The sequence below is a fragment of the Pyxicephalus adspersus genome, chromosome 2 (genome assembly GCF_032062135.1).
Source record: "Pyxicephalus adspersus chromosome 2, UCB_Pads_2.0, whole genome shotgun sequence".
NCBI classification, from domain to species: Eukaryota; Metazoa; Chordata; class Amphibia; order Anura; family Pyxicephalidae; genus Pyxicephalus; species Pyxicephalus adspersus.
Window position 1 is genome coordinate 35,070,287 of NC_092859.1, and position 72,089 is coordinate 35,142,375.

Below are 72,089 nucleotides of genomic sequence, written 5' to 3' on the forward strand. Positions count from 1 at the left end.
TTACCAGACTATTCATTACCAGAAAGGGAAACTTGAAGAAAGCTGCACTCTTTAGTGTAGAAAAATAAAAGCTAAAAACATTGTATTTCATGTGACCACAGATTCAGGTAAGTATATGAACCACTTCAAAAATCAAAATCAGAGTGAAGGCTGATCTCCTAATCTGCATAAATATCAAAGGTCAATGATTAGTTCTGAAGTCTGAGATTAATAGAGCCTTTTGATAACCATGACAGCTAAGATCTAGTATTTTAAGATGGAGAAATAATTAGTATTAAGGGCAAGAAGAAGAAAAAACTCCACCCTATGCCTACCATAGTCAAGGGAGGCCTCCGTTATTTTTATTTTTTATTAGTTTACATGCTGTTGCTTACAATATAAAAGGGGAAGCTAATTCCTATTTTTGGACTATAAACTAAGTATTGGGAAGCCACAAAACTACTGTGGACCTCAGGTACATCCCCTCATCTAAACTTGATGTTCCAAGGGAATTGCTAAGATTGTAAAAAACCTGGGTCTTTCCTAAGCTCCCTAAAAATGTTACACATAGCAGGTCCTTGCAAGGTTATGGCATGGCCAAATGGGAGGGCCTACTCACTGCCTACTTGGCACACATTATCCACTATCCTTTAACTCCTAAAAACTGCTATAAAACTTTGCCAAAGGTTAAAATCTCAGAGACATCTCAGTGCAAACAATCATTTCTAAAACTGAAATTCTTACATTACCTACATACATAAATACTTTTTTACACACATAATATAGACAGAGAGCAGCAGTCGATCAGTAGTGAATAATGCAGGTTGTCAAGAAGGCATAAGTAAGCAACCTTAATTAATGCAGAGGGCAGAGATCAGGAGTTAGTAATGCAGAGCGCAGGGGACAGAAATAGGTAATAGAGTGTAAAAATCACAAGTAAGTATCACAGAGGTCAGGAATAAGTACTTCCGAGCACAGGAGGGTTAAGTGACACTGAGTGCCCAGATCATGAAAAAGTAATGCAGAAAAAGGAATTCTTCAAGGGATAGACCACAGTTACCTAGCCTCCCTTTTCATTTTTACTTCTTCTGGTGGCACCAGCTAGTATGCCTCCCAGCTTAGTAAGGGTAACTAGGCTCCTGGTGGCAACAATAGCTCATCCAACCCCAGGCTGCCCTGTGAACTTTACAAATCACATCATGTCTTTCCAGTGTGTACCCCCAACCCACCCTGTCTTTCTTTGGGGGTGGAACTGTTGCCAATGCAATATAACCACAAGCCATGCCACTACTCAGCTGGCTGCTTTCCAGATCTAAGACAGGGGTCAGAGACAGCAAGGAAGGGGCTGCCAAGGGCTACACAGGTATGATGGCTGCTGATGGGGGTGGGCTATACCCCTTGCATGTTATTAGACCTGACACCCTAGGCAATCATTTGGTTTGCCTACTTCAAAAAACGTCCCTGCTCAATGGCATGGTTTATGTTTCTCTTAGTACACGTCCCTTTTAAGCAACAGTACTACTTTGATATCCATCTTTCTACTCCAATTTCATTAAACTGCCCCCTCATCCATCTGTTTTCCCATACTGCTACCCAAAGTAATCTTGTCAAAGGTTTCTTCCACTATAGTGATTGTACATACAATGTCATTATTGCCTTCAGATTTGGCGATAAAGGGGATTATATCACATTATTTCACATGAAATTGTCAGACCACAACTGATAATGTTCTGCACTGTGACCCCCTGAGATACTGATATTAAGCTCACTACCGCCAAGTACATTTTTTTTTCTATAAAAACAAAATTACATTTAATACCATTTTTCGAGTTAAAGGATGTGTAGCTTTACAATGTATTTATTTTTTGAAATCCAAATGTCAGTCATTTTCTTTTGTGTCTTATTTTCTTTGTGCAGTTATACTAATCAATGTTATTCAAAGCTTGACAATGTGTTAATGTGTAAATGTGTATATCTGTAATATTATGCAATATTTCAATTATTTTGTGTGTTTTACTGCTATAGAAAGGTGTAACCCTCCCCCCCTTAAGGCCTTGCAATTACCTAGCAAGACATAGAAGCAGCTTACATTGATATACATGCATAAATGAAATTCTTTTAAGATTTTAAATAGCTTATATATGTTACATATATATGTGTGTGTGTATTTATGATTAAAAAAAAGTATTAATTTGTGCCTTTTTTATCCTGGTAGAGTTAAACTTTAGGGCAGTTTTTAAATGTACAGAGGGAATGGCTCTAAGGGCTGGTGAATTTCCTTTTTTTTATACTAATATTATTGTTATTCTTTTATTCTTACCAAAAATATATTTTTTTTATGTGCACAAAACATAAAATCTCCTTAATGGCTACAGAAAAAACAATAAAAAATGTGACAGAGGTAATAACCTTTTCCCAGTCTGCCCATAACAAAAAAAGTTTTGCCTGGAGTTGTGGTTTGAATAAACTCATTCCCAGCAGAAGCTAAAAAGTACACTAACAATGAATATTAAAAAAACAGAAAAAACACCTCCATCAAATATTTGAGAAGATTGTGTTTCCTGTTTGACTTCATCTCAGGTTGCCAAAACATTTCCCTTTCCTCTACATTCTAGCAATCATCAAAGGCAGTTAAGTTAATCAGAGACAGGAATTTAAAATATGGAGACATCATTTATTGAATAAGTGCGCTATTTAATGCGATATTACTTTCTCGCACAGACAGTGCAGCCTTCACACGTCCTTGAAGTTGATTAAATTTATCACCTCTTTAATTTAGGGAATACTCAACAACTCAAGACGTAATCTAGATTTGCATCTTATATCAGCCTAGGGGACTTCACAAAAATTTGATTTGACATGACATTGTATTGCTAGAACATTTTCTACTAGTGTACACATTTGTATGCCACTCATATATGTCCTCTGTGACAAGTGCTTGTGTATGAGAGTGACAGATCCTAGCTTTATCTGCTGGGTGAATGTCCTTTAAGGACTTGCATGTTAAACTTACTTTTCAGTTTGAACTTAATGACGCCAGTTTTAGACAACAAGTAAAACCAATCACAATGATCTGTGCATACAAACACATAACTATTCCCAAGTACGATGGGAGAGTCTGCTTCCTGAGAGCTGTACTTTGTGGTTTCCTCTTTCTGTCCACAAACTGTATCACCAATTGGATTGAAATATCCAAAGTAATATAAAAATGTTATTACTGGCAATTTGGTACTTTTCTGTACTACAGTACTATAGTTTCTGTAGGTAAATATGGGTGTGCATGGGAATACCTCTATTGTGTTACAAACAAAAATTGGAAAAATGGTTTCCAGATCACTGTTGATAGAAAATGGGGAGGACTGATGATCTAAGTATGATTATCTAGGTAGGTGTGTTCATTGTATATATGGTATGCAAATTTGGACCTGATTTATCAAAGCCCTCCAAGGCTGCAGGAGATAGACTATCATGGGTTACCCTGCGTGATTCTGCAAACCTCGAATGGATCAAGTCTAGGATTAAAAACATTTGTCAAATATTACCATATATGGAAAAAATCCATTCCAGGTTTGTTGGATCACCCAGGTTCCTCCATGACAGTGAATCTTGGAAAGAATTGTCCATGGTGGATTTCTGTTTCTGGAAGAGGCTGGGTCCATTCTAAGAAGGGTCAACTTCTGTTACATGCACGTGAGCTGGAAAACATGGAAATAGAAGAGCGTAGAGTGAACTAAATTTCCCAATTTTCAATCAGCATTCAATGTATAAGAAAGTGACACTAATGGATTCCAAACATTTAAAGATGGAGATGTCCTTCTGGCTGTATTGTCTGGCAGAGGTTTTTACCCATATATTGTCCATACAGAATAACACATTTTATTTTTGTTATTTTAATTTAGCAGATAACACAGATCACATATGTGTCAAACATGGATCTAGCTTTTTGTCTGGAGTTCCGGTTTAGCAATTTCTTTCACTTTTTATAATCTCCTTTTTTCAGTTTGTATTTTTTCTTTAGTGACAAATTTATAAACAAGTATTACATTTAATGTCATAACTTAGATTTGTCTGAACTTCAGAAAAAGGCCAGCTGAGGTGTTCACGCTACCCCAGGCGTATAGAGAGACCACACAGTGAATTCTCTGACACACAGAGAGGCCTGAACCCAACAGTGGTATAGATCGGCTCCCGGAGGGGACTCGTTCAGGGAGTCGGGGAACACGGATTATGTTACACACTGTCCAAGGCCAGAAGTGATACATGAATCTATTTTAGTAGTACCAAGCTAGACGGAGGTGAGAATATTCCATTCAAATAGACCTAATTAAAACTGACTGTAAAAAAAGGCAAACCTATACAAGGTCACTTACATTCTGGAATAAAAAATGAGTTGCAGTGGATTCAATGCAGAAAATTTCCAGGACATTGTAAGGCTGGCTATACATACAAGGATTTTTAGGTATGATTTTTAATCAATTTTAATGATCAAGCTGAGAATCTTAATTCACCGCTTGCAGTGCAGGAAATGATTTGCGCCAACACACAAACGCGTTTGTTTCAGTTATATTTCTGCTAGACTGAACAATATAGAACATTGTTAACAAATGGATTTTGCTGCTTATGCGATTATATTTTAGTAAGTAGATCAGCCTTCTTTGACCTTTTTTAATATTAGGGGACCCTTGAAATAACCTTCAGGTATAAGGGAACCCTTTCTGTAATTACTATATACAAAACTCTCAGTACATTGCCACCCCTACAGATAATCAAAAAGATGATTGGCGCCAGTTAAATTGACCTAAGAGGTCATTGCTCATTGCTCATTGCTCAAGGAACCCCAAGAAACCTCTGGACGAATCCTGGGGTTCCACGGAGAGACACTGAACTAGATACTGTATTAGGCTACATACACACTTCCAATGGTTCTCACCCGATAAGCTGTGCAGGGCCGATATCAGGGAAGAATCTATAGTGTGTACAGCATGCATTGTTCATCGTCCGAACGACCGTCCTGGCGGGTCCACATAGGATGAACGACGAATGATCGTAATGCAAGGGAAGGGAGAGAGTGTGCAGTGGGGTGCTGCTCCATCGTTCTCCCCCTCCCCTCTACATAGAGCAGAATGGTTCTGTATGTACAGCACTCGTTCATGCATCGTGCAGTGCATAGTCATTGGAAAGGATCGTGAAAGATCCTTTCCATTGACTATAATTGAAAATGTGTAGGTGGCTTTAGTGTTCCCTGTATCTGCAAGCTCTTTAAATAGCTGTGATGGATTAAAAAAGGGTTGCAAACTGTCATGGGTAAGTTGAACAAGGGGCAGCTACAGTCCTGAAACCTCTAAAAGGAGCAAAGACCATTGTGATCACATATCATATATAAATATAAATAAATATATATATATATATATATATATATATATATATAGGTGCTGGCAATTTTTCTTTGATCTCTTAGTACTGCACAAACATGTCAGCTGACCACTTTTGGGAGTAATTGGAAAGGTTAGTAAATCTATCTCAATTATTATTCTGCCTGATACTTTGATGTCTTCAGTTTTGAATTCATTCTCATTTATTCCTCCCCTTTCCCCCTCTACTTTCTACTAATTGCAGTAAAATGTACAAGGAGTCCTCTGCAGTATTATTTACATTTTGTGTTCTTTCTCAATAGGCAGAGGCCACCTTCAGTGAAAAACTTATACAAAAATAATCATAGGTTCAGAAATAAAGGCAGCTGAAGTTATCTGCAAATCATGCACTGTAGCAGTTGAACTTGACCCACCCATGCCCATTTCCTAAGCCTCCTCATTGGCCAGTCATCACATTAAGGACCAATGGGGAGGGGGCTGGAGAGAGATAGAGATTTGTAACTTCTAATTATTTTGGAATTGTAGTTTTCTCTGAATGTATGTTCTGTATTTTTATATGATATGCTTAGTTGAAGTTGCCAACTACTCCATAAATATACTTTCATGAAACCAAGGGCTGTCTTTGACCACCTTGACCCAGCTTTCGCTTTGACCCAGCTCTGGTCTAAGTACTTTCAAAGCCATTAATTCCAAACAGCCATATCTACCAATCTATTTCATGTAACATGTAATGCTGGTTTAGTTAAACCATTGCTTTGCCTTGCATGGCCAAACCACAGGTTGACTATAAAGTGTATATAAACCCAAAATGCATAAGCAGCATCATGACTCCCTAAATTCCAGGAAAGATAAAAATGCTAACTTTGTCCAAGGGGAACAGAAAAAACTTACCTTTTTCTGTTGCTTCTCTGGCAACCAATACGCTTCGCCTGTGTGACGCTGTTGTGGGCAAGTCTTTTATGTCCGCACTTACAATGCAGGACTGCTGGTCCTGCATTTTTCAAGATGACACCAGAGTGCCTATGACCATCAAAGCAGCAAATTGAGGTAACCCTTGTATTATAAAGGAGGGTACCATTACAAATAATGTTTCTTACTGTTCAGCTTTAAACAAATCATTCTTTCTAAAGCTGTTTCATAGTTCCCTACCTAGTCAATAACAACATTTCCTGTTGCAGGGTGACAACGCTAAGCTACCATCTAACAATTGGCAGCAATGTTGTCAGTCTGATCTGAATGCTGCTTGAGTTGGTTTATTTCAGGTCAGAGTATATCTTCTGCAGATTATTAGGAAGTTCAAACCATTTTTAGGAGCTTTAACAGGGGGGTGACAACACTGCTACCAATTAAGAGGCCGTCATCTGGTATGCCAGCCTGCACCAGGGAACTCTATTACTAGCAGGACCTCCACATAGGAATCTTTGCAACAGAAAAGATTTAGTTTATAGGAAAAGCAGTATACAGTAAGGTGTGATCCAAGCATGCTGAAATACAGGTTTACATACACTTTAAGGGCCCATAGATATAAAATAAATGTAGCGTGCAGACATTTTATTATACAGCTGATTAAACATAAAAAATCCAGAACATATCCTAACACCTAGGGCCATCCTAGTTGACTCACTGGGCCTCACTACGCAGATGTTTCTAAAACCAAACCAATCAGTTCAATCATAAGATATTGCTATTTTGGCCCGGACAGGAAAGCCCAAATCCCACAATTTGGGATTATAAAGATTTATACAGTTAATTGGTTTGCTATGAAACAGAGCCCAGCTAGCCCTATGAATACAGAACCATTTTGCTTGGTCTTGGTAAATAAATTGAATATACGATTGGAAGTCTGGAACAGGAAAATTAACTTTAGAGCTTCTGTCTTGTCTCCATGGAACAATTAATCAGACTTTTCATCCCCACTGTTACCTCATCTGTCCTTTAACATTGTATTGTTATTGGCCAACAATTTCTTTCTCTCCTTTTTTATAGTAAAAAGCATAATAATATACTACTAGTCAAGTCCAAATGCTTTCCAGGGCAGAGCTATAATGTCTTTAACTACAAGACTCTGCTGGAAAAATCCCACATGAGCACCTCTTACAAATAAAAAATAATACTTCGCCAAGGGTAGTCACGGCATATAAAAACATAATTAATCAGGATGGCTCCTTGAAAAATAAACCCAAAGCATGAAGTCTATTACTGCATCTCTTTCAATTATAATGTGTTATGATGAAAATGAGGTGCACTGCAGGAGCGCCATCTAGTGGTCACATAGGCAGACCTGCAGAGGGGGAGCTGCAGTAATCTGCAGCATTTTGCATAAATCTGTAGGAAAAATGTTGATTGTCCATAGACATATTATTCAATTTACACAGCCCCAAATGTTCTCACATCTAGACATGGACCCACAATGACCAATGTACAAAGGCACACATAGGGGAAACAATTAAAGTAGTTGTAAACCCTTAATAAATGGAATTTACAGGGTAATTTATAATATTGGAAAGTGAATATTGCTATCTGAACTTTATTGGGGCCCACTGTATTATGCACACCACAGCCCATCACATTTATAAATACAATATGAACCGATGTGTGGCTGGTAGAGCCACATGGAGTTGTCTCTGGTGTAAAGTTCAGTGATTGGAGAGAGCAGGTCATGTGACTAATTTAGGGGTACAGACCAACATTCATTTTTAAAGCAAAGGTATGAACATACAACTGTTTTTTAAATAAGCCCCTTTTTGGGGGAATATCATGATGATGGCCAGTGACCTTGCCTGTGTAATGTCTGCTCAGCACAACTAAGAAACTTTAACATCTGAGAAACTAACGTCTCTTCTAAGTTTCTGTCTTCTCTAAATAGAGCAATTCATCAGTTTTTCACAATTTTGTATCCCTATAAATGGAAATGTCTGAACATTCATGGCAGAATCGCCAAGTATCATTTTAATGAAATCTGCAAATTAATATGTTGTAGAGCTGATATATTACGAAGATCTTCATAAAGTTCATAGTCATGTCAATAGCTGTCCCTCAGGGGTACTTACAATCTAATTTCCCTAGCCTTGTTCTATGGAAACCAATTATCCTAATTGTATAGTTTTGGGAGGACATTGAAATGCAGGAGGAAACCCACACAAACATGGAAAGAGCATACAAAGTCAATGCAGATAGTGTCCTGCCTGACATTTAAGCCTGCGAACCTAATGTTACCAATGCCAGCCATTAAATACCTTTGGTTTTTTAAAAAAATTTTTTTATTCAGAAGATTTTTTCCTCTATTTCCAATGAGGATTCAGCCCAGGTGACAATGACCATTATTACAAATAAATGCATATGCAATACATAACAGCAATTAAAAAAGACCGACAGAGGTTTTGATCTCATCACTGATAGATGTAAAAAAAAAAGTTTTAGCAATAAACGCACTTTGTGCACCAACCTAAATTCAAGTTTTTTTTAATGAATACTTGTAGTGTTTTTTCTGTTTTATTGACTTGTAATGTGTTCTTGAACTTCTGAAACATTTGACTAAACTAGTAGAATCAGTTTCCTAGCGCCAGCCCCTCCCATTGGTATATGATTACTCTCTGTTCTGGCACAAATAAGATTCCAAACATACGTTCAATTCACATATATTCCTATAGTTTGTATGAAAGTGAATGGTCTGGTGACAGGGTCTCTTTAGGTCTTGTCTCTGTCCTCCCCTTCCCCTCTCCATAGAACAGGTCACTGGAAATAATCACATAGGATCATTTCTTGTGACAGTAATCTGAGGTCTGTATGGATCTTAACTTTTATACCCGATAAGCACCAAAGCCACACAGATAATTGGACATCTAGCATTTTCCAAAGAGTGTTGCAATGATACTCCATCCAATGTTGCCATCACAGACCTCCTTCACACTTGACTCTATTTGACAAGGGAATGATAAAGGCGATCATCTCAATTGATTCCTCCTTTATAATTTGGCACACACAGAGCTCTGTTTACAAAAAATACCTAAGTATTAAAATATGCATAGGAAATATAGGGCAGTTAGAACAGGGAATTAGAGATCAGAGGCGCCATGACAGACCATGACCGGCCTTTCAAGTTTATGTTTGGAGTCAGGCAGCAGGCAATTAGAGATAAGAGGTCCATTCAGGATGTTCTGTCCTCTCATCTATGTCAACAAGCATTGTGGAAATTATACAAAAGATTCAAAAGAGCTAATAGGTTAGAAAAAAAATCTAGTTAGCAATTTCGTAAAGCTTGTAAGTGGTATAAACTAGAAAATGAGATTATTAAAAAACTTCACCTTGTGAGACCTAAATTAAAGAGGGATCTATACCCCAATAAAGTTAAAGTTTATTCATGACTTCCTTCATCAACATCATGATTTTTTTAAATAAAATCTTTCATTTGTAATACATACTTTTCTACTTAGAGGTGGCATCTGTCACTCACACCACGTGAAGTATACCTTCCAAGTGGTAATGCAGGAATCACATATCCAGAGATGCCCCTGTCCCTCGGAACCTGGGCTTCAACAGTCATGCCATAAAAGTAGGATTGCCAACAGGCCTTTGGCAGAGAAGTGTCTATCAGGAGTATCAGATCTGCCCAGTTCCTTCATTTTGGTCTTTTGGAGCAGACAAGGAAGGCGTTTCAAGGCAAGAAATACATTGATGAGGGTGTAGTGATCCATTGGAGCCCCCAAAGTACCAACTGTGACTTCTAGAGAATTCCTGTACTGGAAGACAAACCTGTCCAATTTGGTATAAGGCCAGAAACACCTCCAATTGTTTCACCAACAATTTCTCTTACACTTGGCTGACATAGCTGGAATTAGAAGGCTTGTGTGAAGGTTTGGCAGAATTTGCTGGACGGGAAGTTTGGTGGATGGTCTCAACAAGCAGGCAAGAAAAGAAAGGTATAGTTCCTAATACTCAGAGAGGGAGAAGACTTTGCAGTATATTCCATAGACCTCTCCTGCTGTGGAAGGGGAGTGTTCTTCCCACTACCGTGTTTTCCCCCGAAAATAGGACAGGGTCTTATATTTATTTTACCTCTGAAAATCGCATTAGGGCTTATTTTCAGGGGATGTCTTTTTTTGCTCATGTACAAAAAATCTCTATTTATTCATGTACAAAAATCTGTATTTATTAAAACCTGTAACCAATATTACAATGCTATGGAAAGATACCTCTGCTTTACCTGTGACCTGTCAAAAGTAAAAGCAAAAAAATAATAATAATAATAATATTAAAATAAATAAAAAATATATGCATTGCTGCTAATAAATGAAATACTAGCAAGGACCCTTTGAAAAGGGATTCCACCAACCTCCTATTAGTTGTAGTGTCACACCAGAGTACGGTAGGTAATTAACCCTGCAATTTCTTCACCCCTTGCTCCAGTGCTTTGAAAATCTCCTGCTCCCTCTCTGCTCTCGCCTTCCTCTTGGTATCCCTCCGTGTACCACGTGACAGCACCCCCACAAAAAGCCAATAGGGCTTACTTTCGAGGAAGGGCTTATATTTCACTTTTGCATGATTGGCATGCTAGGGCATACTTTTGGGGCAGGGCTTATTTTCGGGGAAACACAGTAGTATTATCCTTGTTCATATTAGGAAAAGATGGTTCAATAAGTCATCTCTTGAAACTTTAAAAGATAAAAACAAGGGTTTCACAGTTCAACAATATAGCTATTGTGCCTTATACTGACAACATCATCATAACGTTAGAAAGAGCTTTCAACCTTTTATTTGTTGGGCTTTAAAAACAGGTGCATGCTTTGCCTGTATAGGCAGCACGTGGGCCCAGTGGTAAGCACTCTGGTCTTTATAGTGCTGGGTCCCAGTACACTATGTACTCTGCATGCAGTTTGCAGGTTCTCCCCATGTTTGTGTGGCTTTCCTCCAGGTAATCCGGTTTCCTCCCACATTGTAAAAAACATGCAGTTAGGTTAAATAGCTTCTTCCCCAAAACTGACCTTAGACTGTATTAAAGACATATAACAATGGTAGGGGCATTAGATTGTGAGCCTCTTTGAGGAACAGCTAGTCACATGACTATGGACTTTGTACAGCACTGTGTAATATGTTGGTGATATATAAATACTGTATTATAAATATGATGAGCTCCTTGTTAAGATGGGTTACAGCCATATCCACAGTGCAAATACACCATTTTGCAAACATCTGTTCAGAATAGATATAGGAGTAATAAGCGCTTGGAGAGAGAAAACGTATAAGGGTTTCTACAATTTTTATAGAAAAACTATTAGAAAATTGGGTGCATATAGGAATTCTGCAAAGACAAGGGTGCTAGCCCCTGAGCCAACCATTCTGTCTGGAATGGCCTACAGTTTTTTTTCTATAAAAAATGATGGCAATAATAAAGGCTAAATTGATCCTGTGTTTCTCAATGGATTGTAATAAAATATTAAATAAATTCAGCTTCTGGCAAGCCCTGAGACCAAACAAGTCAGCTTTCTGTGAGAGGAGAGCTTTGGAGTGTGATATGTGAATTCAAATTAGGAAAACTGTCATCCTCCCATCGATGTTTTGTGTATAGCGACTCGTCTCCAAATGCTATCTCGCCATCTGCAGCATTCTCATTTACAACCTTTTCATTCCACATTTTATTCATTAGATTTTAGGCGTAAATGAATGTATGTAGTCATTCTGTAGAGAAAAACACCAATTATCTAGGTCTCTGTTCTGTTGCATATTAGTACAGATGCCCTTTAAAGGGTAAAGTACAGGTCGTGTACATGAAAGGTATCAGGCGTAAGGGCAAGAAATCACTTACCACAATTTAAAAAAATATTGATAATGTACTGAATGTTTTAAGTAATGTTGCATGCCGTAGCATTATGTCTTATTTCATGGGATTGCCTACAGACTTTTTCATTTGTTTTGGTAGCCAACACTATTTCAACCGATTCAGCAGCATGGGTCACGGGTTGTGTCACATGATTCTATTGCCAGGCCTTTTACAGGTTTACTGAGTACCGATAGGGGCATCCTTTAAGGACTTTGCTGCTGGTTAGGTGTTTTCAATGGCCTTAAGCTGGGTACACACGTGCAAATATAGTCGTTGGAAAGGATCTTTCACGATACTTTCCAACGACTATGCACTCCACGATGCACGAACGAGTCCTGTACATACATCACCATTCTGCTCTATGGAGAGGGGAGGGGGAGAGTGACGAAGCGGCACCCCACTACGCACTCTCCCTCTTCTGCTTGTCGTCCATCATCCGTGGATCTGCCAGGATGGTCGTTTGGACGATGTGCCCTGTACTTCTCATCCGATATCGGCCCTGAGACAATTATTGGACGTGTGTATGTAGCTTAATTCTCTAGAACTGTGACTCTTGCTTCAGCCAAATAAATGAAGGTCCTATGAAGTCAATGAGTAACAGTTTTAATGACTTCACATTATACCAGTGCAGGCATGTTTTAAAAGTCTTTTAGTTGGACGCTGACCTTGTGATCTGTTAGCAATAGGCTTTATGTAATTTGGGGTACCAAATGCGCTCTTAGTGATTTTATATCTTTTAGGGCTTCTAAAAAAAAATTGTCATTCCCCCATCAAATACTCAATTTGATGTTGGTCCAATTATCACCATTTTGTTGTGGTTTATAATTTAATATTATTTCACATGGTATGTTGCAGTGCCATTATTTGTCACACCTTGAAAGCACAGTGCACCGACATGCACAAATTATAAAATCTTTGTGTTATAATGCAGTGCATTAAAAATATAATGCATATCTGTTTTTTTTTTTTCCTGGGAATTATGGCATAGTAACAAGTTTCATAAAACGCATGTAGATTTTTGCTATTCATGGCGGGAATGGGGCCTAGGACTCACGGCAGGAAAAACACACAAATAAAATAATGCCTCCATACAGTCACCAACCTTCTCTTTTTATTTCAACAAACAAGATTTATTTTACCTGTGTGACATTTTAGAGGTTCACTTCACAGTTCCCCCCAGCTGGTCTGCGAATGTTCTCAAGCGTTTATCACATATCTTTTATTTGCTGACATACTTGTATTTCCTGCCTATTTCCCAAAGGAGTGAAAGTGCAGACTTATCATAAACATATTTTGTAAATATGGCATGGTCTAGAGGTTTACTAGATAAGAAGAATTGTGGGGAAATGAAAATATATTCACTGTTGCTGTGCAATACCATGTGCTTATAAAACAGAACTATAATCTTTATTTTAAAAATAGTTTACCTTTTTTTGAATAGGCTATAATTTTATTTTTTTCCCAAGTGCCTTGTTTTTCTGGATTCCCATTCTAGTTTCCCAAAGTAAAACTTTTGTACACATCAATTGGCGGGCGAGGTTCCCCTTTGCAAGACATGAAATATACATTTTATTTTATGTTTCATTGTATATTGTGGTATATTAAAGTTAATATCTGGCACTCTATTTGGGATCATCTCTTGAATTCAGTATTAAAAGTATCTGTGGATGTGGTACAAACATTAAAATTCTGGATTGTAAATGGAGGATTACATTGGATGGATATAATGACCTTGGTTTTTGAAATACAATCAACATGTAATCTCCACGATGAAAAGGTCTCCTGACGAAGCCAGTTGGTAAAACACAAAGAAAATCAGAACAGATAATCATGTTAATGGAGGGATAGCATTATTATGTTTAAGATTTGAGGACAAAATATTTGTATAATGTGTTTTGTTTTTATATACTTATTGCTGATTCTTTAAACAAATGGTGTTTTTTTTTTATAAATGAAAAATGAATTAAAAAAATGAAAACTTATTTGGGTACCTGTAAAATCCCATTCTGAATGAGGAATTTGGTGACACTATTTGGGATGTGAAACTGGAAATTTGTCTTCCACCCATAAAATTAAGGTGTCCCCACAACATTTTACAAACATGGATGACCATAAATGAGAAAAAATGTCTATTTCAAACCAAACAGCCCAAATAACATCCATAATGCCCACAAATTATTTTGCTTTACCTTGTTTCATACTTTTAAAAAAAAGTCAAACGATGTAGGAATAATTGGGCTTAACAAATTGATCAGTTGGGTGCTTTGGACTTATAAAGACCCAAACACCCAATCTGCTGTTTGTAAGGGAGACTTGTTATTTTTAAATGTAGGATGTTAGTGAGGCTAAGGTTGGAATGGGATGCTGAAATAGGCAAATAGTCATTCTGTATACTTTACATCTACATGGGTAGGACAGACAATTTATTGCAATCACAATAGAATACCACAAGGTAGATGTTGGTTGTCCAAGAACAAGTATGAGTTGTGGAACCACCCTATTCTAGTTGTATAATTCCCATCTTGGTGTCAGGAAGTCTGCATGGATGTTAGTCTTTCGAATGTCATGACCAAAGGTATAAATTGGTGAATTACTGGCAGAGATGTTAAAAGCAGCATTTGTAGAAAGCAGATGGGATTTAAGCCGCACCCTTGTTTAGATTTGGTTGTTCCACCTTGATATAGATGGCCCTTTTCACACCTTTCTAGCCTTTCTCTGACTATTCTCAAAATAATGACTTTTCTTTAAGGTGCTTAAAAACTGCTTGACTCATCCTATGTTGTGCTATTCATTTATCTCCCCACTTACCAGGTCTTTGGATACCCCACTATACTGCATTACATTACCAGTTGCTTTGCTTGTGTTTGGTGTTCGGTCTTTTGGATTTCCCTGCTTCTGAGAAAGAAACTGGGATTCCAATTTGTTAAAGATCCATCTTCTGGCATCATAGCTACTACATGATGACATTATTTTCTTCTGTTTTGTGATTCCTTGTTTTGGCTTGTCTTTTTAACAAATTCCCAGTCCCAGTAACCACAACCTTCCAAAGCAGAATTTCTGTGTTCTTTGACTGTAGTAGTGGGTGGTGGGAGTCACATAGCAAATATTGGCCTGTGTTAAAAGGTCTCCTTTAGACCTCAATGTCCAAGTCACACCCCCTCCTTCACATCTAATGCCCAATAACCTATTATTTGCCTCTTTCCTTGTAATCTAGATGTTTTTGTCCACCGAGCCACAATGAAAGCCAGTAATGCTCACAGACCTCATGCATTATTTGGTGTTTGTTCCCCTGAAAGTGTTTAGGACTCTCTCCTCTCCTCTACTTTCTCCTTGTAGTTGGGTATAATGGTAGATATTGGTGATCTCCGAGACAAGCCATATTTCTGTTTGTAGAAGTTATGCCTGTACTTTGTGGTTTTGAGACAAAGGTCTTGAAAAGGTACATTCTTGTTCTGGCTTGAGTTCTGTTTTTCTTATCTTATCTTGTTTTATCTTGTTTCAGGTGTTTCTTTATAGCTTCAATAGCCTCTACAATTGGTATACAAGTAAAAAGAAAATTTGACAACATAGAACACCATTGTTTCTTCTGTCTGTAACCTTAAATCACATTCCTTTTTGACAAATTACTTGGAGATTTGAGCATGGTGTACTGGATTTCCAACTAAAAGTGATTGGATAAAAACCAGATATTTAGCAATGCGTATATTAGGATTACACAAGAATGGCATAGCTTATTAAAGGATAGAGAAAGTGATAAAACCAACTTACACACACAACATGGACTACAGAATAAGATAGGGGAAAACACCCTTAGTGGCATACAGGCAGGCAGCATTTTATGTAATGTTAGCAAACTTCAATTGGACAGGTTGGAAAATGTTGTTTGAAAGTACTAATTGGCAGTGGATCTGCTTGCCAGTACTAGACCATAGGCGTTCTGTGTAGAAAATGTGGGTATCACTGTCAAGTTAGCGAAAATAATGGCACATCCCTATATAATATAATTCAAATCCTAATGCCACTTTTCTATAAGCAACAAGAATAGGATAATAAACACAATAAATTCAACTACTTTTTTGTATGAGTGCTGGTTTATTTTTTATTTCTGTATTCCAATATGGTGGCAGAGGATGGGGGTAGGGGTACAATGCAGATGCAACCTAAAGTTTTCACCAAGCACACCCTAGCTCAGAACAATAGCTGGTCAAGGGAAAGTGATTTAATAAAGTTCCTGATGTGCTGTAAACGGTGCCAAAGGATCAAAGGTTTTGTTCGAATTCCTCACTGTGTATCCAGACTTTGTAAATACCCAACTTAATGTTTTGTAAATTATTGCTTTCCCATTATATCCCTCTAAATGTTGTGAAGTTACCATGAAAACCAATAAAATATTTGAAAAAAATGGGGACAGAGATTCCACCAAAAAATGGAAGACGACAGATATTGTAATGCGCAAAGCTCTTGTTCCCTGTTGACTCAACAGGGGGCATGTTAGACCTCTGCAGAGAAACTACTGATTTCACATGTTGAGAAAGGGTCCTTCTCTGCTAGAGGGGGTCAAACGTTTATACTTCAGGTGGTTTTCAAAAGTGAGCAAACTGTATGACCAGGAGTGTAACAAGACAATTTAGACATTCATTTATGTTTTAAAGGGACAGCAATGTGTCAAGATAAAAATATGAGAGCTGCCACTTACAGCTTGTTTTAGAAGGTGATGCTTCTTTCACATTCATGCTTCACTACAAGGTAAACCACAAGTAGATCACAAGTCCTGGTGTGATCCAAAGTTCTTCCCGGTCAGCAAGAACCATATGAAGGACTAGTATGAAGACCATAGAGTTTGCACCAACATGGCAAGTCAATAACAACAGTTTTGTTGTTTTTTTTTTTTGTTTTTTTTACTATCCTGACTGTCCTCTAATTTTGTTGCAATAGCCAATCTTTTTTTTCCCAGACTAAAAGGTGTAGATCATCTATAAGTCAACACAATCAAACTCTTGGGTATAATAAAAGTCTACTTATGTTTCAGTGAAATGCAATCTGCATACGTCTAGACCCTTAGACTTCATTAGCATGATCACCACCAGTCACTTTAAATAAATAATAACCCCTGCTAGAATTCTGAGGGTTAACTCTGCCACAAAGAATCATCCGCATACAAAGCTGAAGAAGCATATAACAAGTCGTGCATTTAGGAGGGCGATCTAATATTTATGCTGAAGATCTCCCTGCTGAATAATAGGGCTCCCATTAATTATTATAATTACTGAATGTCTTACTTTTTTTCCAAAGTACATTGCTGAAATCGTAAGAGCTGCCTGTAAATTACTATTTAGCAAAAGTTTACAGTTGCATTAATAATTCATACCCTAGTGGATACCTTTGTGTGCTGGGTCATCCATGTCTAATGTGAGAAAATGGGGGAACCAGAAAAACGGAGAATGAGAAGTTATGGTCACAAGATCAAAAACTGATTTTTACATCATTTACCTGTAGCAGGTTCTAGTGCTCCATGGAACAAGATTTACAGTAAAAGTTAACCATAACTAAATTAAATATTGTGTTATAAAGCATTGCGTATGCCAAGGTTTCTCATCCAGGGTTCTGTGAAGGTTGCATGAAAGGTTGCATCAAACTGGATTAGTTAATGATGACGACCAAAGAAAAACCAAAAAAAAAGTAAGAGTAAAAAGAGTAAAGATGTCAGTGTCAGTAATAAAATAAAGAGAAGGGAGATCAGTTTTTGCTTAAGCAATACAGCCAAGTCCCCTCTGCACTCCATCTTCAGACTGGATAGATAAGAAGCAGCAGTAGACTGGAAAAGTCATCACTTTGCTCTCTACTAAAGAGTAATGCAGATAGTATCTTTGTCAGTAGGACATAATCATAACTAAGAAAACTGAAGTTTCAAAAGATTAGCAAGAGCAGCAAACAGTTTTTACATATAACAGAATAATAAAAAAACATAAATGATAGTGATTACAAGGGAATACTTCTTTAATTTCACATCTGACTTCATCAGTCAATCCCTATATAAATGAATATGACCAAATATTGCATTGCAAATGCATTTTGCAATTCAAAAACAGTGTCAGTCTTAAATAAGATGATTTGATGTTGATAAAAAAATGTTTTACATATATATCCTCTGAAGGTGGTGAAGAAGGAGATGTTGTATGCCAAGTCTAAAAAAGAAAAAAAAATGGAGGAGAAAGTCTTAAGCCTCTATGACTCCTCCATTGATTCTGCCGCTGCTCCACTTGTCTCTGCAGCTGTTGTTGACGAAGAGTCTGATATATTGGTCACCATAAGTCGCTCTCTGCCTGCAAATGCCTCTTTCACTAAAAAAAAATACACAAAATGTATAAGTTGCTTTACTTGGAGTAATGTTTCATGATATGTAGAAGGTTCCTGTTTAAATAAGGCTTTATGAATTGTATAATATCTATAGGGCACATACTAATGCCCTATACTATGGGCACCATAGGGCTAAGATTAGACGGGTGGGAGAACAGTCATTTCTGTTTGGTTCCTGGTTGTTGGCACCTTACCCATCACTTAGCTATCCTAAGCACTGCACTAGTTCTTAATAGTTTCAGAGGGTGGAACCAAACTGGTCACTACCACCCTTATATTATCCGTATGGGCAGCTTAATGTGAGAAAACACAGGTTAACTAATGGTTTATATGAGGTTAAATAGGAATACAATTTAATTTGAAAAAACAAACTTGCAAGGTGCTTTTATATGATTTACATATGGGATAAAACCCAATAAACAATTGACTGTACATACTTAATGACACTTGCAGACTATTATCATTAAAGCAATGTCTTACAGTACATTATTACATGCAAAGGTAAGACAGACCAGTTATTTTGAGGCACAGGAAACTGATTTGTTATTAAATACAATGCAATAAAATGCACAGATGGTTCATAGGACCACTGTGCTGCCCAGGTAAACTGGGTTGCTATTTAAAATAATTGGTACTGCCACTAACTGCTTACAAAAGCATTGCAGCAAGGAACAGTAAAAAGGACATCTTACACATTGTTAAATGTGAATGGAACTTAAAGGTTATTTACCAACTGGATGTATAAAATACATTTATGCTTTACAACTGTAGCCATACTTTGGAGTACCATTTGGCACAAAAGCCTACATCACCCCAGTTACAAATTGGTTTCACTGTGCAGTTTCTCAGTTAAACATTCTACTAAATCCTGCATTCAAACCGGTTTCCTTTCTTGCCTGTACAATTTCAGTTTCATTCTACATACTACAGACATCCAAGTTTTTCCACGCTTGTCCTCAGCTAGCCATACAACTTCCACTACCACTTAAGGACCCAAGTATAAGATGTTGTATAGCCGGTCTGTATTTAAATGGCTGCTTAATGCACAGCCCATAACACATTACACTCCATATGAGAAATTGTAGGATCATCTAAAATCAACCAGCACCCTGTAATAATGTGAGGAGGTTATGGAGATGGGGTGGTAATAAGAATTTCTTTTTTTGTCTATTGTATACTCACCAGCAGCAATAGCGCTAATGTCCCATACTCTCAGCCCATCCTTCTGGCCTCCAAATGCATAGTGAAAGGGAAGATCAGGACAGCAGGCCGTGCAGAATAATACACCCTATACAAGAGAAAGTGTTAGATTAGAATAAACCCTTAATGTGCTCTTCTTGTTGGTACTCCAAACTCTCCAACACAGGTTGCCCCTTGCCAAGTGTCTAGATGATGACCACACAACAGGAAGATAATGAATGCTCCTACTTCAGGCAAACCCTGATATGAACAGATGACTGAAAGAGACATTTTGCTCATTAATGGCAGAGTGTCACTTACTAGCCCACCCTCTAATCCAGTGCATGTCGGGAACAAATAGATGTTACAAATACAGCTAGTTTTGCCACAAACTCTGGCACCTGTACACAATAAATGGAAAGTAAAAGGCAAGGTGAAACAAGATCCTTTTTTTTTTTTTTTTTTTTTTTTTTTTTTTAAAAAAAAAAGGATAATTTCAGAAAAAAAGAGTAATATTGAAAAAGAACATCCTCAAGGTGATCTGGCTGTTCAGTGTTTCAAGTTTACCTTCACCATAAAACTTCAGCAAGATTCTGTATATTATGTTCTTAATTGACTCAAATTACCACTTCCAATTTTTAAACCGGATCGTCTTCTAGAGTAATTTTGAAACAAATTCAGATATAAAGGAATGCTTGAACACTAATAATGAACAATCATATTGATAATATTGTAAGTGTTTTTTGATTTTCTATTAAAACAATTTTTGGTTGCCTGTACTACCTGCTTATTAGACTAACCTGTAAGTACCTTATGAAATTATTTTTTGTACTCTAAGTTATTATTATTATCTATCATCACCAATATTTATTATATACTTTAAGCATTGGTAATTGTGAATATAACATCAACTGTATTATTATTAATAATATATTATTGTGTATTTTCCAATCTTGTAAATTTTATGCGATTGCCTTAACATTCAACTTTGTTTTATTATACAGTTGTTTGAAAAGTCTCTACATGTTCCCTGAGGAAGCCGGATAGGCGAAACGCATCAGAATTGAGACAATTACCATTCCTACAAATAGGAATTAGTCAGGTGCCTTTTGTTTAGTTTACCTGGCATTCTCCTTTGTGTTTTCCCATAGGAGAGCCAACCCTACATTGTTTTCATTGTAAATATTGTATTACCTCACTTATATGGTATGTAAGCATTCATACTAAATATATTTTGAAGTTTAGCCACTTTGGTTTGTTTTATTGATATGTTACCTCTGGGGTAGGCAAACAATATACTCATACCATTTACTTGGCTTTTTACCGAAGCTCTCAAAAAATTGCAAGGTTAACCCGGTTTATTTAGCCCAACATAGTGACATTAAGAACTCATTAGCCACTAAAGTATCACTATATACTAGTGTTTGTGGATATTTCTTACAAAGGGGAACCCTTGGGGAATAACTTTCAGGTCTTCAGAAAACCCCTGAAATAGTTACTATATCCACAGCTTACTTTACATCAATGTGATAATCAGTGGGAAGAATGCCTCTTATATTGCTGGACATTGTGATGAATGTTACCCCTACAAATCTTTTTTTTTTTTTTACATCCAAAGATCACTGGTGTCAGACAAACTGCCCATTGCTCTGGGAACCCCTAGCAAGCTCTGGAGGAGCCCTGGTTGAGAAACACTGCCATATACAGTACGTATGATCTCATTAAATCAGAAGATATGACACAATGGTGTACCTTTTTAGCCCTTGACTTACCATTTTCATATTACGGGAATGAATTAGGCTTGGTTTGTCCAACAAAACATCCCAAATCTTTATATGTTTATCTGCAGAGGAGGTCACTAGGCACCCTTTCACTTGACTGCTTAATTCAAGACCTTAATGAACAAAAAAAATGAAGATTACAGGGTCATGCTTATGACTTTTTAACAAATACATAATTGCATTTGTTTTTTCAGATAATTTTCGGTCAGAATGAGACAGGCCAAAAATATGACAAAACAATATCAGCAATGGCTGAACTAAGTTCACAAGTAGAGTGTGGACCCCCAGGTAGAGTGTGTCTCCTACTAGGCTGAATATCGGCTTATTTACACCTTACAGATGAAACAAGGCCCCTTTACATTACTCTGCTCAGGACCTCACCACTTCTGCTTAGAAGTCTTTTTTTTTTTTTTTTTGCTGTGCTGTTTACTAATGTTTAGTTACAAGGCTGCCTGGCTTTTTATTTATTTTACCTACTGCTCTGTTTCTGCTGATTGCTTCCTATTGTTTTTAGCTTCTTCTCTTCTATTTCTTTTTGTTTGCCGCCAAACAGCTTTACTCACAGCATCATTTTAATGATCGCTCCCCAACTGTGGTGACTCCATCACCATTTGGGTAGGTTAAAGGCATTCTAGTCAGTAATGAAAACTAATGCTTTAGAGGTCTTCTGAGTTGAATAAATCGTTTGACCAACTTTTTTTACTGTAAATAATGAAAGAGAAGCAGCCCAGTGATGTGTTCATTTCTCAGTCACTTTGCTTTCTCCACCTTCTAGTCTGCCCCATGTTATACCATAAACTCAGTGTCTTCCTATGTTGATTTTTCCTTTCCCACTCTGAGCTCTGCAGTGCAGACCAGTTGGAGGATATTAAATCCAGTACAGGTACACAGGCTGCCTATGTAACACTTGTGTGTTTATTACATGTGTCAATGACAAATGACACATGTATGACACAAGTGACACAAGTTATAATGCATAGATGTAAATGGGCCCTAATTGATTGAGAAGTTCATCAGAAGTTAGGCTACACCTTCAGGTAAAGGCAGAGGACTCATTTTCTTCGGAAAAGATGACCAATGCCTTGTTGAAATGGTGAATACCAGTAAAAACAGTGAAGAATGGCATAAGCACACAGTAAATGAGATCCAGGCCCACGGGTTATGATTTACGACTGTAGTTAGGTGACAATAGCACTTACAAAGCCAAAACAGAAGTTTATCTGTGGTTTAAGTGGATGAAACAAAGACTGATTAGTTGTGCTACAATAGCAAGTGCTAAATCTGGAAAGCAACCTTTAACTACTGCCAGGAATCAAAGTTATTGTAGCAGAGTAAGTAAAAGTCTGAGCTCAGCGAGATCTTTATACCCTGCAAAACATTGAAGAAAGCGAGAAAAATCAATATCTCAGTGGATGCAAACAGAGGCACAAATGATCCGCGGTGTATTTAGGCCGGTGTCACAGTGAATGACCGTGGCACAAGCTATGCTCAAGAGAGGTAAAGGCACCAGAGAGATGACAAGGTTACACTGATGTTTTATAAAACTTTTAGGTGGAGCTGCTGTTCGGCTCTTCTAAAGCTGTACTCTGAGCACAAAAACTTTATTTGGACTATATTTCTCCATGAACAAGAAGAATCCACTTTTGTGCGCACAAAATGCCTTTGAGAACCCAATCTTCCAGCATCACAATATGACTGATACATTGGTACTGCTATCTGTGCTGTCTTCTATGTAGATTTATCCCACTAGTGCAGGAGACTACTGTCACAAAGACAGTAAGTGATATGATTTTCAAAGTTTTAGGATTGTCATCAAAAGACTTTCTAATGGGGACAATTGTTCAAGTGACAAGATGGAAAAAAACTGCACGCAAAAGTGTGTTCTTAGTGTGGCTAGAATGCGGAAGGGCTAGAATCACTGCCATATTTTTTTTTTCTTTTACATACCACTGGGGAAATTTGCCTTCACTTCCTTCCTCAAAAGCACAGCAGGAAGTTCTTAGAAGATTTACACTTTCTAGATAACAACAGTCAGCTGTACAAATACTTTCCAATGTGACCAAAGATAGCAATTCAAATATGGCAGGGATGTAACTGTTATCCAATATATAAAGAAATCGAGGGATGCTCCATAGCAATGCCTGGGGTTTTTATTTAACCACTTAAGGACCTTGGCCATGTTGTATGCCCCCGAAGTCCTTCCAGTTTTGTGTAAAAGCCAGAAATCATTGTCACTTTGACAGCTGAGCTGTTGGCATGTGTAATAGAGGAGATGCCAGTGGCTCTTTTTGGACTGATCGCTCTTACAGTTGTAACAATATTGAACAAAAAAGAGCTACATTATAACCCTGGCTCTAATGGGCAGCCACCCATTTTTTTAAATAGTAGTTTGCTTTAGCAAATCATTAAAATAAAATGAGAAAATACATACCAGACACTTCCCCATCATGCGCCTTCAATGTAAAAAGTGGCTTGTCTGACCGAGCATCTAAACAGTACACAAAGCCATCTTCTGTGCTGGCCTAAAAAAAGGAAAAAAAATAACATTACATGAATATTAACTTATAAGTGACTGCACAAAAATAAACAGGAAAAATGTTTTTTCAAAAAGCAGCAGTCTGCCACAAGAATTAAACAGCAGGTACCAAGCAAGTCACAGCTTACAGGATTACTTGAATCCTCCAAACTCCAGCAGCTTACCTTTGTTACCTCCAAGCTGCCTTATTTATAAATATTTTCACCAAACTTTTATGCAAAGTACACATTTTTTACCTGGGATTCAATTAGTAATGTATGGATCATGAGTAAAAGTGGATCCATATATTTCCATTTAACTATTGACCTGTAACCCTATGAAAAATTTCATGCTTTTAAGTATGTAGCTGGAATGCGACTAAGACCTGTCAAATAATGAGCCCTGTATTATCTAAAACTTTGCCCTCTTACCCATATATGTGGTTTTCCTTTAGTTCCCAGCTGCTAAACAGAGTAGAGAACAATAAAAGGAGGGCAGATATGCACTGCTTGGGAATGCCACATTTATTATGCCAGTTGCTTTGCCCTGCACATTGGCTTCGGCTTTATATAAAACAAGTAAAACTATTTACCAATATCTGTTTTGTGTTTAATAGGTCAGGTGAAATTCTGAACCTTTATAAAAAAATTACTTCGCACCTATTCAAAGCACCTCCTGAGACAGACACGCTACATGTTAAGAACCAGGGCCTTGCTGCAAACATTGGATAGCAATATGAAGCCCTGATCATTTAATGGCTATCTGTCCTGGTATGGGACTATAGCTCTGAACTGAAAGAGCATCTAATATAATCCAGAATTACATAAAGTCATCTGAATCAAGAACACACGAATATGTCGTCTCCCCTCCCCACTGTACTCTACATTACCATTGATTTTGTTCTGTAACTTGCCGGGGGTAAAAAGGGCATCTCAACTAAAAGCTACACACTGGGCACAAACTAAACTGAATGATTATCACTTTGACAGTCTAAGGCATTTTGCTTAATAGTTTAGCACGTGTAGTTCAGCCATTACTGAGAAACTCGGTGTTATTCGATTGATCAAGTGGCCAAACAGGACCTCAATGAAGAACAGAAAGCAATTCTGAAAAGACTGCAAAACATTTGGCTCTGCATTCGATAAGTACCTGCAGGCTATATGAGATATTAACCTATTCCTGACTGAGCATTGTGAGACTTTGGTACATATGTATTTTTAAAGTGACATTGTTGTTACAAAAAATGGCAGCCTGTAAAACTGACCAGGTAAAAATCTGCCATTTAAATGGCTATGGATATGAAGACACTAATACCTGCTGCCCTATTGAACATGGTTATATGGTTTCCCCTGCTGGTGACCATTGCCACTGGAACAGGAATAAGGTGATCATTTTTCCAATGCCAATACTTGTTTTTGTGACAACTCCCTAAAAGGTGGCTACAAATATTGAACAATTATGAAACTAAACAAGAACTACAGACCCTCCCCATATCTACGTGTTCCATTTAAAAACCTGGGAATCCAACATTCCCGCAAATCCAAACATTCAAACAATTACTGCTATTGAAACACATGAACATGGAAGACTCCCACAAGGGAATGTTTGATGTTTTTTAAAAAAAAGTGCCCTGTATGTTTTTTAATTTTTCAATAAACTTTAAAGCCAGAAAGTTGATTGGCCATGGTGGAATTTTAATAATCTTTCCTGATCAAATATCTACATGTGTGCCAGGCAACCGATTGAAAAACAATTAAGTAAGCAATTGTTTTCAATAGATCTTCTCAGTTAGATTTTATTTTTAATCATTTGGAAATGTTTGCAATGATTCATAGCTAGATCAATCACTAATCGATATATGCATCCTGTGGTATATACAAGACAGGAATAAATACATTCCCTCCAATAGAATAAACAGCAGGGGCTTTTACTAAAAAAAAAAAGGTTTTGGCATCAGACACACTAACTTTCTATGATAACTTTTAATAAGTGGGTTAGATTAATCCTAGCACCTGCTTTGTTCTGTCTTGTAAACACACAACGGGTAAAAAAATAAAAAAAGGGAATGAGGCGAGAACCAGGCGGTAAAACACATAATGAGTGAGGTGAAGAATAAAGGACCAACAGGTAAAATGGACAAATAAACAAGGGAAAAGCAGAGTAATTTAATATTACTGAGAACACAAAATAACAAAGAAAATGTTACAGGTAGATAGTGTGAAAGTTATTAAATAATTTAAAAGCTCTCTAATTTTACTAAATCATTCATTTAAAAAAAAAAACAAAAAAACAAAAAAAAAAAACAGGGATAATTGGTTACAGTAGTCGCGGCACAATAAAATCAGCGGATTCCCATGGCAACCGATTATGATCTAAGGCCCTCTATCACTCCGTGCCTCAGGCACACAAGACCTCAATCTCTGCAGAGCGGTGTTTGAAAACTGTTTATAGTGCAGAATGTGCTTTACAGGCAAAACAAGCAGCGGAGATTTACAAAATTAAAAAGATGCAAAAATAAATAAATAAAAAGCTAGCTAGCTTAATGTGATTTGATAACATAATGCTTTGGTGATCAACACAACATTGTATGAACTGTATACTGAATGTATGAGTAACTGTTCCCATAATTTACTGCTTAGAGATCAGTGACCTGGAACAAGCATGAATTAGTGGAAGTCCGAAAAATAAAATAAAATATAAAATCCTGGTCTGCACACTTGTTCTGGGATTTAGGCTGTGATGTTAAGCGCAGGATTACAGCTCTGTAGTCTGCACCTTATGAAAAAAAAGACAAATGCCAGCTCACCCACCATGCCCAAAAACTCACCTAAACCATCTTCCCCATTGGATTTTTTCCATTTCTTGCACATATTAAAATCCACAATTTGTTTGTGAAAATTACCTAAAACTGCTAGAAAATATACTTTTTGAACACACAACCTGTGAAATATAGTTGTGATTATTATACTGCTCTACATTTATTCAGATGTTTAGCAAACCTATTTTTAGTTAAACAAAAACCCCAATCAATGTAATGTTAAACACACAAAGGGCTCGATTTATAAAACAAGGAATCTGACATTCACTCAAACATTCTGGTGGGAATCAATTACTGCTACTAAAACACATGGAGCTAGAAGATTCCCACTAGGGAATGTAAGGAAAAGTCTGATAATCAGGTCCATAGATGCCAAACATTTCAAGACATAAAATTGTGTGCACCCATAACACTAAAGATGTTTACAACTAATAAGTTTAGAGAGGTAACCATAAATATTGTCCTTAGAATAATTCTTCTCACTCATGCAGTAATACATATTGGGCCTGATCTAATAAAGCTCTCCAAGACTGGTGAAGATAAGACTGTTATAGAAGAACCTGGGTGATCCAACAAACCTGAAATTAGTCTTAAAATCACTTACTATTGGTTTACAGATTTTTACAGGTCTCATTCAAAGTGATGCAGCATCCTGCTCTAGTTTTTTTTTCTCCTGAAGTATAGGAGTTGTTGTGTAGGCAAACATGGAGGGACTATAATTATATATATAATTATAGAGTACCCCCTCTAGTGGTTTTACTGGAAATCTCTATTTTTAGAGAAATTTTAAAAAATATGGAAATGCAGGCTTGTAGAAAAGGACATACAAATACTTGGAGAGAAAATACTCAACATTTTGGAACTTTTAAACTTAACAACTTTCCTTTAGCCAATGATTCTTGTGAATCTCACATTTAAAGCTTGTTTCAGAATTTAAGCATTTGAAAATTCCCTGCCAAAGTCTTGAATTATACTTGTACTGCTGAAAAAATGAGTGCCAAGTGTGCAGGCCTGATAAGGTAATGGGGGAATTTAGCCTTGGGCTTTTATGGAGTTCTTTGCTCAAATAGGATTTTGTGAATAGAAAAATTTCAGCATGTAGAATATTAGCATTAATATTTCAAAAGAAATGCAAGTGACGAGCCTAAAACATATTTGTTTGTATATAAAAAAAAAAGCCTTAGTCTAATAAGAACACCAATTTCATTGTGCTTTCATCTCAGCTTCAGTTCCCTGCATGCAATATCATAGCTTCATAAACTGGAAATAGTCAGAATCCATGAAGAGCGGACTGATAAAAACTTAGGAATTTTCTATGTTCATCAATTGCACCGACCACATCCCCCTCACCAAATGTTTTTTTTTTCTTTCTGTTTTGTAATCAGTTTAGATAGTACTAGATAGTTTAGTAGAATATCCAGTGAGTACGTCTAAATTCTGACCTGTGTGATCTGCACTTTTATTCATTTCTATGGAATAATAAACATTAGAATTATCCCCCCCCAAAAAAAATATTTCATCTCACAGCAGTCTTCCAGTCTACATGCATAGATGGCTGCATAGAATTTCTCTAGAAGGATTTGCTAAAGGTGCGAACACTGGACCATGGCCATTAGTAGCTTCCACTGGATGAAGGTTAACAATGCAGGAGACCAACTGGAAGACAATGGCAGAGACCGGTCCTATAACAATATTAGGGTCACCAAGTAACATTTTAGTGGAAGCTGCAGCAATAAACCTGGACTCCTGCAGGGAGATAAATGCTTATTTTGGTTCAGGGTCAAAAGGCTTAATGCAGGCTTCCTTCGCTTTGTGCAATCGGTCCTCTGAAGATGCGACTCTGTCACTCTAACTCATTCTGCACAACGCTGGACAAGCAATTCTACATTGAAGTGAGGATGTTGAACACACATCCTGCAGTTTCGAGTGAACAAGAGAGAGAGTTGGCTGGCTTTGGAGTGAGGGATAAGGTAAATAAAATGTTTTACTTTTAGCTTAGACCAGTTTTCCCAGACCTTTTGAACATGGGAGAACCCCTTGAATTAACTTTCAGGTCTTTGGGCAACCCCAATGACAATGAGTGATAATTACTATATCTACAGCTCACAGTGCATTAGCGTGGTGGTCAGTGGGAAGAATGTCTCTTACATTGCTGGACACTGGGAAGACAGCCATCCTTACAGACAGCCAAAAAGATCATTGGTAACTTTTAAACTGACATGAAAGTCAAATATTGCTCTTTGCTCAAGGAACCCCTGGAAACCTCTGCAGGGCAAGGGGGAGCAACAAAGAAAGGGTAATTTTGACATAAAACAGGTTTAAAAGATTGTAAATTACATTAGCATGCTGAAGCTTATGATATTTTACTGACATATACGTCAAACACAAGTCTACTTTAATATAACTACTAATGGTAATGAACATATAGACTCATGTGGGAAGAGGCAGACATACCCTGTTTCCCCGATGATAAGACACTGTCTTATTTTTTTTTGAAGGCCAAAATATGCTCTAGGGCTTATTTTCAGGGGGATGCCTTATTTACCCATGAAGACTACAGTACACAGTTATTGTTCATGTGCCAGGAGTCACCCACCGCACCACGCGATTCTGGTAAGTAATCGGTGGGTGGCTTATTTGCGGGGGGGGGCTTATTTTTCATTTTTACCTAAAAAGGGGGGGCTGTCTTATTTGATGGCCCTGCCTTATCATCGGGGAAACACGGTACTATTATCAGAAAAAGTTAGGACCTTTATAGAATGCAAGCCACTTTGCTTTTGTTCAGCATACACTCAGTTTCTCAGGTTTGTGAGACGTTTGGTGTAGCATTTTTATATGAAAAAACAAAAATTATTATGTGCTCACTTAAATATACAATTGTTTGTGTTTGTTATATGTCTGATAAGAGAAAATATACACATGGATCGTCCCAGAGAATAACTTCCTGTGTTGATTTATCAATTATTTTTTTTTCTTATGTGTCTTTGCAGACTACAGAACCTCCCAGTAGTGTACATATTCCTGCCTTCTTTCTGGTGTTCTGATACATATTAGTAAATGGGTGTTATGCTAAAGATGAAAGTTTGCTATAACCAGGACCACCAGGTGACAAAAAAAGAGATTAAAAAAAACGAATTCAGCCATAAAATATAAGGACTATATTGTTAATTTCAGGATTAGCTATGCTTTAAATTCTGCAAAGAAATTAACCCAGCCTGCTCAATTTACACTTTTGACATAGGAGAATTGTACGGGTTATAAAACAGAAGTCTTGGTTCAATCACAGTCTGGAAAGGAACAGTGCACCTTAGCGTACGGACAATCAAGGCAGCCGAGCAGTTGACATGCCGAGCCATAACTTCTAAAGTACATCTCAATATGGAGCAATCTAGGTTTCAATTGAAAAGAAGAGCTGTGCAAACATACATAATGCTTCTCTATCAAGTCCTTCGGGGTCATATTTTACTTTCAGCTGGAGAAATAGATCAGAAGAAAATACTGACAATTGCAACGTGAACAAAGAAATATGATTAGGAATACACTGTGGAGACATTTTGTTCAGTTCTAAAAGCAAACACCGGTGCAGTGGGCGAGCCATTTTTCACGGGAAGCGTTACAGGCAGCCTGACACTAAAAGTGTCTGCTTTATTTATGAGGGAGGGATTTCATTTGCAGCAAATATAGAAGAACACGAGACGCTGTTTTTAGATCTCTCGTGCTGATTTCGGAGGTAAATTCAGCAGCAGGTTGGTATTATTCACCTCTTAACACTTCATTTTATACAGGAAATATCAGCAAGGAAGGAAAGGTCTGTCATAACCATAGAAAACGGCTCCCATAACTTTTCTAGGGTAAGTTAAGATGCCACCAACATTTGGAATACGTCTGTAGCAGCTAAATGGTTAAACAGCTACCTTAGTCTGACACCAATTTATTACTAACAACTGATTTCAGCTTGGTTTTAGTTTTCTGAATCACAATAGCATCTCACTGATTGCATTCATTTGCCGCAGGGAATAGCTCGTTATGTCTGTATCAAAGCATTGTGGGTGTTATACAAACAAAAATAAATAGTAATGTGGTTTTAAAAATGCCAGTGTGCAAAAACTATGCAAATAATATGTATATGTTATTGCTCTAAAGCAAATGGCATATAGAAAAAAAAAAAGTACCAAAAAGTTTCTGGGAGAAAAGTGATTCCACGTGACTCTCTCAACTTCTCCACTGAATCTCCAGGTTCGGTGGTTTTCCGGACTTCTACAGTCGTACAATATTACTGATCTAAAAAAAGTAAAGAAAAGAGCAGGTAATGCCACAGAGTAAAAGTTCTGCTATATTATTCATTCCTCACTTCATGTTACTTCAAGCTTCTTGGGTGTTGATGAGTTGATCAGTTGCAGAGGCTGGCAAATATATCCACATAAGCCATGTAAGGATGTCAGAGCAATTCTGCTAAAAGTGTATGCAAACCCTAACAATTACTTTTTTGTATTTGATTCCTTCTGGTCTGTTATAACAAAAAGCTTTTAATGGTATATTGCAAAAATACCTGTGGATCATGTCAGAAATCCAGAGCTGTTCTATGTCCAGAGCATACTTACTGTGTTGATGAGCGGCTATCTCCCCCCACCCACCCACTTCTAAACTGCTTTTACTATGTGAATTTGCCCCCGCTCCTACTCATTCTCCCATTCCAATGACAATAATATAAAATCCTAAAGTCCATTAGAGAACAAAGGAATAGGATACTGGCTGGTTTTACTTGCTAACTCAAGGAGTATTGGACACTGACAAGAAATACTTGAAGCTAACCCACGGTAAGAAGGAGAGGGCTTGTGTCAGTTGATATCTTTCTTTCTTCTTTATCACCAGGAGATGGATATACTCCATCATAAAAGCAATCTACTAAGGGGGGGTGTAGCTACATAAGCCATTACCACACATTGCTGTGAATATGAAAATTCACCATAAGGAATGAATAAACTGGGCCAGGATCAGAAACGCAAAGTGCCGACAGTGACAAAAATCTCCAAGATGAAGAATTAGCTCAAAAGAAGGGAAAAAGTCAGGGTACCAGCAGGGAACTCTGTATAAACAACACCAGCATATAAGGAAAGACAAAAATAGGGGAACCTAAAGCTACAATGAAAACGTAGACCTATAGCAATCCAAGAATCTCAGAGCTAGGATAAAGAAGCGAAAACTTTGCTGCCGAAAAAACCTCTACTACAATCTATCTCACAATACAAGTACAAAAAATAGAGGACAGCAACAAAGTATAGCCCTATGAACTTTCTAGCAGAGGTTTTCTTTAACAGTATAGTAGTATTTTTGTCCCATCAATTTTTCCCCTCTATCCTGACAAGTGGGATGGTACAACTATTTTCGGGGATAAAACAGAACAGACTTCTGTCTACAAAAGTGCACTGTACAATTGACTTCCACTACATGTACATCTGTTCTGTATCTGTACTGATTAGAACATATTCACAAAATTGGATTTTTTCTTGCGCATGACTGGATGATTAAGTAAGCACAACCTTACAGCACAGTGCCAAGGTTTTTCTCTTTGGAAGTAAATATGCTAGACTACTTAATAAATTGGGGTCACGGTCTTATCCAGTAACCTTATCACAGCAGGTCTTTAGTAAGATGTCTAACTGCAACTATCTGAATAGAAAGATTCAATCCATTTATAAAATAACAAAAAGAAAATATTGAACAGCAGGGATTTAAAACTAAAATTAGATGTGACAATATAGCAAAAATACTGCATAGCTTTCCTTTGAAGAATGGAAAAAAAAACACGGACTAAAAAAACAAAAATAAAACACTCTTTAGAATGGAAATTCCACAGAGACACAATCTGAGACGAGCGGGATCCTTAACAACAAGAAGGAAAAGATAACAGACTAGAGAGTGTACACTACGCATTTCAGATCCGATGCCTCTGCACACCGTGTGACAGGGGACAGAGAACAGCCTGATTTATTACATTGCTCATCGAGAAATAAAATCCACATTCTACCAAGAGTGTTAGATAAATGTTCTAACAACAGCAGCCAGGGCCCATCTGCTGCCGAGGTAGACGAGGTCCCAGGCGAGCCGCGGTTTATGCCGTCAGCGCGCTTAGTGACAGGAAAGTCACATCCTGAAAATTGCATTCAAGGTCCATCCAGTGTATATAACAGATGGCACGGGCATTATCTGGAACCTTTTGTTGTATCAATGGCGATTTTGCCTTTGGTTATCATTGAAAAATGGATGCTATTCAAAAGATGAAATTAATACGCAAGTGGAAATTACAGAGACGGCTAAACACAAACTGTTGATACAACGATTTCACAGGGTTTTAAAGGGTGCACAGTATGGCTATACATACACTTAAAGGGCAAAAAAATGTCTGTCCCGATCACTCAGTTGTACTCTTAAATTGTCCCTGGAGACCACAAGTGGCCATTTTACATGTACTATAAAGGAATGGTTACTGTTTTCATCATCAGGAAACCCATCCTGAGAAACGTCATGCAGCATTTGCTAGAGTGCATGTAGATGGTAAGTAATCCCAAAGAAGCTGCAGGAGATCAGGCAGCACCAGATAAAACAACAAAAACAAAAAAGAATTAATGGGGAAAAAAATGTCACTAAACATCACAAATAGGATTTGGATACAATTAAAGGTAGATATATCAACACCTTCTTTGCACATTTTGTACGATTTTAAACAAGACATGGATGCCGTACAACGTATATGTCTGCATTTTAAGGACAGATGTCTTTACATATCACTTGCACTTACTTGTCAAATGACCCCGAAAGAAGTGTCTGTGCCTCGAAGGGATGGAACTTTAATGTTTGTACCTACAAGATAAAAATTCATTAGACAGGTGGCAGAATACGGTTTTCGTCTATAATTAAAGCAGAATTCTACTATACTCAGAACCTGCACAGAGGGGAGTATAAAGATGTGAATTACAGCTATACCCTCAGAGATCTCTATATTGAGAAATAGAGTTCTAGCACACTGTAGTCATTTCTACTCTGCAGCTGGTCAGAATCCATTGGGAGCTCTACAAAATGTATGGAAATTTCTAATACAAACAGCTAGATATAAAAAAAACACAGAGAAAGGTAGAGGTGTCCAAGCATATCATATAATAAATGTTGGCATAAAGATTTCTGGAGCACAGGAGCACAGACATAATGCTAATGCACCCACTTTATCTCTCTCTTGTGTTTCCAGAGTTTTCTTTTAACTGTAGAATGAAGAACATGGCTACCAGCATTTCCCTATGGGCATAATGGATATCTCTAAGGGTCAGCTCACCCAAACCCAAGTTTCAGGTTTTTGTCAGATGCTTAAGAGGTAATGCTGAACTACAGGCAGGTAATAAAGAGATACAGTTCTCTGAGCAATTGGAGCAAAGTGACCATGTCTGCTGATAGGTCACCGCCCCAGTAAATCATAACCAACCATGCAGTAAACTCCAGTACTGGATAGGGTCAGAACGTATCTAAAATTCAAGATGTCATACAACAGTTATTAAAATGATCATACATGACAAATGGCTGTCCCGACACAACCACTGTTCATTGGGATGTTCAAATGCCTAGAGAAATTGAGTGGGGAGGTGGGGAAAGAGCAAAGGGACATTTTTTTATTTTGCAATATGTGTCTTGTTTGTGGATTTCTCCTAATTTCCTGTCCCAGAAACACAACATGAAGTGTAATGAATCTCTACAAGTAAAGGTAATTGCCCAAATAGATAGATGTCCCCAAAACAGGTGCCGGCTTTCAAAGTTTTACATTCAACATTAAAACAAAATCAAATTGATTTTTAATGACTTTTTAGCTTGGCAACAATGATCAATAGGGCAAACAGAGGTAGATACATTCTAGCAGGTACACAAAAAAAAAAAAAGAGTAAAAACATAAGGTTCTGATTCTTCCCCACTGTATCCAGAAGGTCTTGGCTTATTTGTATACATTTTAATACAACTGTTTGTATTTCCCAGACCTGAACACCGGCCACAGATAATTGCAAGTCTAATTTAATTTCACATCACTTACTGTATTCTCCTCTCCTCATGTGGATGTTTGAAATGTTTTTTATAACTCAGCATTGTTCATAATGAACACCTGCATGTTAAATTATTTGTCTTTAATGGCAATGAAAACATGCTCACACATTTTTTTGATTGTTTCAGAATAGCCAATTCCTTAACAGAGTACCTGGCATTCTTGCATATCATAGCCCTTTCATTTCCTATATGTCAAATAACTCTGTGCTGGCCCAGCTTATCCACTCTTCCCCTCAGCTCCCTAAATACCCTTCAAGTAGCTAATGGGGGAAAAGTGAAGGGCAACTCAGACTGCTGGGCCTGCTGCCCCATAATAAAGATGGTAGTGCCCAGCAGCAGTCTCAGTGCTTTTTGATGCTTACACAAGTGAGGCTTTTCTAGGAAAATACTATGCATTAAATATAATAAATATGTATATTTTGGGAAGATTTGTAATTAAATGGTGTAAACAGTAAAAGGTCACGATAAACAGTCAATCATCCATACCTTGTCTGTGTGCATTGTAAGGCTGGCAGCTGGTTTACCCAAAGACATATCCCAAAGAAGAACTGTGTTATCTGCAGAGGCACTAGCCAGAACATTTCTGGATGAAAAGAAAAAATCAATAATACATGGGATACAGTGGTGCATGTAGCCTACTTGGCAACCAGTGTATAATCTTTATTAACCCCCTCCCCACCACCACCATTATAATGGATGAAGACTACAAAACAAAAACAAACAAAAAAAACAAACAAAGGACTTTTGGGACTTCAGAAGTATATAGCAGCTGTAAAAATATAAAAGTCTAAGATCTTAGGAATTCCCTGCAATAGAATTTTTAGATTTGGTAGGATACTCCTTAAGAGGTTCATTGCTTAAGTGACACATAAGACACTTTTCTCATAAGAACACTAAAAGTGCTGCAGGTGGTTATAACAAACCAGACCCTCCCATTCAGGAATCTTAGTAAAGAACAAACTAATAATTTAGCATTTAGAACAGAAAAAAGAGGAATCTGCAACAAAGTTTGGTAAATCTTTGCAATATACATTGATCACAGAGAGGGTTTTTTTGTCTCATAAAAAGTGGAGTTACACTTTAAACATTACAGCTTGGTTGCCTCTCATTCGGTAATTGGACAGTGAAATGCTCGTTACATCTCAAGATGCCCTGTGTCAGTATTTTTTCACACAGTATATGACACCGGTTTTTGTTGCAAACATTACTCTACCATGCAGGGGGTTAAAAAGAGGCTAATCCAGGTAAAGAAGTGATAAATGATGAAGTCTCAGAGAGACTACAGGGATTAAACAAAAGCTAGGTAGGTAGCTAGGTAAAGCTAAGTAACACAGGCCGTCTAAAGGATGAGTATAATCTCTCTTCTACTGCAGGACTTTATTATTAATATTAACTTGTATTTATATAACGCAGACATATTATGCATGTACGCAAGTCCATAGTCATGTCACCATCTAAAGGGCTCACAACCTAATGTCCCTACCATAAGCATATGTCATTAACACAGTCTAAGGTTGATTGTTGGGGGGAAGCCAATTAGCCTAACTGCATGTCTTTGGAATTGGGAGGGAACCCATGCAAACACGGGGAGAACATGCAAACTCCATGCAGATAGAGTCCTGGCTGAGATTAAAACCTGGGACCTAGTCCTGCAAAGGCCAGAGTGCTAACCACTGAGCTAACCATGCCGCACCACATGACTTGTCAATAGAGTTGCTTTTTTGGAGAGCTGACATGTCCTCTGTAAACAGCTGATCAAAATAATTTCAGCAGATGTGGATAACAATTTAGAAACAAGGCAATTTGCCTGTCACAGGGCTGAAACAGAGCTAATGAAAACGGATGAGCAGACGGTCAGTCTGAAATTCTTCTGGGCAACAAAAGAGCTTGCTAAAAAAACAGTCTGCCTGCCACTGCACTATAAAGAAACCTGCAAGTGCTTTATATTAATGCACAAAGAAAGCATAAAGATCCATTATAGTCTGTGCTCACCTAGTAATATCCCATTTCACAATTACTGTTACCCGAATGCAGCTGCACTATACAGGAATCAGAACCATGTGTTCTAGTTGTGCCCTATATCCCCGTCATACTGGCTCCTAGTAGTTGCATAAGCTGTTATGGTGTTTAAATGCCAGATATGTACATTACTATGTCAGTGATCATATAAAGAAAAACAGATTTGAGATCAAATACTTTAGTGCATACCAACAAAACACAATAATTATAATAAACATTTTCTGGAACAAAAGAGACAGTATTAAGCACAGATTTTTTTTTCCCTGTCGGCTATGGAGGTAAAATGTGCTTTTCATCAAGCAAATTGCATAAAATGTTTCTTAATGGATTGCAAAATGCAGAAGCAGACAAGCCATCAGTCAGAATTAAATAAATGCTTTCAGTGTGCAGGAATATAAATGCACTGGAAGTAAAAGCTACTAAATGATTAATGGGTTATGATTGATGCAACTACTTATGAGCAAATACCTGTGACCTTTACCTGTGGCTAAACCAGAACCCAGCCTATAAAGTGAATATCCAGTCTCGCATTTTCATACCAATGATTACACTATAAACTTAATTGATGTCTGCTTTTATTTTGGTATATTTTCAACTGATAAGAGTTTTATCATGTCTGATTGCTAAGTGCTAAGCAAACCTGTTGATCTTTCTGGAAATTAATTAATGTCACATGTACTATGTAGTGATATCTAACACAACCCCATCAACCCTGCCTATATGACTTCTGTAAACTAGAAAACACCTTCCCATAAGGCTAATGAGATGTGGAGGGGGTTTTGCAGTCCCAACATACTTCCTGTTCTTGCTTGACATAGGACGTCTTAGCAGAAAAATGGACTTAGTGGGGGGATGCCTCTCAATTTAATAGGAGTATTGCAGGAAAAGTTCATCTTTGCCGGGAATGTTATTTTATATATATATATATATATATATATATATATATATATATATATATATATATATATATATATATAATTTTTTTTTATTTTTTTTTTTACAAACGTTCTTCTTTAGGTGTTTTTGTGAATCTATGGGAAGTCCATACTTGGAAATGTTCATTTTATCAGAAGAAAAGCAAGAACCCAGCTTTTCCTTGCGCTTACCTACACCTTGATCTATAAAAACATACATACTTAGAAGAAATCCACCAGGGAGCAAAGGGCGCAGATATGGTGTATCACACAACAACTGTATGGAGAAGTAATTTTGTGACACACAATGCTTACAGCTGAAATACCACAGTACCCACCCCCCCTTCCCATTTCAGTGTATGTGTGGGTGTAAAAATTTTCAGGAAAGCAATAAAGACTCAAATTGTCCCCACTTAACCAAAGTTTAAGGGACATATTTACCATAACCTACCTATAGCATGGGAGATCGAACATATAATGGGAATGGGGTGGCGCTTAGCACATTCTAAGATGACATGGCTGCACATGACTTATTTTAGTTCCCCATCTGATGCATATTAGCAGCCGAGGCCTGGTGCTTCATATGGTCATTAAGTTGCCTGCAATAGTGAATTACATTCTTACAAAAAAGCCCAAGTGAGCTGTGACACACTCAGCAGAGAATTACCTGATTTGCCTGTTCCATGACAGGTCTAGAACTGCATCTGAATGACCTTCCTGCGTCTCCTCTGATGAAGCTCCCTGTAAATACAATCACAATCAAAGTATAGGACATCACAGTACTTGCTAAAGACGTCCATGCAGATATGTTAAACCTTTGGTGTTTGTTATATATATTTCTGTCTCTGAGACACACCAAGACCCTTTCTCTCTGTGTGGAAGAAAAAGATATCACATACCCCCTACCTATGGAACCTTAATCAGTAAATGTTTTGCTCCCTGCTGACTGTAAAGCTCCATATCAGTTCTCAATATAGAAGTGCTAAATGGAATGAAGTTGTGCAAAGCCTATTACCAACAAATGTTATCGTTCATCACTTTAGAGCAGTAAGAATAATGAAAAAACACTACAAACTGTACATTATTTTCTGCTTTATTATAGAATGCCATATACAAGTATTAAACTAGGGCAGTATAATAAAAAGAAAGCAATGCATTTTGCGTGCAGGTCTGAACAAATTAAAATCCCCCAAATATCAGAATTTTCTGATGAGCCCAGATTGCTCACTAAAGACCATTTCCCCGTGCAGCAGTGGACGGTCCTATAATTCCCCCATCCAGTAAATTCAGCAACACATAAATAACAAAATGCTTCTGCATGGACTGACACTTCCCTCCAATCTGTTTCTCATCAACTACAGTAACCACATTGGCATTTATTGGTGACATGGCAATCCCTTTCCATTAACCGCAGGATATAACTGGCCCATGATGGGTTATATTTGGAAAAAGAAACATATACTTTAAATATTACCTTCTTCCCTTTCTTTTTCTTCTTTTTAATTTGTTTGCTTCCTAGGGAGAACACAGGCTCCAAGCAGTCAACCAGATCAAGGTCCCACACGTCAATGACAGGGGTCATGTTACCAATTGCAACGTAGTTTCCTGGTAAAATTTAAGTCAGGATGAACACAAATAATGAAAAGGTTTAGGTAGAACACAGAAGACAACTGACATCTGCATACACAATATAAGCTTTACTGTACCCAAAATGAAGAGAATTTATTGTTAAACATTTGGGAAAACCTTAGTGCAAGTCTAACTAGCAGTCTCTTCTAAGACAACTTAATTGCGCATGGGTATACTCAAAGCCTATGCAATGCATTATTCCAATACTGAGCACAATGGTGGTAGCTATCTCATTGATGAAACTGCTAATCATATTTGGTGGCCGACAAAAGATGTGGGGTGGTCTAAGCATCATCCATGAAAGTGTTTGTTATCAGAATAAGTCAGTATCAGAATAAGACACCTGGGGTTTGGGGATACCTAGGTGCTCTGATTATAAAATAAGATTGTACTGATCTATATGAAATGATAGACATACATACATACATGTTGAAAGAAAATAGGTTTCCCACTTTCTACATGTTGTAACTCAACATTTCATAGCCGTCCTTTTTAAATAAGGTTATGAAAAGTAGCAAATAAAAAGGAAAAGGGCTTTCAGGCTATTTTAAAGTGTTTATTTTAAAGAGTTTCCGAAAAGGATATTAACAACATTTGTGTCAATATATCAAGAACATTTATATATCAAGCCCTCTCCCATTGTATTGTCATGGGATTGGCATTGCTAAACTGAACATACACGTTGTAATCTAAAAGAGTTGCTTGTCTTTAAGCATTAACAAACATAGTTGATATCTTGTCACGTCACGTTTCGGCACAAGGGCTTCCTCGGGGTATGCAACATAAGTATGTATTGTAAGAACATTGTTGATGAATGCCACAGTATTTTATAGTATTGGCGGATGAACTAAAGGTGGATGGGCTGATGTAAAGTTTACAATTGTTAGTGTATTGAAATGGGAAAAAATACTGGTGTTCCAAATTCAGGAGATCTCAAATATATAAGATGCCAGACTGTATAGATTTTAAAGTGCAAAAGAAAGTAGAATTTTCTGGGTCCTACATTTGAGGAGACTTTAAAGATGCTGGCAAAGTACAAGAATTCAGGAGTGATGCGTCCCACCTCAAAGAGCCACCTTTTTTTTACATATTAGACAAACCTAAAGCAGATAGTCCACAGCAAAATGATAAATCTAAAGCTACGTACACACTTCCAATTATTATCGTTGGAAAACGAACGACGAACGATCCTGCACGATATCTACGAACGATCGTATAGCACCGATCCTGCACATACAGATAACGACACGATCGTTCGTAGATATTGTACACACAATAGATACGATCGTTTGAGCGATAGAGGAACTATGTGCACGACAGGAAGTGAACGAACGTTCGTTCATTACGCATGCTCAGACCATGGACGATCAACGAACGATCGTACACACGAACGATGGTCAACGATCGTCGTCCAATCCGATCCGCCGGTCCGGTCGTTCGTTTCCAACGACTTTCCTCGTTCGTCGGCGTCGTTGGTTACTTTTTTTACGAACGATTTTTGCCCAATCGATCGTTCATCGTTCGTTCATTTTGAACGATAAAAATTGGAAGTGTGTGCGCACCTTAAGACTGGCAATAAACAATTAACATACATAGGAAATGGACCTTCGGTCCTAATCCTGAAAATAGTAGTGCTAGCGTGTCAAAGATACCCCCCCAAAGCGTCCCTGTGTAAAACAACATTCTTCTATAAGGGTTTGTAGGAGTTCAGCAGTGGCATAACTGCCTTTAAGTACTCAAGCTGACAAGATACACAAACCACCCTTAACTTGTCACATCATTGGCTTACCCAGCACTTTTTCCCCCAACTCACATGCAGCTTAAACAACATGGTGGTTAATAAACCAATACACTTTATCATTCGCTCATTAGCTATTGGATGTGCTAAAGTGTTCAGAACAACTGAATATTTCTATGCCATTTTTACATCTTCTCCTATAAGACAAAGCTTCCTTTCATTCATGTAAACCAGGATGAAAGGAAGCCTAATGCCCCCCTGGTCGATCTGGCCTAATCCCGGCCGGCAGGGGTCGGCAACTGTGGCTCTTGAGCCCCCTTGTTATGCCTCCCTTCCCTATTTACCGCTGCCAGCGTTAACACTTTTGCCGCCGGGGTAAGGGGACATTCCCTCTCCTCCGTATGCATTGCTAAGGAGAGACATTTCCCTTCAGGGGCGTTCCTGTTGGGGGGCAGAGCCATCAGTGCGGGACTCAAGAGAGAGTCCAGCCTAATGTGCCTTCTTGACCTCCTAAAATGGCCTAGTAGTCAAAAAAGTTTGCCGACCCCTGATATAAACCAATACAATTACTCCAATTTTTGTAATACTTTTTAAATTAACTTTAAACTATCACCAGTATCATGACAGATGCTTGCCAAGCAGTTGCTGTACTCAACAAGATTATAGTTTGGCTAAAAGAGAACTTGTCCAAAAACAACAATCAGCATTGAACACGGCCCAGTATGGCTCAGAAGTGCAACTCCTTTAGAATTTGAAAGTGACTCATGAGCTAAGGGAATATTCCAAGCAATCATTTGTATACAACAGAACTCTCGCCTATTCAGACATGTCGGCTGCCTCATATCCATTCCTGGAGTGGTTTTTCAATGCAAATGAAAAGTATTCATTAATCCCATGGAGCACTTTCTATGGCACAAGTATTCTTAAAAAAGCTGTATCAGTGCTCCCGCCATCTATCACAACCGCTTGCTTATAAACAAACCTTGCGGGTGACACCACTATAACAAAATGCAACAGAGATCTGCTTCTGCCTTCTATTAAAAAGAAAAATAAACACTTTTAGTTTTATAATAAAGAGGAAAAGGCCAAGCTTTTTACCTGCCTTAATTAGGAAGTATTTAAAGAGCTTTTAAAAGTAAGTCTGTACAATTATAGTAATTTAAATTGTACTTGTGCCTAGTAATGCAACATTTTCACTTTAAACCAATCATGGTAAATAGTGCGATTATAGGTATTACCTTTACCTATTAAACTCATTGTGAACCTGTGAATTACTGTAGCTGTGCATCGATTCTACCTTTTAGTTTCTGGTTAATAAATTTGGTCAGATAATTTTGGTAATGTTTGTTTATTGTATTTCGTTTTTTGCAGTGCAACCTTTGTTGGGATAAATATGAAGGCCATCACTGCTGATGTCCTTCTGAAAATACGACTTACCCACTGCCATGCTGACCTCAGTACCCAGCCACTGACCCTGGGCAAATCAGAACTCAGTACTCATTTATTCCAGGTTAGAAGACACTGGATGACTAAGAACGACAACTAGCAATCTATAAGTTAGCAATGGTAACCTTCAGCCTTGTATGTACAAAAGTTAACTAATAAAAGGAGGCTAGCAAACCTTGAATGAGGTCACCCCTCCATGCTGCCGATTCCCATGATTCTCTCTGTCCAGCTACATTACCATGGACATGTTAGGTCTGTGAGAATTTCATTAAATGTTAAGTAAACACCTACGATGGTTGCTATAATGTGATGGAGTTATAAAGTAGCAGTATGAATCACCCCCAAGTGAGCCAGTCCTAAGGACATTATAACTGTATTGTGAGTCTGATCAATAAAATAAAGCCCAGATCAGCCAACACCAAGATTGGGCCAACTGTGATTTAATGTAATCATGGAGGCCGGGAGGGAAAAATAAACTTTTACAGCAAATAACAAGCCCTGACTCCATCCATTACCTTCCTTCTGCAGGGGCTTATTATCCTACCACCAAGCAGTTAACAAGTCCAATAAGCACTGCTGAGCATTTAAATGTTTGCTGACTGCTAGCAACAGTGTAAAAAGATCATTATTAAAGTGTAGAAAAAAAGGGGACGATTTAGATTGCATGGTTTCCACCAATGTAACTGGAATCTACACGGTCTCTTTAAAGTCTAACTGTGATATATGCATAAAACAATGGAAGTGAGCAGACCAGATGGAGAGGGAGGGGGCTACAGGTGTCAGATGGGCTTAGAAATTTAACCCTTTCAGAACTTGAGCAGAATTTGCATTCCAGCACTGAATCAATTGCCCCATTAGTTTTATTTTTTCTCTGTATGAAATCCATCTGAATTTGAATTTTGGTGAAAAAAGTGGCTTAAGTATGTAATAAAATTCTGTAATTATATACATTTGCTGTAATATATATGTTTAGGGGATAACAGGATGAGAAAAAGTAATATTTTACTATGGGGCACACTTTGAAGCTAAAACATATTATATGATTATTATAGCTATATGGATAATATCACCCGAGAATTCCACCTCCAACTCTCACCAAAGCAATGGCCTTCAGATACATTCTGACCTTAGGGCTCAGTAGTGCCCAAAACATACAAGATAATAATTTAATCATCATATTCCCATCTATAAATTTGTTGGGCCAAGCTTGTTTACTGTGTATTAAATAGCTAGTACATGTGTGGTACCTGTGTTTGCATGGCCTTTCGGATCTGATGATTTTAAGGGTAAACCAAAGAAACAGGAATTATACATACCGGTATTTCATCTTACCAGTACTAAGATATGGTGGATGCATTAGTGTTTAGGGTTTTTTTTCACCCTGCTCTAGGATGACACTGCTCTCTTACTACAATCTATGTATAGAGAAGCAGCACTGTTATTCTGGAACAGGACTACAGAACATTTCCCTTTTTGCCCTACTCCAAAAATAAATAAATAAATAAATAAAAAAAAGAAGAGGAGGTATTCTGTAATCCACAGAGAGACATGGGAACAATGCCTTCTGGTGGGAGTGCAGCACAGACATAGAGCATGGGAAGTTATTAGCTCACTAAGTTTTTTTGTCAACAATTATTTAACAGTCCAAATGGAAGATCATTTTAGTATCTATTTAACAGTAAGTCAACGGAAGCATTCAGTTAAGCTTAGCTCACCTTCAAAGCAAGCTTAATATATAGAAGTTACCTATAGTTTCTTCTGGGCTTGGGTCAAAGTTCAACCACTCTGTGCACAGAGGATAAGCTGGTAACAAAATGTCATGGTGAACATAGAATGAGTCCTCTTCCTGGTTGTACACTGTGGGGAAAAAAAAAAGAAAATATTAATAAAATATATTGTCTTTACAAGCAATGGTCAGCTTGGCAAAACAATTTCACTGTTTCAAAGTTTTTTACCTGCTGCACCTACTTGTTTTAGGCTGACAACACTAAACCAATGCCTGGCAATTGGCAGCAGTATGTCTCCCTGCCATGTGTACCCCTGTAGTTGGGTACTGGGCTTCTTATCAAGACTTTAGACGGAATGGGCAGACCTAATGGGCAGTTAGAAGCCAACTAAAGGAGCGCACAGGGCAAGGTGACAATGCTACTGTTAACTGCAAGAAAACTTAGTATTTGTAACTTTAAGGAAGTTTTTTGGTTGTTCTTACATGTACATGTTCCCTCTTTGTTTAGGCAAATGTAACATTTCAGCCTCTTCCTTCTACCTCCTGAGTTTCCCACATCATGAATTGCAGATCTCAACAGATCCAGGAGGAGTGTGCATGGCCAGTTTAAATTTTTTTTTTTTTTTTTTTTTTTTTTTTTTTTTTTACAGAACCCTTTAACATGTTCAGATTATATAAGTGAACTGAATGCATGCAAACGTTTAATACTGTAAACTCTGGAATATATATAGACTTTGAATAATAATATTCCTATTTCACTTAAAGCTGTCTCAGTTTGGGAAAGTATACTTTGGTTCCTGTTATATATTGACATTCTTTTTAACACAAGTGGGTAATATTAAATGCATAGTACCATGTAATTTAAAGTGTACAACCAGGCATTACTCAATTTTTCCTTCATAGTGCTTTCTCCTGGCCTTTAGCAATTCCTAGTCCACTTTTTTATTTTAAGTAGGGAGAAACAACTTTTAACACTCCGTGGGAAGTCACTAGATGATGTATAATATTTTTGACGGGGCAGCTAATGATGTAGGTATGCCCCCCACCCTTCGAGAACTACATCTCCCAAGAGCCATTTACCTTCACATAACTCTTGGGGGTCAAGACAACAACATTGTTTTGCTGGGAACAAAATCAATTTATGCATGTAGAGAAAGATACAGAGGACTGGAGGATTGAAAGCAAAACTAGTTGGGATGTTATTACAGGAAAAAAAATGTATTGTCAACATGAAGTTAAATACATATGGAATTTCTGACAAAACTGGCATTTTCTATACATTTTTAAAGGGATACAACAAAAAGGAAATGTGTAGAAATTACACAGATTTATGAAACATATTTTTAGAGGTTGATTGCAGCATCCTGAAAAATTATTCTCTTGCTCACAAGATGATCCATTTCTCAGCAGCGGCTGAATTGTGCTTACCATGAATTTCAAGACTACAATGGTCTTTCTCTGCTCGACCACAGACCAGGAGGTTGTCAGTGGGTTTAATAGTAAAGTCTTCTATTTCATATTGCTCCTACAAAAAAATGAGAAGCAGCTGTAGTGCAACAGAGAACAATTCACACAAATCACAGCATTACATAAACATTCTACTGCAAAAAAAGGAAACTTTACAAAAAGAACATACTTTCCCACAAAAAAGGGAAAGTATATTAAAGCATATCAAAAACAAGAATAAATGTTTATTATATTTCAGTTTACCAGTTTTTTTTGCCTGGTAATGCATACACCTTCTTGTTTTATTGTGACAACATTCATTCACTGTACTGTAACAATGAGAGAGTGGTGTGATCACACTAAGATAGTAAAAGTGCTAAAAGTAAAATATCCTCGACCGATTCATTACATTTGTGGAGATGACCTGTAGCCCACAGAGGAATTGGCCAGGGCTGATAAGGTTTAATCTGCAGTGAGTGCACAGTAATTTTCATACTTGTGAGAACTACAGGTAATTTATGGCACTAATGGGGCAAATAAAAAAAGGCTTTAACATATTAGAATAACAGATCAAGGGAACATAGAACAAAAGTTCATTGTTAGGGAGTAGCAAGCAAAAGTGATACACATGTAAACAAGATGATCTTCATGTAAATCTAACTTCTGAAGGACAATTATGTTCCTAATGTTTTATGTATTGTTTGTAAAACAAAACTCCCTAATTACCTCTTTAATTACATACACTGCTTTAAGCTGCATACACACGTGCAATTACTATCGTTGGAAACGGCCATTTGTTCGATAATCGTTAACAAAAAAAAGTGCACAACGACACCGATGAACAAGGATTGTCCCTGGAAACGAACGACCGTCCCAGCTGATCTGTTTGGGCGACGATCGTTCACTATCTATTGTGTGTACAGTCGGTTCAGTGATCGTGGATGGTTCTGCAGTACACTTTGTCCTTTACATGTCACTTCCTGCATCGTTAAAACGATCGTATCTAGCGTGTGTACATTCGTGGATTATATTTGAACATATCGTTACAGCATGTACAGAATTGTGCACAATAAGATCATTCAAAATAATTGTTTTCTAACGACAATTATTGCATGTGTGTACCTAGCTTTACATTGCTGGACAATGGTTACTGATCCTTGTCACAATTCAAGTCTAGGAGTCCCAGACTCAATGAAGTCAATGAGCTTACTGCAGAGGCTGCCATCACATGAACCTATTGGGAAGCTCAGAGATTGTTCTCACTAATCCACACTGCTTTTTTATTTTTCAATCCAAGAATCTCTAATTTCATACAATACCAAATATATATATATATATATATATATTTTCATGACATGTGCCCCTGGAAAATGCATTATACTTTCTCCTTATACTATATTGCATTGACTTGTTCTCCACCATTGTGACTGTGAATATATTTCCAAGGAAAAAAATGCTATAAAAACTATTTTGACTATTTCTGGCCATTCAGTAACATGTCAGGACTGCAGACGAAGGGTGGCAATGTCATAAGAAGCACTAAAAAAGCATTTGGTGCCACCAAGTAAGCTACAAACTTGCAGTTCCACTTACAGGACATCAGTGGCTCAGTCACCCTAAGAAATCCCTCCAACCATTTTAATTAAATTATATAAGGCCAAAAGAACACATTTATACTTACTGTATCTTTAAGGGTGACATATGCATCATCTTCATTGCAGCTGTATACTGCAAGCCCAGCTAGACTGTCTCCAAGATTAACAACATCTGGTAAGAAATAAAATGTAATAAATGTTTATTTATATTGATATTTGATTTGGCAAGATACAACAGTAATTCTTTCAAGCCTGATTTAAATAACATCTTTCTACAGTTCTCTAGTCCCACGTGTATTGATTTTTAACCATTTTTGCTTGGAGGTAACTTAAAGTACATTTTCTCTCTTACTATTTCTCCCACTTCGGTGTTTTATGCTGGAGGAGTAACATCTGCACCCCTTAGCACAAATATTCTCTTAGACTTGTATTGCAGGGGAAATGGCTTGTTATGGAGAGCTGATTACTGAACACAATGGATCTAATTATGTTGCACTGCACAAACACAAATATACAACCCACACAACTGCCTTAAAAAGAACATAAAGCATACTAGTTTAATGTCTTTTTGTTTCCATACACAGGACCACAGGATTTGTATCCGATGGGATCTAAACCAAGAAGGAGGCAGTGAATCAGGGACTAGGATCAAGTAAGCAGCTACCATAAGAAGGCCTATTATAGTGTACCTTATGGAGAACGTGATTAAAAATATGTTTATTTTAAAATACATCTTCCCTATAGAGTTCCAGGGTTGGCATCACACAGTTCTGCAAAGTGTTTGCATTGTATTGTTCTTTGAACTGGATTTTCCATGCAGGCTTACTTTAAAAAGCTAATACCACATTGATTAAAATAGTTGCAATATTTGCTTTTTTGGTAAGTCATTGATGCCCTGGAATTACAAAAAGTAGGCTGAATAATGCTGGACATCATTTGTTCCAAAAGCAAGCAGCCAAGGACTGCAGAGCAGTGAATCTGTGGGGATCTGAGTGAGTGTTGTGGGAATAGTGGTTTTTATTATTTTAATTTTACAGGGTTTTTAATTTATAATAAAAAAAAACCAAAAAAAAAGAAGTTGAACTTTAATAATTATTTCACTGTTGAAGGGCTTTGTAGTCCACAAGCATCTTTTCACAAAAATCATGTTCCCTTTCTGAAGCTGCATCAAATTCATATTGAGAGGTCAGCTTAGAAGCTAAATGCATTTAGAGTTCCTATTTAGTTCTAAAACCTCCCTATCTAGTCTTATAAAAATAGATTTCAGCATTTTGCAGTTCTTCTCCGGTCCATGTATCATGTCCTAATCAATTCTTTCTAATCAATCCGGAACAGAATTGTCTCATCTGACCAGCTGATGTGGCAAATGTAAATTGATTAAGTCGTAATTACTGCTGCAGTGACCTCGCGCCTACAAATCTGTTGTCTTGTCTTACTTTCATTGATTCGGAAGGAGGTTCAAAGTAAATTGTCAGTTGTACAACATGAAGAATGGATTTTGCAAAACAAATACATTAAAATAAATTAAGCATGGTTTACGTATAAATCATAAAAAATTTAAATAAAAATAAGACTCATCTTTAGAACAGTTAAAGTGTAACTTTAAGCAAAGCTATATGTGTGAACTAGTCACAGTCCCCACTGCATTGTAAGCAATAGGAAAGAACTGCTGGGAAATCCAATTTGAATGGAGCAAATTTTGAATATTAATATATTGCCCTATGTAGCTCATCAAGAAAGTCAGTTGGGAGCCCAGAAATAAAAAATAAAAAAAGCAGGAAACAACCAAATTTTACTAGGACCTGTAAGTGTACATGGGAGGAGCAAATCATCAGTGCATATATGTCTATCGTCCTCAGGACACAACTTTTCCATCTTCTAGAAATATTTACCAATGAAAAACCCAAATATGAGGCAGGTCTTTATGCATTCCTAATGCACCATGTAAGACCCTATACAAAGTATTGGAGAAGGTCTTGTCCCTAAACCAGCTGATTCATATGGAGATGTAGATTAAACGTACTTGATTAAATAATCTGTACTAATGTAAATATATGTACAAAGCCAGGAAATCCTAAAGTAGAACCTAAAGGCATAAAAAGAAGAAGCCGCCATCAGAATTGTGTTTTAAAGCAAGTCCTGCCATTCTTTCTAATAGTACTTCCACTGCCATCACAGCTCGATAGAAATTTTTACATAAATGTGAAAATTGCATGTAAATTGACTTCACATTTTTAGGCCTCCTTTTACTTGGCTTGAACTATATATTCTTAAAACTCTGCCAATGAAATATAGGTAAGATGTCACTGTACCCAGGCAAAAGAACTTGCAACAGTCTATATACACAGGTACTCGAAGACGTGTTACCAAAAGCAATGGCATGGGTCTATTTATAGGCCGGTAACTCATAAGGTAATAAAGCCCTGTTTCCTGCTCATTAAAGTACAATGTACCATGTCTATGGAAATGTATCTATTTATAACCTAAACACGCATTAGAACACCTTTAAAAACACCTAAAAGCCAACTAAAATACTTAGAATAGTTTAACAATGAAAAGTCACCACCTTCAATGCTGCCATTGCTGTAATTTAGTAGAAACATACTTATTTAGTACCAGCAAACAGAACACCTCTGCCATACTGCCAGCACTCTTACAATGACACCCAGTGAAGGTTTTTGGTCTGTGATGCACCCCCATCGTTTGTAAACCCCTTCCCATTTTGGCCAAGGCTATTGACAGAATACAATATAATATAGAATTCTGTGTTTGGCCAAGAAGTACAACTGAATCACTAAGCGAGAGCATCCTGGCTTTGTCAGGGGATTGTGAGGACAGCAGAGCTAAACCGCAAAAAAACTGGGGATATTTTGACTAACGCAGAGCAAAGGGCAAATTAAAGGAGACAAGGTTTTTATTATAAAACTATTCTTAAAGTTTATAATGACAAGGAATCTGATATTCCCTCAAATATTTCCTGGTGGGAATCATATACTCTAAAACAAGCCCCCTGAACTCTCTAGCTGTTTTTAACATGAAGTTAATTGATCCAATATCGAACAATTTAACAAAGTCCTTTACCAGTTTTTCCTTCCTCGTCATAATTGTCCAAGTCATATTCTGCAAGCTCATCCTCTTTTAGATTGGATATGTTTTCCTCCTGATCCTCATTTGGTTGGGGGGACTCTTCCTCTTCTTCTGGTTTCTCCACTTGCTCCATCCCATCTTCTGCTTCCTCATCAGCTTCATCTTCATTGTCCTCAAGTTCTTCTCTACAAAAAATAAATAAATATGCATCAGGACTTTTGTGCATTACAAGATATTGTATGTCACCCATATTGTATTTACATATGTATATAACTGATAATCTGTTACAAGTTTGGTCTTCATTTTATTCAGCAAAAGAATTCTGATCAAATGTTTTTGTATCCTGGCAGCCAACTGTAGTGAGAAGCGGTCAGTCTACAACAGTCAAACATGCCTCCAGCACAGGTTTACTTTAATGGATAACCATCTCATCTTATTTCGAGTTACTTACTCCAACTGTTCTTTAGCTTCAGTTATAAGTTTATTCAGCTCCTCTTTGGTCAGTTGAACCTACAGAAAAACAGTGGAGGAAGTTACAATGACATCATAGACATCAACCGTACCAAACACAGTCACACATTACCATTAAAAATTTAAGCTCATACAGATTGCTAAATCTACATCTTTTGTAGAAATAATATCTGCCAACTCTGCCAGTAAGGCACTTCTTGTTACAGGGTGACAACAATCTGTTCTTGATTACCATTAGTGGTCCTGTTTTGTCACCCTGGCCCACAAACTTCCAATGAAAACATCAACACGTGGCTGTTTCAACACCTATTACATAGATGAGCCATCCACTGCTGATATATATATATATCTATATAATGATAAAACAGTTTGTAGTATATGTACTTTATACTGTACTATATTAGTACTTTTTTACTAAACGTAATCTGATGTGAATCTGAATGTAGGAGATTTTTCAGCAGCCCTTTAACACAAAGATCAGCAGTACATCCTCTATGGCAAGCCCTATACACATACAACTGTTGGTGGAAGCAATTGTTTGTTGTTGATGAAACTAATGATCACTGTTGATACAGCACTGATTTGCTGGATGAAGAAATAGAAAAGAAGGGGAGGCTGGAGTGGAGATGTGCCAACCCACTGTGTCCTCCCCAATACAAAATCACAATGGCTAGTGATACAGCAAGGCTGATGACAAAATGAGATCAGGGGACAACTTTATTAATTCCAAGACAATCCCTAATGTTAATCTCCGGTGACATTTAGACAGAGCTTTACTGGCCCCCTTCATTTAATGGATTTTAAATGTTTCAGGAGGCTTAGCATCTTATTATGTGTGCATTATCAAGCATAGTCCACATGCAAAAACAAAAATGCAATCCTCCAGACTGACACCTACCCATCAAAGTGGATCATATTTACATTTGTCAAACTCCTCCCAACAGGCAGTCCACTGCTGAGAAGTACTGAAAGTGCTGTAACGTTTTAGGGAAGCTATGCACAGCACCTTTATAGCCAATTCCACCAGTAAAACATGTTAGCATTTTGCAGAGGGAAAGAAAGGAACTGAGGAATGCAAACTATAGGCAGATCAAACTTAACCGTTGATAGATATAAGAAACAACACTGCAGCTATCTGGAATATGTGTATGTATATACACAGAGACTTTAAGATAACTTAATAACTATCCCTCGGTATTACAAAGATCCATGAGATCCAGAACTTCAACAGAGACACTGTCGCAACAAATCCCAGCTGGAGAATAGAAATGAGCCATTTATTAAGATCCCACCTTTTCGGGCTCCTCTTTAGCGATCCCTCGCTGTACCCAGGACACACAGGTGATCTGACAGCTCATGGTGTACAGCAAGCAGCGATCACACCTTTCTACACAGCAATGGCAGCTCTGTGTGGGCACACGTGGGTTCCCGTGTGATGCTGCTTCCGGTCACATGACCAGAGAGGGCGGGCGCTGCGCTGCTAGGTTGCGAAAGAGCTGTGTGAGGTGCTGCAGTCTAGTCAGAGAGGCCCAGCCTGTTCTGTGATGGCAAGCTGGCACCTAACAACTCCAATGCAGGGCTGCAGTCAGTTATCATGTTTAGCTTGCCATGGGGCACATGTGAATTTGGTTGCAGTGACTAATAAAAGAAACACCATTTGTATATTAGAAAAGTGTGACTGCATTGGGAAATTCAGAATGGTGTTGGTTACATTTATATATACAGGTAGTCCTCGGGTTACATATGAGATAGGGACTGTAGGTTTGTTCTTAAGTTGAATTTGTATGTAAGTCAGAACAAGTACAATATTTTAATAAATTCAATGGGACAGATGTTTGTCTCATCAAATTATTAGGCAGCGTGGTGTAAGTTACTGTATAAAATCCTTTGTCTTGGTCATAAAGGACTTACAAGAGGCAGCAGAAAAAGCTCACCCCTCTAAGATCACCCATAACCTCAGCTGTGTTTAGCAAAAGATTTCTTCTGCAAACTGCAAACTATATAAATAAAATATCTATCTCTACCCATGCCACCATAGCCAATTTCTAATGCTGAAAGATCCTAACATCCAGCCCACCTCTGGGTGTGTTGGATTTCTTCCCACCTGCTGACCTCAGTGGTTCCTTCCATTGGTCTGACAGTGACCTATGGGAAAATGGAAGAAACCACAAAGAGCTGTGGGGGTGCTCAGCATTCCACATCCCAGAAGCATAGGTCTTTAGATAGCGGGTCATATAAATATAAATTGCTGTCCTTTTTTATGACCAGTGTTCACCAGCCTTTAATTCAAAACATCTGAAGCATCTAAAGGATGTCAAAACCACACTGCCTTTACCCATCAAAGCCTGTCAACACTGTTCCTTGAATGTATGCCCAGCCAAAACTATTTTATTAGCGGGAATGGAAAAATTTTAGAAAGCTTCTCAAATTTTTACTGCTATCCAGTCAATCATTTTTGGTATTAACCCTCTCTACCTGTTATGTGAAGGTTTTACCAAACAGAAAGTAGAGGAAACTGCAATTTCTCACTTTCCTGCCTGGTGAAACGGTTGTCAACAGAACAGGAAGTGAAGGTAAATCTCCCTCACAGTCCTGGTAGCAAAACTTGACAGGGATCTAATCCTTCTCCACAATATCTGGAACCAGAAAAACATTTCTGAATTGAGTACACTTTACAGTCATTTGCTGATTCCAAAGAACTTTGCTTGATAAGCTGCCTATTTGAATAAAACATGAATCATTGGGCCTAATTTATCAATGAAATCCGCGCTCCCTGGTCGCGCGTACTTTCGCGCAGTTATATCGAGCCGGTTTACCGCGGGCTGGAGTCATATGCGCTTGTTCAGTCACATCTCACTGCCAGCCGGATGCTTGCCTTCATAGCAAAATGGGCAAATATGTGTGCCATTAGAAAGAATGATTTTTTAGGGGAACAGTGACTTTTAATGCAAGCTCGCCAGTGTAAAGCTGCCGGAGATGCACGGCTCCGGCCGCAAGCTCTTTCAGTTTCTGAATTGCGCGACGGCGTACGATTTCGGATCGCGAATACGAATGCGCGAGCGAGCTTCCGATTTTGCTTGATGAATCAGCCTCATTGTGTTCCACTGTCTGTTCTTTGGATCCATTGAATAATTACAGTAATCAGTATACCTGCAGACTGCTTTGTTTCCATCCACTGGCCCCTGTGTCATTCTAGGGCAATGCAGGGCCCATTGATGTAACCACATTGCACGGTGGGGATTTAGAAATCCTGTATAGTGTAAAGCAAGTGTGATGGGTATACTATGACTATATAATATTAGCTGCTGTATTTACATTACATTTGGTTCACAATGTAAAAAACTTAGAATAATATATCAGCCTTCTGTGTAAAACCCTAAACAGTGCGGATAATAATAGCCATCAGAAACATTTCTGTATTGCAGAAGTAACTGCTGTTGTATTAGATATACAGTGAGGGTCCCTGAAGTATCCCTTCTTCATATCAATACTTCTGAAGATCCTCTGTGATATCCCTGAAAAAGTTCTCTGTTGGTAGCATTTGGGTAAATGTCTGTCTCCCTCTCCTGGTGGGGTGTGGGGTTGTCACCTAGACATTAATAAGTAATTCTGGCCAGTAAGGATGAGACTTATCACCAATGTAATTATTTTAGGAAAGAGGCTGATATTTTATTCATGGTAACCTTAGACCAGGGGTGCCCACACTTTTTTGGCTTGTGAGCTACTTTTAAAGTTACCAAGTCAAAATGATCTACCAACAATAAAAACTTGGACTTAATAACTCCTGTGCACGGTAGAGCTTATTTTGAAAGGCAGGGCTCTGTGATCTACTCACGCTGCCTTTGCGATCTAAAAGTAGATTGAGTTCCGCCTGTTGGGCAGCCCTGCCTTTAGACCATGGACCATAGACCTTTTATATAAATTATATTTTCTCTTGGACATCTGTGTCCTACTAAAAAGAGAGCTAGAAGAGCTGAGTATTGATGTATTAACCACCTGGGCGGTTAGCCCGCACCTGGTTCGGGGTAAGAAAACTTGCTACAATCGTTTACCTCTAACCAGGTTCAGGGTGGCTAAAAATAGAAACACACGTTAAAGTGCAATCTGACAATCTGTCATACAACATTGTATGACAATCGGATAACAACTGAAAAAAATACTTACCTTGTCCCCGCAGCTCCTCCGGAGACGTCTTCTGTCTTCAGTCTTCATCTGACGTGTGCAGTGACGATCTCCGGGGTTTCGTCGCTGCAAGCGTCGATGCGGGAAATTCAAATCACTTTGTGTTGAACTCATTACAAAAAAGCTGTTAAGTCCAATACAAAGAAATCTTTATATAATATCTTTATTTATAATATAATTTATATATTATATAAGCTACTGTACAGGTACATTACATTATACACTTTTTTTTATAATGTTTTATAAAATTTAGTTTTAAAGTTTATTAATAAATTTATTAAATTTTGGACATATTTCGGTGAGTTATACCTATGAACTATAGCCTACAATCTAAAATAAATTTCCATGCAAAAAATGTAACGCTTTTTGCATGGAAGTACGCAAAGAATTAGAACACAGCGTTCGTGTACGCGTCCCTCGACAATTCCTGAAGATGTCAGTGCATACGCCCGTCGACGGGGGTCGTAGCAGGAAATTCAAATATTTTGTATTGGATTCAATACAAAGTCCTGTATCCAATCCAATACAAAATAATTCAAAATATATTTATGTGGTTTTGTCTATAGGTATGTGACGTTGGATAGGTATGTGACGTTTTGACGTTTAAAATTTACCACACTAGGGAGGTGTTTAGAAAAATATAGTACTATACAGTATACCAAATTATTGAATTTTCAGTATTTTTTATTTATTTATGCATTCTTGTTTAAGCTGATTTTTGTGTTTTTTTATTTAATTTTAATATTAAAGTTATTTATTTTTTTTTTTTACGATGATTGTGTGTTTCAAACTATGATTGTGTGTTTCAAACTTTATTATATTCATGATATCTACTAGACCCTTGTTCTGTTCATATTTCTGTAAGTTACAGGTCTACAATTAAAAAAAAAATTTCATGAAAAACAGTGTACTGCTTTTGGTAGAAATCTAGACGTCAGTGAAACGCTCAGGTAGTTAAGGTTAACAACTGATAGAAATATGAATTAACTTTGTTAGATAAGTTCAGTAAACTAAAAACGTATTGGTTACTACCCAAAGTACATCTTTAATGTTTTTATAGTTGTACAGTGGGCAATGCTTTAAATATACAGATTGCTTGGTATGGTGCTTATGGAAATAAAGCACTGCAGCAAATCAGATGTGTAAACCAAAAATTATTTATGTAAGAAGTTCGAAATTATTTATTTGTATTTATATTTTTAAACATCATACATAATTATACATACGGTACAATGACAATAGTGTACATAGTGTACAACTGAAACTTTATTGTACCATCACAAAGTTCAGATGTAAAGAACTATACAATTAACTTCTGACCGATAAGGGATTAACCATTTCAATCTCATGTGTCCCGACGCGTTTCGCCAGTTAGGCTTGTTAAGGGGTACAATTGTGATGGTTGTTATCTAAGTGTATAAATACAAAATACATCATTTAAAACTTCTTGCCAACCTAATCCCTGTCTCTTCTCTACATATTCAAATACTCCAATTTATCACAGGGTGGCAACAAACACTCTTTCGAATACGAATTACGAGTAATCAGAGATAGGACAGTTTATCCTCTCTTCCAAAAATTATTTACAAACCTAAACAAATACAGGGGAAATGTTTATGGCTTAAAAGTAAAGTAAACCAAAGTCCCACTTTGAACTTCAGCTATTCAGGCAGGTAGTTATTGTAGAAAGGACAAGCAATATCCCTTCTGCAATAACTAGCTCAGTGTAATGATCAGGGGTCAGGCTCGGAATCCAGTGGCTGAAACAGCAAGCTGACACAGGCGGAAGCAGTCCAGGATCCATGCACAAGCAGGGGTAGCAGATGGGGAGCAAACACAAACGTAGTCAAAGCACAAGCCGAGGTCAGTAGCCAATGGTGTAAGTTGGAGATGGAGTGCGAGGAAGAGTAGTCATTTAATCAGCAGCCAAGGGTCGGTAAACAGGTAGCAGTTTGGAGAGCGCAATGTAACAGTAGCAGGAAGAGCAAGATATTGGCGGAGAACAATAATCTGGCAACAGGAAGTTCAGAGACATGATTTAAAGAGGAAGTTCATGGGAGGGGCCTGGAGTTCAAGGTTCAGCAAGATACGAAGTATCAAGGTATCCAACAGAGTGCAAAAGGCAAACCGTCATGTGATGCAGTAGACAGAGCTGCAGCCAGTCACGGAAGCATCCCTAGGTTTGGATCCTGACACTCAGACAATCAAGATGGCTTACGATCACTGCTGAATAGAAGAAGAAAAAAAATGTCAGAGTCCAGCAAGGGATGGATAAGTGTGGCTGGGTTTAGTTCTGCTTTAACTTATGATATTAAGGCTTAGTACACAGGGGTAGTAATAATCAGGTTGTAGATAACACACAATGTCTGGTAAAATGTACACAAAACCCACCAATCGACCTTATAACTCAATTTTGTATATGCCGGATAGTTCTAGAATCTGTTCTAGGGAAGGAACTTAGCAAGGTATGTTCCAGTCACTACCATGGTGCATTTACCTGTTGGGCCTATTGTAACATTTGGTGCCTCTTTTGGCCAGCTCTGAAACAGGTTCAGTGTGTGGGGTACCAGAGGGCCCTCCCATGGGTGACTAGAAGAAGCTAGGTGAGACAGGGCAGGTGGACCCTGCAGCCCCTGGGCCTGAAGACTGACCCATGGAGGAAATTAGTCTGGGTACCACTGTCACTCCAGAAAAGAAATACTCGTCCCTCTGCTTGGATTAAGAGTTTAGATGTCAGTGTTAAATGATTAATTTCTATTGGATGTGAACTACCTTGGTTTGACATTCTGCTTCCTTAACTCTCTCTCTTATGTGTTCAGTCTCTGTGATTTTTAACACCACATCACAAGAGAAAACCCAGAAAAAACTCAGCCACTTCTTTGGACGTAAAGTACTACACTGTGTTGATGAATGACTATAGTAGGGGCATTAGTTTGTGAGCCCTTTTCAGAGATACTTAGTGACAAAACACTGCATAATGTTGCACTATAATTTGTGACCTGTTGGTCTGACAAAATAAAAAAAAAATATTGCCAGTAGTCCCTGTAGACCTTAGTGGGAGGACACACTATCCAGCACACCCATATTGGTCTCTTCAAAGGATTTCACTCAGTAAAGGAACTATTCTACTTCTTCTATTACAGCATCCTGACAATAAGAAGAGTTTGGGGTGATGGAGTCCATCCATGACATGTGTTGGAAGAAGCCAGTGATATCGTCGTATTTTAGACACTAGTTACCCGAAAGTTAGAATACACTACTCACTGGTAGGAGTTAAGATGCCACTCCATGTAGGCTTATGTGCCTGTAAACATACTGTATAAAAGGTATGTAAACCTCAGTCTTTTGGTCTGTAAAAAACATTTGCCCGATATCTGTTTGGCAGATGCGGAATTACTAGTGGAGCATGCTAGCTGATAACAGCGCAGCACAGAAAGTAATTTATATTCTTCTGAGAACTACAGGACCCCATCCATCTCTGCACAGAAGGAATTCCCAGTTGTCTTTGTTGGCCCAATAGGGTAAGGTGAATGATAGTTGTTATCCTAAGAGTGTTTACTAGCAGAATAACCAAAAATTAAAAAAAAGAAAATAACAAAAGGTAGCTTAAAAGTTTAAGATGTATATAAATCTTAACAACTTATCTTATTTGATCTATTTTGGTCTGGTAACAGAGATATTGTTCCATTATATCCATTTGATGTTAACCATGCCAGAAATTGCGTGCGCTGAAAACTTCCTGTGCAGTTCCACAGCTCCCCAAGGTCTGCCCACACACTATGTTATGGACAAACTGGAAATCAATGGAGATTCTTTAGTACTATACCAAAAATGCCTATAAACTGAAAAGCGATGGATTAGTGAAGGTCAGAGAAATTCTCATGCTTCTATGACCTTCACTAATTAATGTATACATGTAAGTGTTCCGGTGTTGCAAATTTTGAACCTTATATCACTTATTTAGAGGCATTTTTTGCTTAATAAATGAACATTGGTTCTATGACATTGGTATACAGAGATGTGACGTGATATTTGGTGGTTTACAAAACTTTTGAACTAATGTATGGGATACACAGAAATTTATGATTGTATTATGTACATTTGCTAAAAGATGATTTTTAAGTTGATTCAGAAAATATATATATATACACACACACACACACATACACACACGTTATTTCTTGATATGAAAAAAAAGTGTCATACCTAATTACTTTGTACTAACACCATTCACTGTCTGTTTTAGTCTCCCTAAATTAATGCAGTTGACCATTTGTTAGATATAGTTGCTAGCATACATTTATTTATTTTTTTTTTTTAAATATTCAGAATATAATTGAATTATTTGAGGAAAATCTGTTCAGAACATCCAAGAAAGGGGATCAGAGAAATCAGTCTTTCCTATCTCCAGGATGTGTCCTGTTAGTGAGGGGACAAGTGCTGGTTTATTTATATCAATGGAGGGACATTTCCGGGTAGCTAACAGCACAGACATTTTAGACAGGGTATTCTTCATGGACATTCATGCCAAAGAATCTGCAATATGCAAAGTTAAAAACTTTATGAATGACATGTCACCAAGCACTTACATTACATAGAGTTTTGTTTTTGTTTTTTACCCAAGAAGCAAGAAAGCATTGGTCAAGTGATTTATAGGTGACAATTTGCTTGCTAATATAAATCAGCACTGCAGACAGCCAAATACTCACTGGCAGTTGATGGATTCATACCACTACTTGATGGTACATACACAGAAACAGCCAGTTAGGTTAGATACAGGCAAGCAATGCAGAAACCGCATTTAGAACCTACCACAAAGACGAAGTTTAGCAATGGCATTGTACATATTCTAGATAGATGGTTGCAAGTAACCAGTCGCACCTGAAAACAAGCATGAAGCTCGGTCAGCAATTTGCAAAGTATGATTGCGATCAGGCATGCAAGTATGCCCCTGCTGTGAAAATAAAACTTACCTGCTCTTTTTTTTTTTATATATATATATATTTTAATTAGAATATTTACAGCTCCACTTTAAGTGTGGTTCTTGGTCCACTGGTAATTTTTAGTGTACAGAACAGCTAAATGCAGCAGTTAACATTTTGTATAGCCAACACGCTTTAGTTTTTATTTAATAAGGGTTTTTTTTTTTTTATTTTGATGTCCTGTTGAGATTTTCTCTTCATTTCCTATTCTGACACTCATAAGGAGATCGCTCCATCATGCAAACTCTACACATTATATTGTCCCAATGTGGGAAGGAAAAAAAAAAAAAAAAAAAAAAAAAAAAAAAAAAAAAAAAAACAGCTGGGACATCAATCCATACAATTGAACTGGTGCTTCTGGATCTCCCCATCTCATGTATTTTACCCAACAATAGAAATCTTCATGTGTGCCAAAGTGGAGAATCCAGGCAATGTTGAGGTCTTAATTCACCTAGACCTGGGTTGTCTAACAGGTGATGCTAAAATTTACATTACATCCCATGAAGAATTAGGGCAAACTCTAAGACATGCAATAGGAACAGTGTTCACTGGCGGTTTACCTTAACATTGTGCCATTGACCACCAGAACAAGGAGGGGCTCTAGTATGCCTGGGTGATTGAGAAGTTTGAATGCAGCCCCTCACACTCTTGGGCCCTTTTAAGGTTAGACAAACATGACAAACATGCAGCCTCTTGGACAATACTTTGAATACATTATTTTGTATAGTGCACTCATGTGCCACTGCACTAGACATAAAAAGCTAGCAAAGTGCTTACAAGAAGTCTCATCTCTTTTTAAAGATCAGTTCTGATTGACAAGATCCTACAAAATGTGCATTTATTAACCCTTAATGTCAGAGCTGCTACTGATGTCTGATCAGATGACCATGAAGTCCAAATGTAACCCATTTATCCTAAACAAAGGCTTGTTTTTATAGAATTACTGATTCTAGAAAAATATATTTATAGCAGTTTGGATATGACCAGCAAGTAAATTTTCCTAGGATAGCCTATCTCCATACTAGTTTGCGTTAGGCAAGATTAATTCTATAAATACACATTGTCGTGTTGTGATCCTTTAATGGGCTTTGTCGATTTGAAGTCAAGATTCCAGCACACCATATTGTTCAGTTCTATCAGATTTTATTCCGAAAACTTGTTACTCTATAAACCTGTGTATAAGAACCTAAATATTTAAGGCAGGCAAGAGGTGTAGATCACAATGGTGTTTTTTTTAGGACTCAGAGGTCTTTGAGATCTTTCTGGATGTTCCACAGGGTTTCTGCACTTTTTCTCAGCTGGTTCTGCTCGTCATCCGTCAGCTTCTGCTTCACAACTGAAACCAGACCTTGTGAGTTCAGGACACATGGGAGACTTAGGAAGACTTCATCCTCAACACCGTAGAAGCCCTGTAGAAGTAAACAAAATTATGAGTAGACAAAATTATGAGCAGGTTTACTACTGTAATTAGGCAAAGCAGCAAATTTGAAATAAATCCTTACTTTACCAAATCTAGCTGCTGCACTGGGCAATTTACACATGGATTACAATTTTTAAAAGACAAAGATATGCATGGCCAATTCACCACACAAATAGGTAGAACTGAACTGCATGCCTGTGCATGTTTTAAGAATGCATGCACGCACATTATCCATTAACACATCTATGTGATTTTACACAGATGTTCATAGTTTTTAGGGATATCCCAGTTTTCCCTGTATGTAAACCAAACCATTTGTTTCTCTGTGAGAACAGCAGAATCAAATATATCAGATATTTGATTTTTAAATCCTGTACTGAAAAACCCTGTCAGAGCAAAATTATCAGGTTGCAAATCTCAATATGTTATACAGAAGTATTCAACTAAAAACTTTGCTTACAAACTTTTTTCTATTAAGTGCAAAAAGAAGTGTCAGATTCTGTGTAGCAGCAGGTAGCCGTGCTTAGTCACTAGTGTATGATGGTTCTCCAGCTGCTACTTTACTAGAAGGTAAAACCCATCTTAAATTGCCAGTTGGCTCAAAGATTCCAGACACAGAATTGGGGAAATGCGCATGCTTGCTCAGCTTAAAGAGATAGACAATTTACTAATCACCAAAAGATTTCCTCTACATCTACCATTTTCCTTACCTTTACCATGGTTGAGACAGGGTGAACTCTGTTGAGGTTTTTGAGAATTGACTCTGCCAAGTCAGCCACACTCATGCCAATAGCCCAGTTGGTATATCCCTTTAGTCTGATTACTTCATAGGCACTAAAAATTAAAAAGTGTCAGGACTAAACTTTAGAAACATGCAGGACTGACATTAGGCTACAACAGCCAACACAATAACTTTAAGATTGCCATTGAAACACATGTGGTTGTCTGATCCAATAAAACTTAAAAAAAAAAATGAGCTTCAGCTAATGTGCACAACTGTTTCAGACACAGTATTAAGCAGTCTGTTCTAGAGAATAGTGATGGGTAAACACACACCACAAGTGGGGCATAACTTACCTGGCAACCACATCTTTGTGGACCTGTTTCCAGTTTTCTGGATCATTGTCAGTTCCAATTTCAGGGTTAAGGGATTGAAGGGAGACTCCAGCAACATTCACTCCACTCCAGATGGGCACTGTCAAGAAAAGAAAAAAGTGTAAATTATCCACTTAAATTGTCCATCCCCCCCCCCCCCCAAAGCTCATTTTTTAGCAGGGTGAGCCAGCATTTAGTACTTACCACTAGAGTCTCCATGTTCACCCAAGACATAGCCATGGCAGCTTGAAGTATTGACACAGAGTTTCTGGGAAATTTCATAGCGGAACCTTGCAGAATCCAAGTTTGTTCCACTTCCAATAACTCTGTTCCGTGGCAAGCCACTCAGTTTCCATGTCACATATGTCATGATGTCAACTACAACATAAAATATAGTCAGTATATAGATTCACATCTGTAGATCGTGACTAGAAAAAAAAATTACAACTAGCCAATAACATAATAGGCAGTACATAGACTTTACACCTCAAGTTTCTCAATGTTGTGCAATTAAGTTTTACGTACAACATACATAAAAGTTTACATTTGTTACAATTTGTGTATGCATGTGTTTTTACGGATGAACTACACCAAGCAAGATTGCCCTCTCCCTTAGCATGCTACAGAAACTGACCCATAGCATTAAACCTTTAGTCCAGCTGTGACCATTTACTGAAAGATACCTTAATCTATAAGGTTATATATTGGGAATGTGTAGCTATACCAGCCACTTTAATCAGGAAAAATGCCTTTACAATCCTGCCTCCCCCCTGTCATTTATATGGAGCTTAAATGTCTGACACTAGTTTACCTGGATTGGAAACCACAAGGATAGTGGCATCAGGACTGTATTTCACCACCTGAGGGACAATAAATTTGAAGACATTGACATTTCTTTGTACCAGGTTCAGACGGCTCTCTCCCTCCTGCTGGCGGACTCCACCAGTGATAACAACAAGCTTGGAGTCAGCTGTTACAGAGTAGTCTGTGGATAGAAAACAGTAATTAGGCCAACTGTAAATTATTGATAATATATAGTTACATATTTTTATAATGAGGTTAAGAACCTACCTTTGTTTGCTACGATTGTTGGTGTTTTAAGAAACAGACTTCCATGCTGCAAGTCCAGCTTCTCGCCCTCAAGTTTATCCTCCAAGATATCAACCAAGGCAAGAACATCAGGCAGTTCCTATTAATGAAATTAGGTTTAATTTACCAGACGTGCCACAAAGACAGAACGGTAATTTCTATGTTATTTCATAGCACGCAAGGGTGACTGCTAGAGTGAGAATATTAGGTGATTTTACGTTGCTGTACACCTTGCTGAATGTTCCACAAATTAAGAAGCAAACACTGCTTCTACCAAGACAACCCCTTTAAAACACAATGCAGAGTCTACCATTAGAGAAGTTTCCAGACAGCAGTTGGACTTCCAGGTTCTTCTGTTCAGTCCTTCATAGAATTTCTCAAACTTGGCAAGAGTTCCACATGTAGGTGACCAATACTGGACTCCTGATTTTATGGAGCATATGAAAACCCAGGAACAAAGGGCAATATTACAGTTTACCAGTTGTCAAATATATCACCTGTTTTATGGATTGTAACAAGAACATATCAAAAGGATCATCAAAATTAGATGTGCATGGGAATGTAAAGTTAGTTTGAAACATTCAAATGGCAGGCAGCACAGGTCATTTTTGGATCCTGCTGAACACCTATAGCCGTTGATTAATTTAGGCCTAGATTGATATAAAAATCTAAGTATTGCATTTAATCTGCCCAGTCACCAGATTTGTTGATGCTTCAATTAACCCCCACCTCCATATTGTTGCATTTCGGCACTGCTTATCGATCCAGTTACTTTCAGTCCACATGCACTTCCATAAAACATGGCAGGTCATTTCTCATGTCCAGTGACAGTGGTAGACCATGCATCAACATGATGGAGGGGAAGCCAGTATCGTCACACCATATAACAGCAATATTTGTTATTTTATTGAGATCTATAGAAAGCCTTGAAGTTACACTAACCTGATCACATTTCTCTAAGTTTTTAAATAATGAGGTATTTGTAGGTTCCAGGGAATGGAACGTACATAATCATGCATTAGACAAGGACACAACAGCTCTGATCTACAAATACAATAAAGTGGCATATAGCAGCATTCTTTCCTGATTTCATTATACAGTTAGAATATGCATACATTGGTGTTGTGCACAACTGTTGATCAAAAAAAAATAAAAAATAAGATATGGTCTGGGAGACAGATAATCCAAGGAATGGTTTTATTCCACAAGTGTTATATATATATATATATATATATACACACACATACACATACACATACACACACACTTAATTCCAATATAATTAAACTCACACACATCATTTAACTCTCAATAAGTTCTGTTTGGGACAGTTGTAGTGCAGTTTACACTGCAAGTACTAGTCTGTAGAATAGCTATTCTTCCCCCCATATGTAGGAGTCCCAGCACCAACTTCCCAGTATCTACGCAGAAGTTAAAGCCCTGCAAAGCCAGATATGAAGTATGCGAAGGTCACCTCTCTGTAGGACACAGTCGTAGGCTAAACAATAGCTGAGCTATATTTGGCACATACCTTCAGAAGGACACTGATCGCACAGGCCATGCCAACTTGGCCAACTCCTACAATAGTAATTTTGTTTTTTGGAGTGGAGGTCTTGTCTGCAACGCTGGCAAAGAGGTTCTCTTGTACACTTGCCATGATGACTAGAAGGGAAAAAAAAAACAGAAACAAGTGAAGGACCAATACATGCAGTTTCATATCTGTTACTAGAAACTTGACCCCAACCTGAATATAAATATTTGCAAGCACATCCAGTTAAATTTTGCAAAGCCAAACAGTAGGTAAAGGTTAGTTACTGCGGTTTGTGTCCCATTTGGAAGACGCCCTCTCCTGAAGATGGAATCTCAGAACAGGAAATGGCAAAACCTTTTTTAAATAAATTTTATCCAGGTGACACCAGTCCACCACAATACACACAAAAACAACCCCGTGGTATAGGAAATCTTTGGCACCAACAGTTATGATAGATGCCCCTATTAAAGGAATACTCTATTCCTGTTGTGATAGATCAAAATATTGGATGTTCCCAAATTTTTAGTCCCATGACAATGACCACAATAGAAGATGGTCAAAACTTCACTGAGGAGTTATTACACAACATCCACGCAGAGCATGTATCATATTTGATCAGTGCTGGATTAAAGTAACAGGACCAGTCTACATACATACTCTCCAATAAGTTTCAGAAATACCCTGACAAATATTAACCCTTTCAGAGAAAAGGGTTTGATTTGTACACTTAGGACTTCTGTAAAGTCAGCAGCAGAGACTTTGCTGCAAGTACTGCAAGGTATGCCAATCAGAGCAAGATACTGTATAGCATGTTATCACACAGGTGACCTACCAAACTATTTACACACTGCATATTGTTTGACTAGGAATGGTCAGTTCTGTAGCAATTGGGCCCTCCATGAAGTTACTTCATCTCAATGTTAATAGTTTGCAAAAAGGGCAGAACACTTTTACACTGCTGTGTATCCTGGTTTGAAATGTGACTTGGTTCTTTACCAGGTACACAAGCAGATGCAAGGAACACTAATCAAGGCAGCTTTATTTTAAATACCTTCCTCTACTTCCAAGTAGATTTATTAAGGTCATTGGATATATAGACTTTTGTTCACTTGATGTCCTGAGAGAACCAGATTACTGGGTATAAGGGGACCTGCAGCTAGTAAAGCCAGGATAGGGGTAAAAACTGGGAGCCCCCTCAGATTACCACATTGCTATACTTTTAAGACATTTTGTGGGCAACATGTTCTGTAGATTTTAAGCACTGTGTAGTGTCTCCCCATCCCGAGACCTACATACTCCATTGAGAAAACGTTCGTCGCTCTAATGCGTTACCAATAAAATAGAAATGAACTCCTGACAACAAACAGACCTTAGAGTAGGAAGGGTAAAGTAACCATGGATGGCGCCATGTAGAAATCTTGGAACATAAGACCAGCACCAGCCAACAGTTTCAGGCCACACAGGGTCCCTATTATTAAAGGCATATAAAAAAAAAAAAAAAAAAAAAAAAAAAAAAAAAAAAAAAGCCATGCTGCCTTGAGGAAGGAACCTGTACAGCCCGAAACGTTATCTTGTCAACATGATCTGACTTTGCTTTTTATAATTAAAACAAAGAATCCTGTACTGTGGCATGCTGGTGACTTGGTCTTTTGCCACCAGTAGATGTTATTCTGCTACAGCAAAACATAAAGTCAACATTGAGACCATTAAGGCCTAACTGCATTACAGGAAGGAAAAAAACTTGGTGGACTTACTGCTAAGTAGCATGTGTTAAATCATGCAAAGTTTTAAAAGAATAAGACTTTGTGAGGAAAGTTTAATGTCACTTTTCAAAAAAATATATAGTATGGGTTCCAACTTCATACACCCCCCTTCTCTAGTAGGGCTGGAAACAGTTACTAGCAATATTACTAGTTTCCTGTGTAGTAAAGTAATTCCAGGAACCACGTAATGAAATAGTCATCTTCGTACCGGCTGCCCTGTCATTCTCATCCGTTTACTAAGAGCAAATGTATGCAGACATTTGACTAGGAAATGCAGAGCAGCAGCCATTACGACTGTGCTGGCTGGCACATCCTGGTGAAGTATAATCTCCTACAACCCTCACCCAACCTCTAGAGCAGAATAAACCATTTATAGACCCAGTAAAGAATATGCCGGGTCTTTTGTAGTTCAGGCTGAAAGCAGTTATGGCTGCCAAGAACACATATTCTTGACATTTACAGAACACTGCAAGTTAAGACGCTGATGAAAAGCCAACACAAAGATTGTGAAATTTAGTGATCATAGATAAAGAAAATCTAGTTCTGAGAACGAGGGTCAGCAGCGATGCATAATATTAGGGACGGTGTATTTTAGGGACAGAATATCCAGGAATGTGAAGGAAGTATGACAGCGGGGAACTAAGTATCAGAGAATGTCAGCAATTCTTCATATGTAAAAGAAAGCGCTTCTACAGGCCCTTTAAATGCAGGAATGGAGATTTGGCAATCCTCCCAGTATTCGTTCTAGAAAAGAAGGCCTACGTTGATTTTCATTGTCAGGACAAGGAGAGTCGCTTTTAGAACATGACAATACATAAAACAGCTGAAATATCATAATACACTACAGCTTGATGTAGCAAATCAGCACATAAATAATAAGGATCACGTGTAAGAGCCAACTTAGTTATTAGCTAAAAATGGAAACGTCAGCACTGAAAGCATCATTGCAAACTACTGCCAAGTCTAAAGAGATACCAGGGTATCAAAGTGCAAGGACCTCTGCCAGGACAGACTGGTCCTCTTGCAGAAGTCACACAAGCGTAATGTAACAGTAACACTACCTCCTTTCTGCTGCTGATGCTACTAAAACACACAAAAGGACTAATGGAAAATAAAACACACAAAGACTGCTTTAACTACTGCAAGCCTGCCAAGGGGGAGACATAGCAAAGGCATGCACAGATCACAAGCAGCATATACATACATGTTCTCAGGTTATGGAAGGCTCAAGAAGAAGGCGATGAAGCTTCTGCTTTGTGAATGAGCTAGAGGAGTGGCTAGAGCCTTGGTTTAGGTCTGTGACTACATCATTACATGGCAGACACACCCCATCACCTCATTCAATCCTCTCCAAGGACAGAGCTACAAGGGCAGACTAGGCCCAGCCTTTCTGCTTACACTTCCTAGCCTAAATTTCAATGCCATACAGGAGCCCCATTGTTATAGTGGTGCACCTCGGTAATGGCTGGCGAAGATGTAGTGTATATATAGCCATCTTTTATCAGTGAGTGCAGCAATACTCAGAAGCTGGAATTGTGTTTCAGATAAGGAAGTATAGTTATTGCAGCTTTTGTTAACCCATGCAATGACAGAGCTCAGAAACCATTTAGATGCTTTATGTAATCCTAGAAAGCTGAACTCTGAGCTGTAAACAAACTTTTCTTACAGCGTATATAAATTCCAACAATGAACCGCTCATTTACACCCTGTGGGTCTAATTATCCCTTCTAGTTCTCATCTTTGACTACAGAACGATTAGACTGTTATAGATGGGGAGAGTGGGTCGATTTAGGAAAGTCAACCGGACAGGACCGGTACCACTCAGTCCACAAAAGTGCTACAAATTTGCAGCATGCAACTGGAGTTAGGAGTAGAATGTTTTTTTGCAGGGAACAGGGCCTGCAATTGCTTTCTTTTTAACACATGCACTTACATAAATTACTGATTATCTGGGGGGTTATGAAGGTTAAGTTTTCTTATTCCAATTTGGTTCAATGGTCCCGACACCATGCCAGAGAGCAGAGATTGACCAAGCAGCCAGAAAAATGGTCTTAGCAAACTGAAGGGGAGCAAAGGGGAAGCCTGCAGGAGGGAGGAAAAGGAAAAAGGTACAACACAGAGGAAGTCTCACTGCTACAGTAACTTTCTCCAGCTATGGAACATAATGCCAAAAAAACTGGATTGACAAATTGATCTGTCCCCATTTTTATTCAGGTCATGGTGTGTAACCTATGAACAAGATATAGCCATCTGATGGCACAGCTTCAGATCTATATTATATGTTAAAATGTGTTGCATTACAATTCAAAAGCTTTCCAGAATTAGAGCAGATCTATAACCTGAAATATGTTAGCATTATATTTTCAAACCTTTAACTATTTTACTAGCAACATTCTTTGTATCACTCTACAACACATATGGATGGTATACCACCAGCTTCTAAAAAGTAAAGCCTAATGCCTGGTTGGTGTAAATAAATTGCACACACTGGTGTTGTATCATCACATGACACACTATACAATGCATGTTGGAAGATGCCAGCAGCAGGCAGATATATATATATATATATATATAAATATATAAAAAAAAAAAAAAAAAAAAAAAAAAAAAAAAACACACACCATTACACTATTAAGGGACAAAGACCTGAGCAGTCATTGTCGGACAGGTAAGTTACCCAGCCAGCCCCCTAGACTTGTCCCAACCAGATTCCCTTTATGAACATGCAGAGGCACATTGCCTACCGTGGCATATACAAAAGTAGATTTTCTCCTATTATAAAGACCCCAATTAATTCTCATAGCAGAGTTATGTATCTGACAAAGTGAACCATCTCCTATAACAAGCATATGCTTTCCATTCTCCATAACTCATTTCACATTGCTATATAAACACTTAACTGAGTAGTCACTAAAGCTGGCCATACTTATAACCACCCAATTGACTAACCTTATGCAACATGTGATCTTACCAAATACAATTTATTCAGTTTGGATTTCCCCAGATAATCCCCTACAATGCACAGGGGCTGGTAAAGCCAAGGGCACAACCACCTTGTTACACACATACTCAGCATTACAATGCAACAGTAATTATTTTATAAACTTTAAAGAACATTGTGATCCCCAAAAGATGCAAACATAAACAAGTACACAAGCAGGTTTTACCTGGCCAGCACTTCACCAATAACCTTACAGAGGCTAAAGAGGTAGGATAAGTAACCTACCTCCTCCTATCTATTTATGTGTCTCTGCTGCTAATTACCAATCAGCTGGTTGCTCTCAGTGGTTCCAGTTGATCATTTCAGCTGTAAGGAAATGGAATGGACAAGTGAACAGTCTCTCATGTAGAATTGAATAGGTTTACAGAAACTTCTGGATACAAAACATGTATATTTTTGTGATCAGTCATCTTCAAGCTGGCCACACAAGTTATTGTACAATCTCCTTCTGATTAATAACAAAATTGTAGTGCGGGTACTTACCTTTACAACTAATTTTTTAGATAATTAGTACTAGATAGTTGTTGGTAAATCAAATAGAGGTTGTAGAACCAGATTATATTATAGCCATTATAATAATCCATTTTAAAATGGATAAACAGAAATTTCAAAATATTGTTAGTCCGTTTCTTTTTTTCAGGCAAAATCAAGACTGAAAGAATGTGCAGGTCTGCAGATTGACTTGATGTTCAGAGGGGTTGCTTTGTGTTGCATTTGGTTATATTGCTGAATGTGCATTATATAACCTCTTACATATCTTCTATTACCCTGTTTTATCTGTTAGTGATTGATGCCTAGAACTAGTGTTGGTCGAATATCTCACTATTCTATTAGACAGCTATTCGATTGAATAGGGGTATATTGTTTGGGTGATCGAATGCCAATTCAAACACCATTAAAGTTAATAGTGGGAAATCTCAGGGTATTTTTTGGGACTGTGAAGAACTGCAAGAGCAATCAGGGAAACAGAGCTGACAGCTCCGCTCCCCTGATTGCTCTTGGAGCCCTTTACTAGTTGTATGTGTTCTTAGATAGAGTTTCTCTATCCGAGAACACAGGAGTCCTGTGATCCTGGATAGAGAATCCCAGGAATAGGGATAGTGCTCCCTGACTGGCTGAGGAAGACTTTCCTGAGCCAATCAGAGAACACTAGAGGTGAATGAATTGGGAGACTTATCCCCATTTAACCTCTAGTGCCGGGGATCGCACACTGTTCTCAATGAATGCAGCTGCGGCTGCAATTTATTGAGAAGATCCCCGGCACTAGATGCTAAATGGGGACAAGTCTCCCCATTTATTCGCCTCTAGTGCTCTGTGATTGGCTGGGGAAAGGAAAATCCTGATGACGCTTGAGCTGTCATCAGAGTTTACCTTTCCTCAGCCAATCACAGAGCACTAGAGGTGATGTATGGGGAGACTTGTCCCCATTTAACCTCTAGTGCCCGGGGATCCCACACTGACAGAAGGATTCCCACGGCTGTCATTGTGGGATAACCTTTAACAAAATAAAAGTTTGTTACACAAATTACACACATTCAATAAATTACTTTACCATTAATTTTTTTATTTAATACATTTTTTTACACACAAATTTGTCCCGCCGAATCCCATGTTTTTCGGGTCGAGTTTATCCGAATTCGAACACCAACACTACCTACAATGTTTATTTGAGTTTCAGGGAGCAGGGAGCTCCACACTGTTGTGGATGAACTAACATATTGAGATCACCTGTATATTTCTGCCTCCCTCTAGTGCTTAGCCGGGGGCTATATGCAGCCATTTGACACTTTTATTTATTTATTTATTTTTTGCTGCCCTCAGGGTCTTTGTAGACTGTAGTCTGTGTTATTGTGCTTGCTTGAGGTCATGAATAACAAAAACATTCTCTAAACTACCTTATAATAATGAAAGGATTCGACTCATCGATTCATATCAATTTAATTTCTGCTGTCCATCCCTTTTCTCTCTGTTTTTCCTCTGATCTGTTATAATAGATCGTGCTGTTGAGAAATATCAAATATGAAATCACTGGTTTTAGAGGGGCTGTAATAAGCA

The 72,089-nt window shown here is 37.8% G+C and overlaps 2 protein-coding genes across 2 annotated transcripts; both read right to left on the reverse strand.

The window, feature by feature from the left end:
• Positions 1-18,147: 18,147 nt before the first annotated feature.
• On the reverse strand, positions 18,148-52,420 carry PWP1 (PWP1 homolog, endonuclein). Its single transcript, XM_072400386.1, has 15 exons — positions 52,264-52,420; positions 50,952-51,010; positions 50,495-50,685; positions 47,500-47,585; positions 45,801-45,897; positions 44,393-44,503; positions 39,308-39,438; positions 38,501-38,574; positions 35,387-35,483; positions 33,618-33,679; positions 30,991-31,099; positions 23,917-24,007; positions 21,477-21,598; positions 19,708-19,813; positions 18,148-18,509 (listed from the first exon to the last, which is right to left on the reverse strand). Exons 1-15 carry the CDS (start codon positions 52,327-52,329, stop codon positions 18,394-18,396), a joined length of 1,518 nt encoding a protein of 505 aa, XP_072256487.1. The 5' UTR covers positions 52,330-52,420; the 3' UTR covers positions 18,148-18,393.
• An 8,838-nt stretch (positions 52,421-61,258) lies between these two features.
• Positions 61,259-68,396, reverse strand: LOC140323382 (L-lactate dehydrogenase B chain-like). The gene is made up of 8 exons (XM_072400387.1): positions 68,238-68,396; positions 65,271-65,401; positions 63,722-63,839; positions 63,462-63,635; positions 62,855-63,028; positions 62,633-62,750; positions 62,266-62,389; positions 61,259-61,544 (listed from the first exon to the last, which is right to left on the reverse strand). Exons 2-8 carry the CDS (start codon positions 65,394-65,396, stop codon positions 61,377-61,379), a joined length of 1,002 nt encoding a protein of 333 aa, XP_072256488.1. The 5' UTR covers positions 65,397-65,401; positions 68,238-68,396; the 3' UTR covers positions 61,259-61,376.
• Between the last annotated feature and the right edge of the window lie 3,693 nt (positions 68,397-72,089).

What these genes read in the sequence shown, in the direction of transcription:
- PWP1 (XM_072400386.1), bottom strand. Translation starts at nt 52,329, where the DNA reads ATGAGCTGTCAGATCACCTGTGTGTCCTGGGTACAGCGAGGGATCGCT. An exon ending in ATGTCACCCTTAAAGATACA is followed by an intron (nt 45,898 to 47,499) that starts GTAAGTATAAAT and finishes ATTTTTTTGTAG; the next exon opens with GAGCAATATGAAATAGAAGA. An exon ending in CATTAGCGCTATTGCTGCTG is followed by an intron (nt 18,510 to 19,707) that starts GTGAGTATACAA and finishes ATTTTTTTTTAG; the next exon opens with TGAAAGAGGCATTTGCAGGC.
- LOC140323382 (XM_072400387.1), bottom strand. Translation starts at nt 65,396, where the DNA reads ATGGCAAGTGTACAAGAGAACCTCTTTGCCAGCGTTGCAGACAAGACC. An exon ending in AACAATCGTAGCAAACAAAG is followed by an intron (nt 63,636 to 63,721) that starts GTAGGTTCTTAA and finishes TTCTATCCACAG; the next exon opens with ACTACTCTGTAACAGCTGAC. An exon ending in CCTTGTGGTTTCCAATCCAG is followed by an intron (nt 63,029 to 63,461) that starts GTAAACTAGTGT and finishes TTTATGTTGTAG; the next exon opens with TTGACATCATGACATATGTG.